General features: G+C 38.6%; 5 protein-coding genes across 5 annotated transcripts; 3 read left to right on the top strand and 2 right to left on the bottom strand.

Moving 5' to 3' along the window:
• The first annotated feature begins 4,943 nt into the window (after positions 1-4,943).
• On the top strand, positions 4,944-6,680 carry LOC113106376 (uncharacterized). Its single transcript, XM_026268238.1, has 4 exons — positions 4,944-5,382; positions 5,865-6,006; positions 6,180-6,399; positions 6,513-6,680. Exons 1-4 carry the CDS (start codon positions 5,032-5,034, stop codon positions 6,673-6,675), a joined length of 876 nt encoding a protein of 291 aa, XP_026124023.1. The 5' UTR covers positions 4,944-5,031; the 3' UTR covers positions 6,676-6,680.
• Positions 6,681-32,973: 26,293 nt separating this feature from the next.
• On the bottom strand, positions 32,974-36,770 carry LOC113105317 (trace amine-associated receptor 13c). Its single transcript, XM_026266364.1, has 2 exons — positions 36,437-36,770; positions 32,974-33,976 (listed from the first exon to the last, which is right to left on the bottom strand). The coding sequence occupies exons 1-2, from the start codon at positions 36,648-36,650 to the stop codon at positions 33,102-33,104; spliced, it is 1,089 nt and encodes a 362-aa protein (XP_026122149.1). The 5' UTR covers positions 36,651-36,770; the 3' UTR covers positions 32,974-33,101.
• A 10,020-nt stretch (positions 36,771-46,790) lies between these two features.
• Positions 46,791-53,024, top strand: LOC113106373 (uncharacterized). Its single transcript, XM_026268236.1, has 7 exons — positions 46,791-47,172; positions 47,348-47,418; positions 47,489-47,668; positions 47,843-47,901; positions 47,986-48,060; positions 52,515-52,577; positions 52,996-53,024. Exons 1-7 carry the CDS (start codon positions 46,955-46,957, stop codon positions 53,008-53,010), a joined length of 681 nt encoding a protein of 226 aa, XP_026124021.1. The 5' UTR covers positions 46,791-46,954; the 3' UTR covers positions 53,011-53,024.
• On the bottom strand, positions 53,006-53,917 carry LOC113106374 (putative nuclease HARBI1). The gene is made up of 3 exons (XM_026268237.1): positions 53,667-53,917; positions 53,490-53,601; positions 53,006-53,416 (listed from the first exon to the last, which is right to left on the bottom strand). Exons 1-3 carry the CDS (start codon positions 53,826-53,828, stop codon positions 53,040-53,042), a joined length of 651 nt encoding a protein of 216 aa, XP_026124022.1. The 5' UTR covers positions 53,829-53,917; the 3' UTR covers positions 53,006-53,039.
• A 14,619-nt stretch (positions 53,918-68,536) lies between these two features.
• On the top strand, positions 68,537-71,318 carry hp (haptoglobin). Its single transcript, XM_026268235.1, has 4 exons — positions 68,537-68,667; positions 68,874-68,962; positions 69,258-69,541; positions 70,378-71,318. The coding sequence occupies exons 1-4, from the start codon at positions 68,660-68,662 to the stop codon at positions 70,936-70,938; spliced, it is 942 nt and encodes a 313-aa protein (XP_026124020.1). The 5' UTR covers positions 68,537-68,659; the 3' UTR covers positions 70,939-71,318.
• The last annotated feature ends 771 nt before the right edge of the window (positions 71,319-72,089 follow it).

The raw sequence follows: 72,089 nt of genomic DNA, 5'->3' as shown, positions 1-72,089 counted from the left end.
CCATTAAAATCACTGAAACTGTTAACACTGTGATATCAATATCTTAATTATAGATTCGTACACACATCTGCACTTTGTTGTTTCTGACGAGAGAATTCGGCAGAAAGAGGTATTCAGTAAGTGAGCGAGTGAAGGAAGCACCGGCATTTCAGCGATGACTCATCGGAACGCCTCTGATTGGCCATTGCATTCAAAAGCTCAACAGAACCGTGTGTGATTGGTTAATGCGCAGCGCTGTAAAAACGCGTCTGTCTCTGGCTCAGCGCCAGCAAGCGATCACAGATCTAAATTTAGCAGCTGATGATATGACTTGCTGAACCTACTCGCACTGGTGTGATTGTATTAAAATTAATAAAATCTTAATCGGCTATTCTTTGTCTTTTGGAAGCTGCATTCAACCTGTTATAAGCCACACACGTACAACAAACTAATGTCACAGTGGTATCGTGTACTGTAATCGAATGTAGCCCAAGTTATTACCTGTTAAACAGTAGACAGCACACGCGTTCATCTAATAAGGATCTCCACTGCAAGCAAATAATAGCCTTTGCAGATAAGCTTTCAATTCAGTGCAGTTCCATAGCCACGTTTTCAACGCTGCTGGTATTCTTAAACGTTACGACTCTGAGTGAACCGCTTCAGAGCTCAGCGCGTGCAGCATGGAACTGAACGACTCAATCAAACTGATTCATGAACCAATTCACTCGTTTGCCGACTGGTTTGATCAAGCCTTTGAACAGAGTTGACTCAAAAGAATGAATCATTCGCGAATGGGCATCGCTCATTGTCCAGAGAAAAGTAGACGGCGCGTTTGGAATAAACTGAAGCATTTATTGCATTAAGATAAAGTAACGAGAGGGGCGTCGCCCACAGTAACGAAGTAAAAGTACAGATTTTTCCCAAAAAATGTACTCAAGTAAGAGTATAAAGTACCCATCTTTAAATATACTCCGAAAAGTATTCGTTACCCCGAAAAATTACTCAAGTAAATGTAACTACTACCCACCTCTGGTCATGCGTGAGTTCACCACTTCCTGTGGATTTTTTTTTTTTTCTGTAACCAAGCGACTAATAAAGTTTTGGTTGACCAGGCCTCTTCTTGTTGACTAACAGTTAGTCGACAGCCCTACTACTAGGTTAACTAATGTAAGTAAAAAAAAAAGGACAAATACAATAAAAAAGATACACATTAAATAAAAATGCTAACGTCTATCCAACACTATAGAAATCAGTTAATGACAAACTACAGAAACATAAAGTCTAAAGAATATCTACAGAATAAAGTGATCAAATGTAAAACTGAAACACAGCATAGTCTGTATTTATCTGTATTTATTTGAATATTTGCCAAGATAGGCATTTTGACATGCGCATCACTTTGAGTTGCTAGGAAACCACTGAATCAGCTGTCCTGTTGATATTAGTTGAAACTTTAAAAAAAGGACAAGCAGAGGCAGCTGACCTTGATTGAGTGTAAGAGGACTACAAACACACAGGAGAGTGGGAAATGGAAATACAAGCAATTGTAAACTTCCTTTACTACAGTGGAAGGCTTGCCTCTCCATTCATTCAATTTGTACAATGGAAAAAAATAGGAATAATGTCAGATGCTTTTCTGCTCAGAGTGCTCCTACAAAAATGTGAGCTGCCCATGTGTGCAAAACGCTCTCTGCCAATAGAAAACGGTTTTAAAAAGGTGCTTCTCACTTCAAAAAAATGTGTTCTGTTTGATTGTGGCCTTGTCTGAAAACATGAAGATGAGAATTCCTCCAAAGAATAAAGAATGAGGAAACATTTAGGGCTCAATAAGTACAGTTCTTCCCCTTCAAAATTGAGAATGTCAATTCACCAGATATCTGCATACCCATACAATGCATCTAAAGATGACCATACTGATGCAGCTCTCACAAAGCATTTTTGTATACTTCAAGTTGTTGCTCTGAAAATGCATTCTGTTCAGAAGGATAAAGCCAAAAATGCAGTGCACTGAGGAAAGTTTTCACTGAGTTTACAGGCCCATATTACAAGTGCAGCCAAATAAATATGAGCAATGATGTGGAAATAATTTAAATTGTTGATTTGAAGAGGTAGAATACCAATTTTAAGGTTCAAATGGCTCCTGAGATGCACAGAAACAGTACTGAGAAGTCCCCTCAGTGCAGAGACTGTCCCAAGCTCAAGCTACCTGAATCAGACAAAAACAGGGTTGGCCAGAGATACAGACTGCCTGGACTGGAGCTTTTGGGCTGGAAATTGTCCATCCAATCTGGCAACACTGCCAGAAATGGCTGTGGGACTTTTCTGTGAACAAAGCAGTGCAGCGGTCAAAAGTTTATCAGGCTTTTTACATTAAATGATAATGCCATTGAAATTTTCTGAAGACAGTCAGTTCTCTTCAGAGAAATAAAAATAAAAATTTCACCAAGTATCACCAATTGACTCTGAAATGTGCAGCAGATATTCAACAAAATCAGTTAAACCTTTTTACATTTATAAACTTTTTACATTTCGCCACATCGCTTTTTTCATGGGTGTGTCTGCAATTATGCAGAAAATATTAAACATGTATCTGGTATTAGAAGCAGAAAGTGATTTGAAAATACAATACATATTACAATACAAGCTACTTTCCTACATATGCACTAGTATTTAAATGGAAAGTTTACCAAAAATAAATAGATAAATAGAGAGATAGATAAATACATAAGAAATCGTAAACTAACATGTCACTAGCGTCAATATGAAGTTACATTGCTGATTTGGAGTCATACAGTGTTCTGCCTTTGTTTTACTATCCATTAAAGTCACATTTTAATTACAGATGTAGACAAATTAATTAGATAGACCACGATCTACCAAACAACCCATGTAACAAAGCACTGTAAAGACCTTGGCAGCAATACATAATCATGAATAGCCTTTTTAGATTTTTCTTTTCTTTGTTTTCTTTGTTTTCTTTTTGTAATGCAGATTATTCATCAGGCCGTCACATCTAGTTGGAAGCATGTGTACTCGAATGCCATAGCTAGCATGATCAGTCATAAAGTCTGTAACCTACTAATAGTTCACAATTAAATCATTGTCCTACCTTTTCTTGTAACCTGATAAAATCAATCCATGGTGACGTCATCGGACTGATCGAAGATGTTTAATCCACAAGCATTCTGAGTATTATTCCCATTTGCTGGTGTTCACATAAATCCACAAGTCGTTTTTTTAGGTTAGGCTATTTCATACAAACCAATATAAAAGCAATTATGCTATGTCTAGCATTCTTTTACGTTAATGAGCATAGCTAAAAAATTGGTATCCACGGTATCCACTCATGTTTCTCTTTAAGTCTGCTTGTTCCAATCAAAAAAAAAAAAAAAAAAACTTAAGTCACATAACTATATGCAATAGCCTATGAGACAGCCCATGATCACTAGATTTCATCAGTTTTTACTATAAAAATTGTAAATGATGTTCATCAACCAAATATTGATGATGTGGAAGTTACTGCCTTTTGCCTTGGTGTGACTTCTCACGTTTTGTAGACAATGCAAAGGCAGAGTACATTAATTTCAAAATAGGGGTAAAAATCAAGATTGAGCTCACAATGTTTTAATGTAGACAATTTTCATTACTAATACATCTAATTGGTAAATTTCCAGTGTCCTACCTATAATTAATTTGGCTGGACAAGTAAAAAAGTCGTTTTTCTCAGTTACACACTATAGCAAGGTCTTTTGCCTTTGTGGGGCAGTATAGACGAGTAACCCCAGAGTGCAGTCTGGACGATGGGGCGGGGCGACACTTCGAGGCGGGGCGACACGTTTCCCCGCCTTTGACATGTTCCTCCGAGCCAGCAGGGGGCAGTTTGCGTTGAAACAAACAGAACGGTGGCAACTACAGCAGCAGAGTAATAACGCTATTCCTTTGATTGCTTGAGGTGAGTAAAAGTGGTTGTGTAAATATCTTATAATATGAAATGCGATGTTCGATCATTTATTTATCCATGGTACGTTCAATTTGAATAATTATTGTTAATAATTGTTATAAATTGCAAATTTTATTTTTCTTTGTGTATTGTAACAGTACACTCTGTACATGGCTTTAGTTCATAGTTTTTTTTTACGATTTTACAGAGGTATGGCATCACATTTGTCAAGTTATTTGAACAGACATGCATGATTTTTGTGTGTATATTATTATTATTATTATTATTATTATTCAGGATGACATGATCAGGAGGTGGTGGTGTTCTGTTCTCCTGTACAGTTTCACTCCGCAAATGTATGTAGGTGTTTGAATGTTGCTACATGAAACATTACTCTGTACTATGTCTAGCAATATACCTACCTCTTGACATTTGTTCTTTTAGAGCTCAACCACTGAGGAGAACTTCACCATTCACCATGTCTTCAGGCAGAGTCCAGCAAAGCAGGTTATTTGTGCACATACATTCATTAAGAACTAATAATTACATGTGTGTACATGCAGAGGTATTTTAGTTATTACAGCTACATAGTTGTTCAGATGTGAAATTGGTATTATGTACAAGTACTATATTGGTCAGCACTGTGGATTATTTAATATATAGCTATCAGTTAAAGGCTATGTTGCAGGTTTTTTTTTTTTTTTCTTTTCTGGCAATTTTCTAGTTCGTAATAAACATTTAAACAGTTATCCATTGTATTTGATGTTGTAGGGTATTACAAAAAAGAAATATAATAAGGAAAAGTAGGTGATATCTTAGCGGTTAGCTACAGGTTAGCAATGAATCTTGTTTCTCCCACAATGCATTGCATGACGTCACATGAGGTACTCGCTTTTGGACGACAAACGAAAGCCCGCCTTAATACCATTGAGAGAGTGAGACGAGTAGTGAGAGTAACGTTAGTAGCTAGTGAAAGAGATCGATAGATTGATAGATAAATAGATAGATAGATACATAGATAGATAGATATCATAGCATAGCATAAATATATAGTCAGAGATAGCATAGCATAACAGATAGCTTAGAGAAAGAGTAGAGAATAAATAGACAACATGGTTTATTACTGTGTTTGTGGCGGGTGCAAGAACTCCAGCAAAACTGGACATAGGGTCCATTGTTTCCCCAAGGACAAAGGGATCTTCCGAAGCTGGGTGCAATTTGTCAAGATTAGGCGGGCAGATTTTTCAGCTAGCTCTGTCACCGCCTACTCGAGAATATGCAGCGCGCATTTCAAGGAGGAGGATTACCACTCAGGGGATGCCAAGATGGTCGCACTTTCTTTAAAAAGTATGAGGATGGCTAAGTTAATTCCTACCGCCGTGCCGTCTGTGAATGCAAACCTCTCTGCTTGTCCTGTCCCGAGGTCGAGAGACACCGTCTTCCGCAAGCGATATATTGCCACGGTAAGCATCATGCTAACGTTAATGTTTACAAGCTGCGTTTTAGCTAGCTCTGTTTGTATTTTGCATACCGTGTTCCCTTTGACACAGCCTCCACTACAAGCATGATCATTCTGACATTAGAAGAGCATATTTCGTGATTCACGAATATGAGCCAAAACAAAATTGCCCTGAAGTAAATGTCCATAATATGGACATCGGGAATCGTCATCGGCAATGGGCTTTCACAATAGTGTGTTTGCGTTTTGTGTTAGACTGCTACGGTTCTCTTTCACATATATTTGACCGTGACCGTGACCGTGTAGTGGAGGCTAAACGCAAGTAAACACAGTTTACCCACCTCTGAAATATCAGAAACAGTTTATCCACTTTTCACTTCAAAGTTTAGCTACCTCTCAGTAAATTCACTAACGTTACCTCATAGAGTTTATGCACCACATGTACTCTAGACATTTATAACCACTTATTATATTTGTTTTGGCAAGATGATGACAGATACCTCACAGCAGGAGACCGTGGACAGTGTAGACACTGTGGAGAGTGTCGATACTGGCGATCAGCCCTTGTCCTCCTCCACTTCTGACGCTGTGACACAGTGTTATTTGAAGCCCCCCCGATGGTCTCGCGGTAAGTCTTGGGTATTTTAAGTGGTAGATATTCTGTCTAAATCATTGCCAGTATCTATGCAAGCAGTACATTTCCATACACATTGATTAAAATAATACATAGCCTACACCAAAACATAGATTAGATTTGCTATGATTGTCACATGTTTGGGTATGTTTACTGCCTCTCCACAGCTGTGCAGGTTAACCTGAAGCCCAAGATGGTCAGCGTGGGTACACAGACGTCTTTCAGCCCACAAACCTCCACTCCCCTCGCTAGTCCTGAACAGACAGATGATGAAGATGATGATAATGCCTCTGTCGTGAGTGACTTATCGTGGGTGCCCGAAGAGCCGATGCATGAGGAGGACTTGTTTGATGAGGAGCCACCTTACGCGTGTGACCCCCACCACAAGTGAGATAATTTAAAACCAACATAGACCATTTTGAATGCTCATTTTATTGTGTACTGTAGCTTTGGTAGTTTGAATGACACCTCCCTCCCTCCCTAATTTTTTGTTGTTGTAGTGGCATTGACAAATTCATTGTTTGCCAAGAGGAGCTGATGGGCCTTTTTGCCATCTGTCCGGCCTGTTGTGAGAAGTCAGATAGTAGCATCGTGCAGCAGGAAGGAACTTTTGTTAAGATCAAGCAGGTACGGTTTTGTTTGCGCAGCAGGCCATCTGGTTAGAAAATCAGAATCTAATTACAATCTGATAGCTCTGACTGTCTTGCCAGATAATTTACAATGTATGTACCAGGCTGGCTTTAGTCTGTTGGTTTGTGATGTGTTTTTTCCATCTTTGTAAGTGGCAATAATTGTCGCTGTACCCCATTCAAGGGGTCCTGCATGCCGCATGTCTGCTCCTCTGCCTGTTATTTGCATGAAATTTGTTGTATGTAATTCAAAATAATTTACCAATCATTTTACCTGTGCCTTGTCAACCTCTGTGTGCGGTGTTGTCTGGGCTCACTGTGTGTCTGCTTGATGTGCTTTTGCGTGTGTGTGTGTGAGAGAAACAAAAGAAACTGTGCAAACGTTTCAGGTCAGTAATCTTCGTCCTTGTTCAGTAAATGTTCAGTAACCGTTAAAAGCAATGCCAATAAACTGTGCTTTCTTATCAAAATTCATGTGTTCTGTGTGCTTTATAACATTTTAAGGGCAATTGGGGGATCACAACAGAATAAGCAATTATTTTTATTAATTTTCATCCAAACGAGGCCATTGAAAGCCCTGATAGGTCTGGTCACCACTTTGAAATTTTTGTCTGATGGTTGAAACCACACAAGAGGGTAGAGGCTTCCTTATACTCCTGCCTAAAACTCCATAAGCCCAGCGTATAGCCTGCCTGTACGCAGTGTACCGGTATTGCCTAGGGATAAGTAGGAAAGATTCTTAAGTTTAAAACTGTAAGTAGGTTGGAAACGTCATTTTAAGCCTGTCTCTTATGCATGTTTATTGTGTATGCAACACATCTCCTGTCACCTATAGCTGTTGTTCAAAAGACTCAGTGTAAAAAGATTGGTAAAGTAAACAAACCATGAACATACTCGTGCGTGCTGGCTTGAAGGGGACCATGATCCTGCCTGAAGTGTGAGTATGCTATGTGTAGCACAAACGGATTCAGGCAGCATGCCTCAAATCCAGGATGCTGCGATAGGCACGTTACATCTGCTGGCCGCGGGGTGAGGTCCTCGACCAGAGACCAAAACGCTCTCACCTCCCTACAACACAAGCTCTCCACGACAGTTTCCATGGGACGACACCGCCCACACAGACACCTGCCAAACACAGCGACACAGAAGCATACTACTCACTCCCTCTACCGGTAAGCCTGACGGTGTCAATGACAATTAATCACGAGGAAAACTAGTTGGCACTATCAACAATAATCACACTGAAGACATGACCAGCCGTCGGCGTCGGCTACGTTTGCAAACAACATTTTCACCGGAGGAGGTGGTAAAAGCTTAGAAATTAACAGTAGGGGTTCACAGGTGGGACTGTCAAGCTAGCCCATAGCTAATCACTGTCACTAGATATAAAAAAAACGTTGACTTTTATTCGGTGCTATTCACTGACAGTAAAAAAAAAGTTGTTATTGTATGCACTGCTGTTCACAGACTACTAGCTCCAGCGGTCATTGCTGCGTTTCTAAATGGTAGCAACTCACCAGGACACTTCACCAACTCTCCACTCATTCTCCTCTGACCATGCATTTATTTGTCTTTGATTGCCATCGGCTCTCGGTATTTCCTCATTCGCCCTGTCACGTCTAAACGGTTCGAAATTATATGGCTGTGGGCCATCATAAATGTTAACTGTGGGTCTTTCCACCTCTTCCTCATCCCAGTTAGACGCCATAGTCACTGAGTGCTAGAACTAGTTCTAGTAGCTGCTGAGCTGCAAGGCTGGGGCTACCTTCCAGCACGTCTACCTCACGGGACGTCATCGCCGAATTGCGTAAAAAATAACCGTTACTAACCAAAAACTACAAAAACTGGACTTTAACACCATTTTGGAGACATTTCTAACTTTATATACATATCTTGACTGCTTTACGTACCCATTAATCGAAAGTAGTGTTTAACCTGCACCATAGCCTTTAACATCAGCATCAAAGACATTTAAAAACATTTCAGCTTAATTCATTTTCAGACAGCAGCGAGTGTTTTAAATAACTTCTGTTTGCGATCTAATGTGGATTTTGTTCACCATATAAGACAGAAATATTCTTATTCAATGTAAAAGATCTTCATGTGGATCATGCATACAAATATATCACTGGATTATTACAATTAATGGCAAAATGAATGTGTGGAAATGTAAACCAATATATCCTACTGACACACAACAGCAAAAGATATAAATAATTGGCTTAAAACTGTTTTTTTTTTTCAATGTGAAAATACTAACATGCCTAATACTTCTGCACAGTACTGTATATATTAACATTTTATTAGTGTTATTATAAAAGAATGAGTATGCAGTTGTGACAACAATCTATAGTTTTTAATGAGAGTTTTAAAGCACGGTTGTCTGTAGTCAGTGTTTATATAATGTTTAATAACTTTTATATACATGTATAAATAAACCTATGTATGTTTTTGATTCAACAGCTTCCCCTGGAAATCCTCAGGGAAGTTATTTTGTCGGCGAGTGACTCTGCATATTTGACACTTTCTCTGGTTTGCAGATGGTTTAGGGATGTGCTCCGAAGTTTTTCGGAAAGTGGCACAGTTTGCCTGGCTAGACAGTAAGATTTCCCCGTTTAATGCTCATTCTCCAATTGAATTTTGTAGTAGAAGGCTGTTAAACTTTTTTTGTATTATTATTATTATTATCTTTCATGTATTTTGTCTTAACACTATAAGTTGTGGCCAACTGGAAGAATTGTCCTCCTGTCTCCTGACAGGAACGAGTTCAGACGGATGTACAGCATCAGGGAATGCTTGCAGTGCAGAGCCCTTTTCAAGTTTAACCCACCAGGGTACAGGGAAGAGACCGGCGTGGTGATCTTCTGATACAGATGGATCTCTCAAATCAGAAGGTTACAATGACCACAATAGCCAAGCGGGAAGTTATAGGTTAGTTCTCAAGGAGATTGTCTGTTCCTTTTACTGAATATTTTCGGGTCGAAGCATGATTTAAACAGTTACAGCACATTCACACGCAATCGCTTTCCCAATAATGCATTCAAACAAATGTAATCTTACAGTGTTACTTCATCTGTATCTGACTTTGAATGAGCAGAAATCTGTAAGAAATGCATTGATCTGTAGATAAAATAAAAATGTACTGTTATTTTCATCACAAACAAAATTTGCACAGCAGAATACAGTAATTATACCTTTTCAATTTCAATTTCAATTATACCAATTGAATTTTGTAGTAGAAGGCTGTTAAACTTTTTTTGTATTATTATTATTATCTTTCATGTATTTTGTCTTTACACTATAAGTTGTGGCCAACTGGAAGAATTGTCCTCCTGTCTCCTGACAGGAACGAGTTCAGATGGATGTACAGCATCAGGGAATGCTTGCAGTGCAGAGCCCTTTTCAAGTTTAACCCCCCAGGGTACAGGGAAGAGACTGGCGTGGTGATCTTCTGGGCTTTTGTTTACACAGGATTTTGTTCCAAGGACTGTTTTTTTTTTTTTTTTTTTTTTTTTGCGGCATGAAACACATTTGTGTGTTAAGTTCATTGAAGGGAAATAGAGAATGGACTGAGATCAACTGGTTTTGATGTATTAATTGATTTCATTTAAAGTTAAACTTTGCAGTGTATAATGTTTTAATAAAAAAGCTATGGAAAACACGTGCATGACAACAGGTTTCAGTCATTTACATCAGTCTATCATTCTTTAAGGTTTCTCATATTTGATGATAACATCATTTGCTATGCATTGCTCATAATGGATTCTTAATTTAGTTGTGACAGGATTGTGAGGATTAATGAGGTTTTCAGTAGTGCAGTTCAGAAAACAAATAACAGAAAGTAACAAGTGTTTTTGGGCAAGTTCTTTAGAACCTGTATAGTTCCTTCCTTGCAAAAAGTAACCATGGATATATTGTAGTAAAAATATTTTTTGGCATATTAATTACTGTGAGCTGTAATTATAAAAACACGATAGTTTTACTATAGTTACTGTAGCAGAACCATGGTAAATTTTCGTAGGGGCCAAGGGAATGTTCAGAATATTATTGGTGACGTTCAGAGACTGGTGACAATTTGTTACACACACACACACACACACACACACACACACACATACATACATACATACATACATACATATATATATATATATATATGTATATATAATTTGAATATATAAATCAAGGTACTCCATGACTATCTACATAACCATACTTCGCATAATATTGCCGTGTCATTTTCAAACCAGCGAGTAATGCCGAGGTAGCGTCTACAGCTATTGAGGGAGTAGACCATTTATTTCTATTCTGTTCGTCGTAATCCAAAACTCTTTGTATTTATACGGGATGTTGTGGAAATGCAACAATAAATGCAAAAACACAACATTTATATTCACTTTTTAATTTATATTAAAAGTTCATTCATCTGAGTGTCTACTTCCGCATTCCAATCCTGCTAATAGCGTCATAATTCTCTATACCAATGTAACCCAGGTATATTCCCCTCAAAGTTAAATAAAAAGTATTTAGGACTCTTAATAATAATGTTTATTGGGTACTGAATTCATAGTTCTTTAAAATGTGTATATGGGCATCTACCCCTTTAAGAGCATCGTTTGTGTTATAGTTTGGTTGTAATATACATGTGCAAAACGTGGGTTTTACTAACAAGTTAGTTTTGTCCGTTATTCATTGGTTAATAATTGTTTAAGCCCGCCTGATATCTACGTAATGTGAAGTTTGATTGGTTCTTGAGAGTGGATGGGAAAAGGAGAGAAGAAGAAAGCGAACGGAACAGGTGTGTGTCAAAGCGCGCCGTTGTAGGTGTGAGAGAATCGCGATTAATCCGGATAGGATTGATTGATTTTATTTATTTTTTGAGCAACAAAAAGTATTGAAATAGTTTATTTAGCAGTATTTGTTTTGTTTTCACAAAGTTCGCTGGCTGTAGGCTGAATGCTGAGTTAACTTTCTGTTTGTCAGTACACTTGTGTGAGTTCCAGACGAGTTAGTGCTTACTACAAACGAAATAGTGACTACTTAAGTGAACTTTTAATATCAACGTGAATAACGGTGATAAGGAGAAGTTTAGCGAATGGACATCCAGGTAGCGCCCTGAATTACCGAGAGATTCAGGGTTCCCCTGGCAACGAGGGATCGCGAGGTTCGTTAGGACGTGCATATCAGTGAGAACCGAGGGATTAAAGTTTCCTAACAAGGGAGGACTCTTCACTACGGTTAAGGTATTTCAGTTTAATATTTATTTGGCTCTTCGGAGTGAAGCGGCCAATTATCTTTTTGTTTGGTGGCCACAACGCACGCGAGCAACGGTTACAGGCCTGCAACGAGGGGTGAGCGTGATTGGGTGTGTATGTGTGTGTGTGTGGGCCCACGTGAGTTAATGTGTTTATCTGTCAAATTATAACTGCTGCTTTATTTGCAACAAGGGGTTTGATTTATTAATATTCCTTTTCTGTTAAAGGGAAGTTTCTTATATTTTACATGTAAATAGATGGGCATTTAAAACCGTGTAAGAACTAACGTAGACTAACCATGTTCCGTACACTTTTCGCTATTCACCGCACGCCAGTGACCACTCCTCCGTTGTAAAAAGACATACAAGCATGCTTGTGTGCTCATTCTCCGGGGGAATACCTATTACACAGTCTACACTTTGATTGATGTCTTTAGGACCAATAGTTTTTGAGAAAACTGGGGAAAAGTACCACCTCCGCCAGTGTACAGAAGATGATAGGGGTTAACGGTGTTCCGTACAGGCTTATAATGATGTTCCGTACAGCTCTTATTACTTGATTTTATCGGCGAAAATGGACATTTAACTTATCAAAAGTGAGCTGTTTATTTATTTTAACTGCAAGAAAACATAATTCCAATAAATATCAAAGATTATTACCTTTTTATTTGATCAAAATACAAGTTAATGGCTGCTTTAATAAAGGGCGCATGCGAGTTAGGCATGATTGTGTCGTGATATTAATTATGACATGTGAGTTAAGCATGAACTATGTGAAAGGTTAGAGAACATAATTTCCTTATCTTTCTGAAGATGCAGAAAACGAGAAGGGCACTGATTAATTAAAAAAAAAAGGTTAACCAATGTGAAAACTTCATAAAGTAAGAGATCTCTGCCGCCAGTCTCAGGTGAGGGTGACGCTAAGTGGTTATCGCCCGCAATCGATGCTTAAATACTCCCATTTCAAAGCATTTATTCAACAAAAAGTAATATATTTAACAATTTGTGATAACATGATATTCATTTATTACAGGCTGTAGTACTGTGAGAAACATAAGTGGAATAGAAATGTACATTTTCGCTGCTCTAGTTGTCTTCCTCCCAAGCTGAAGTTTTGAAGTAAATCTTCCCCACTGTCCATTTACAAGCGCGGTGGGCGCAACGAGCAAACTTACTCATATATTACTGAAACAAACAGCGGATTGGTCTCTGTTTAGATCGGGAGTGAAAGAGAGAAACATAAGGATGACACAGATATATAGTTTATGTACGAACTGTAATTATTTATTCTGCAATCGGCGCTAAAACGTCACCTGTACGGAACATCGTTTTGTACGGAACATGGTTAGTCTACGTTATATTGAGGGACATTTGATTTATTATTTGGTAAAAAGAGTCATACTCAACAGCTAACTTTAATATTCCTCTGTAGATTGACATACAATTGTGAAAGTACATTTATCTGAGATTGTGTATCATTTAATATTCTAACTGCCCAATTGTGCTCATTTTAAAAGAGGCAGTTAATTGTAGTTTACTTTTTATTTATTCTGCCTTTTTGTTTCATATTTTCTATTTTTCATTTAAATTCATATTTGGTTTAATAAACATTGTAATCGTATTACTTGAAGTGATTTCATCGAGTGGTTGAGTTGAAGGTTAACCTGAATATTTCGTATTGTGTTAATTTATATTCACATAAAAAGTCAGGGTTATAGCTACACATAGGGAATAGTGTTTGTGCTGAAGGGTGTTAAGAGAGTTCCCTTATAATAAGTCGAGAGACTGCAAAGTTTGAACCCGAGTACCCGCCTTAAGAGCTCAAGTACATCATTACTGAGAGGGAAGAGGGTGCTACATAAAGTGGTGGCCAGTACGGGGATTTTCTTTCTTTTTTTTCTAACACCCTAGTTAATAGTTAAACCATAAACACCCTTAATTTAGTTCTGTTCTAATCTTGCATGCAGTGATGGATTCGAGTGGAAACCCTGAGCTCCGAGCAGAACTTATTTCATGGTGCAAAGAGGCTGTGGTGGATGAAACGCATGCCATGTTGCTGGTAGGGGTTTCTGCTGAAGCTGATGTGGCCTATATTGAGGATGTAGCTCAGACTGTGAAAGCTTGGGGAAGGGTACGTGTAAGAGCTACCAAAACAGGTGTTAGCTCTAATACTTTAAAAGTATTATGTGAGTGTAGGGAAGCTGTGAACCCATTGACTGCTCCACCAGTATTGCTGCCTGATGAGGGGGAAGATCCATGGAGTGTGATCCCTCTCCTGCAAAGTTTACTGAAAAGCTGACAATGTTTCTTGCTAAAGAAGGGAAGTGTATGCAGGATTTGCAATCCTTAGTTTCTCCTTTCAGTCACAGTGCTGGTTCTCCTGAGTCAATCATCAGGGCTGTGGGTGATCTGTTGGACAAAACGGGCAGACAAACCACTGACAGTAGTGCATATAGACGGTTACGTACATTTTCTGGTTCTGTTCCAACACCGACAGGAGAAGAAAATATGGAGAACTGGATGGACCAAGCTCGCATGATGATCACAGAGTGTGAGTGCTCTGAGAAAGAGAAAAGAAGAAGAATTGTGGAGAGCTTAAAGGGGCCTGCTCTTGATATTGTCAAAGCCGTGAGATTTTCTAGTCCTGATGCTGATGCTCTACAGTATCTAGAAGCTTTAGAAAGTACTTTCGGAACCTCTGAATCAGGCGAAGATTTGTATTTTGCTTTCCGTCTTCTCCGCCAGTGTCGTGGTGAAGCTATGTCTGTTTTCCTCCGCAGAGTAGAGAAATCCTTAACTAAAGTGGTACAAAGAGGTGGACTGTCCCCACAGATGGTAGATAGAGTGAGAGTAGAGCAATTGATTAGAGGAGCAGTAGAGTCAGATCTGATGCTTCTACAGTTAAGGCTGCGAGAGAGAAAAATGCAACCACCTACCTTCTTAGCTCTGTTAAATGAGATCCGAGAAGCAGAAGAGAGTGAAGCAGCCAGACAGAAAATCAGAACTACTGTAAAGACAGTACAGAGTCAGGAACAAAAACTCAGCTTTGCAGTTGTAAGTGAGTTAAGAGCAGAGATCCAGGCCTTGAAAACCCGATTAAGTGATGAATCTCCAAAAATGTCAAATGCTCACAGGATGCTGGAGTCAAAATCTAAGCCCACTAAGAAAAGTGTAGAGACACCACCAGATGAAGTCGAAGCACTGAAACAACAAATACAACAGCTGCAGCAGAAGTTAGGAATAATGGAGGTAGGCTATGGTTTGCCAGTAACCCATGCTCAGCAACAGCAATCAAAACCTGTTTCTGCTCAGTCAAGGACCAGATCTTCCACTGATAGAGAGGATTTTTTCTGTTACCGGTGTGGGGAAGATGGGCACATTGCCACAAAATGTAAAGCTCCTGAGAATCTTTCATTGGTTATTCAGAAACTGGTCCGTTCGCTAAGAAAGGCGAAGAGTGGAAGGAATGATGCCTCAGGAGACAGTTCTAAGGCTGGTAATCGTGATTGCTATTCTGCAAGAAGTCAGGTTGATATCTCAGAAGCAAACTGCCTTCCAAAAGGGCTGGTGGGTCCTTCATCCACTGTTTCAGTGAAGATAAATGGACATCCGTGCAAAGCGCTGCTAGACAGTGGGTCTCAGGTAACAATTGTTTTTGACTCCTGGTATTCCAAATACCTATCTGAGGTGCCTTTACAGCCTCTTCATGGACTTTCAATTTGGGGATTGAGCTCCTCAAGCTATCCGTACAAGGGGTACATAGTGATTGATGTCTCATTTCCTGTTCCTTTTACTGGAGTGGAAGAACCAATCTCCATTCTAGCATTGGTTTGTCCTGAGCCCCAAGGTTTTCAGCAAGTCCCTGTGATAATTGGGACGAATTCCAGTTTTTTTGGAAGACTAGCGGCATTGAGTGGAGACACTAATACTCCTAATGTGTTGCATGCACTACGAATCCAGTCCAACATCCTGACTTTTGCTTAACCGAAGAGCCAGAAGCGAAGGTCAAATGGGTGGGGCCACGCTCTCTTGTTGTTCCTCCGAGAGGTGAGGTATATGCAGACTGTACGATGGAGTATGAAAAACCATTGAAGAAGGACATTTTTGTAGTTGAAGCCACTGCCGATGATCAATTACCTGCAGGACTATTAATTCCCCCCGTGGTGCTGCCTTTCTCAGCTATTAACAGGGACACCTTTCAGCTGCCTGTGCATAACGAAACATCTAAAGAGGTTACTGTGCCTCCTGGCACTGTTCTTGCTCACATGTTTCCAACTGATACTGTCACAGAGACTTGCAGAGAGAGAAGCAAATCAAAGAAGATCGACCCAGGTTTGTTTAATTTTGGCACGTCTGTCATTCCTGTTGAATGGGAAAAAAGGTTACGGGAAAAGCTGTCTGGAAGGATCAATGTGTTCTCCCTTGAGGAGTGGGATGTTGGATTGGCAAAAGGTGTTAAACATCACATTCAATTAAATGACCCTAGACCATTCAGAGAGAGATCCCGTCGTATAACTCCTGCCGACATTGATGATGTGCGCCGTCACATAAAAGACCTACTTGCATCGGGCATAATAAAAGAGTCACGAAGTCCTTACGCATCACCCATTGTGATTGCTAGAAAGAAAAATGGAAGTGTGAGGATGTGCATTGACTATCGCACACTCAACCGTCGAACTATTCCTGACCAGTACACAACCCCGAGAATAGATGATGTGTTGGATTGCTTGTCTGGTAGCAGATGGTTTACAGTATTAGACTTGCGAAGTGGTTACTATCAGGTCGAGATGGCAGAGGAGAGCAAGGAAAGAACTGCATTCATATGCCCATTGGGATTTTATCAGTTTGAGCGCATGCCACAGGGAGTTACTGGAGCTCCTGCTACGTTCCAGCGGCTTATGGAAAAGGTAGTAGGAGACATGCATTTACTGCAAGTTATTGTCTATCTGGATGATTTGATTGTGTTTGGTCGTACTCTGGAAGAACATGAAGAGAGACTCTTCAAAGTGCTTGACCGTCTTGAGGAGTTTGGGCTAAAAGTGTCCATTGATTAAATGCCAATTCTGCCAAGAGAAAGTCAAGTATGTAGGACATATTGTTTCTGCTTCTGGAATTTCCCCAGACCCAGAGAAGGTGGAAGCAGTCACTCGCTGGAAAATGCCTACTGATCTCAAGTCCTTGCGGTCATTCCTAGGATTCTGTGGGTTTTACCGGCGCTTTATTAAGGATTATTCCGCAATTGTAAGACCACTGACAGACCTTACCAAAGGTTATCCACCAGTGAAAGGGAAAAGAGACAATGCTTCAACAGGGAAATATTTCAAGGAAACGGAACCCTTTGGTGAACGCTGGAATCAAGCATGTACAGAGGCCTTCAGGAAGATTGTTCACTGCCTTACTAATGCCCCAGTCTTGGCTTTTGCGGATTCCACTAAGCCATATGTGCTTCATGTTGACGCCAGTTCGAATGGTTTAGGTGCAGTCCTGAATCAAGAATACCCAGAGGGGTTGCGTCCAGTGGCTTATGCAAGCCGAAAGTTAAGTTCTACCGAGCAGCGTTATCCCACACACCAACTTGAGTTCCTGGCTCTTAAGTGGGCAGTAGTTGATAAGTTCCATGACTACTTGTATGGCGTCAAGTTTGTCGTGAGAACTGATAATAATCCACTAACTTACATCTTGACCAGTGCCAAGTTGAATGCCACGGGACATCGATGGCTTGCCGCATTAGCCACTTATGATTTCAGCTTACAGTACAAGCCAGGAAAGCAAAATGTGGATGCGGACGTATTGTCTCGATATCCTTTCAGCATGGAGTCTGAAGAGTGGGCAGAAATACCACAAACAGCAGTAAAGGCTGTATGTCAACTAACCAGCTCGTCTTTAGGAGGTGAGTCTCCTTCAAGGTTGATAGACCAACTCTGTGTCTCTCCACAAAGTATTCCATCAATGTATGCTTGTCCTACCGAGCTTGAAATTGGTCAAATGGAGTTGTGGACACACGAAGATCTAAGGTCAGCTCAGGACCAAGACCCCATCATTGCTCCAGTAAAAAATGAAGTGGTTTCAAACAAGGTGCTTACCATGCCCAAAAGCTCAAATCCAGCTGTGGCACTATTACAACGACAAAGCCAAAAATTAACCATCAGAGACAATCTTCTATATAGAGTAATTACTGATCAAGATGGAAAAGAAAGATGGCAAATGGTTTTACCTGAGAAGTTCCATCTTCAGGTAATGAAATCCTTGCATGATGATGCAGGTCACTTGGGGGTTGAGCGGACTTTTGAACTGCTAAGAGATAGGTTCTACTGGCCTAAAATGCACCAGGACATTGATCGGTATGTGAAGACTTGTGGAAAGTGTGTGGTCAGGAAAACTTTGCCACAGAGGTCATCGCCACTGAATCGCATCACTAGCAGTGGGCCTTTAGATCTTGTATGTATGGATTTCCTCTCCATAGAACCTGATTCAAAAGGGATTGCAAATGTACTGGTCATAACAGATCATTTTACACGTTATGCTCAAGCCTTCCCTACAAAGGATCAAAGAGCTGTGACCGTGGCCAAGGTTCTGTGTGAGAAATTTTTTGTCCACTATGGATTGCCCGCAAGAATACATTCTGATCAAGGCAGAGACTTTGAGAGCCGTCTCATTAAAGAGCTTCTGGGAATGTTGGGGATCCGAAAATCTCGTACCTCACCTTACCATCCGCAGGGTGACCCTCAACCTGAGCGATTCAATCGCACCCTTCTTTCAATGTTGGGTACCCTTGATCCTGCAAAGAAAGCAAAGTGGAGCCAACATATTAGCCAGCTGGTACATGCTTATAATTGTACCAAGAACGAAGCGACTGGTTACTCGCCGTACTATCTATTGTTTGGGCGGGAGGCTCGGCTACCTGTGGATCTTTGTTTTGCAACTTCACCTAATGGAGATAATGAAGTAACATATCAGCAGTATATGGAAAGAATGAGACATGAACTTCAAGAAGCTTACCAATTAGCAGAGGAGGCTTCTTTGAAAAATCATCAACGGAATAAACAACATTATGACAAGAGAGTGAAACCTCAAATGTTGGAAAAAGGAGATCGTGTTTTCATTCGAAACCTGGCTCAAACAGGAAAGCAAAAATTGGAGGACAGGTGGAATTCTGTGCCTTACATAGTAGTGGAGAGGTTAAGACACTTACCTGTATATAAGCTAAGACCTGAGACAGGAACTGGACGATTGAGGACTCTCCACAGAGATCATCTGTTGCCAATTGGAGACAGTGTCAGAATTCCTGCTCTGAGTGGTGGAGAGGAAATAAGACCTCCAGTAACTAGGGCACAAAGTGTGAAGAAAAAACAATTAAGAGGAAAAGTAGCTACTATGAATGAACCTAACAGAGTAGAAACGTCTTCTGAGAGTGAGGATGATATTTGCTACCATGTACCAGACCGAAGTGGACTACAGACCAAGACACTGCACACATTATTACCTGAATTTGTTGGTGAGAAGGTTGTGCACAATGCTGATGGAAGTAGAACTTTAAAAGACAATGTGTCTGAGGAAAGTCTGGAAGAGAATATGAGAGAGAATTCCTATTCAAACCCTGAAATGGAAGTGGAGGAGTTACCAAAAGAGAAAGTTCAAGTCAGCAACCTTCCAACAGTGGAGTTAGCATCTACGGATAGACGTTCAAGGAGAACTGTAAAACCGGTCATTAAGCTAAGCTATGATAATCTCGGCAAGCCTTCAGACAGACCTTTAGCTATTGTATACAAGGGTATGGTCATACATCTTGGGAACGGGAACTCTGGGGAGAAGAAAAACGTTTGTGGTACCTTCTGGTGTCATCCACTGGCCCAGTGTGCTAAGTGTAACAAAGTAAACTCTAATTCAGCTTTAATAGCCACAATACAGAGTTAAGTTTGACTTTCCCTGTAATCTCATGGGGACATGAGAATTTTAAGAGGGGGGAGAGTGTAACCCAGGTATATTCCCCTCAAAGTTAAATAAAAAGTATTTAGGACTCTTAATAATAATGTTTATTGGGTACTGAATTCATAGTTCTTTAAAATGTGTATATGGGCATCTACCCCTTTAAGAGCATCGTTTGTGTTATAGTTTGGTTGTAATATACATGTGCAAAACGTGGGTTTTACTAACAAGTTAGTTTTGTCCGTTATTCATTGGTGAATAATTGTTTAAGCCCGCCTGATATCTACGTAATGTGAAGTTTGATTGGTTCTTGAGAGTGGATGGGAAAAGGAGAGAAGAAGAAAGCGAACGGAACAGGTGTGTGTCAAAGCGCGCCGTTGTAGGTGTGAGAGAATCGCGATTAATCCGGATAGGATTGATTGATTTTATTTATTTTTTGAGCAACAAAAAGTATTGAAATAGTTTATTTAGCAGTATTTGCTTTGTTTTCACAAAGTTCGCTGGCTGTAGGCTGAATGCTGAGTTAACTTTCTGTTTGTCAGTACACTTGTGTGAGTTCCAGACGAGTTAGTGCTTAATTACAATAAACATTGTAATCGTATTACTTGAAGTGATTTTATCGAGTGGTTGAGTTGAAGGTTAACCTGAATATTTCGTATTGTGTTAATTTATATTCACATAAAAAGTCAGGGTTACAGCTACACATAGGGAATAGTGTTTGTGCTGAAGGGTGTTAAGAGAGTTCCCTTATAATAAGTCGAGAGACTGCAAAGTTTGAACCCGAGTACCCGCCTTAAGAGCTCAAGTACATCATTACTGAGAGGGAAGAGGGTGCTACACCAATAAACTGTAAAATCGTCACTCATCTGTACACCAATAAACTCATCTTAATCATAAACCAATAACCGCTGAGGTGGGCGGGGCGACACGTGTCGCTGCGCCCCAACGTGTCGCCCCGCCCCATCGTCCAGACTGCTACTTGGTATAGACCCCGTTATAAACTTGTGGTTAACTGACTTCATAGCTTCATTCTCTGGTTTTCCTGATGGTATTATCCATCATTTGCCCTTTGCCCTATATGAGTGATTGTATGCTTGATTTTACATGAAATTTACATGAGTTTCTGATTCTGCCATGTAACAGAAATGACTCGAACCAGACAAATTAAAGAGTCTATCAGGGCTGTGTTTGAAACACGGAGCCGAATTCCTCAGGAAGTCAAAAAACATTCTGTGCCACAAGTCCCAAGCAGGATGAGCAACCAACTTGTTAACACAACAGCTTTCAACATTAACACCACTAGAACAATTATTTACAATTTCAATTCGAAGAAGAGAAATTTGGTGTCAAATGTGTTGTTCGTAATGGAAATACAACGCTGGACATCACATGTAAACCCATGAGATCGAGTTAAACACTTCCATTGACTTCCCCCACCTAGCAGAACCAGACTGAAATTCCTAAGGGGGGGGAGGGGACTTGTAACCTCTGTCTCCACAGAACATCCCTATGTCAGAGAATGAGGGTGTACTCACACTAGCCAGTTTGAACCGTGCCCGAGTGCGTTTGACCACCAAAGCGCGGTTCGTTTGACTAGTGTGAGTGCTCCGAACCGTGCCCGGGCGCGGCTCGATTAACCGGCCCTGGCCCGCTTGGAAGAGGTGGGCCAGGGCACAGTTCAGTTGGACTCGGGCGCGGTTCGCATGCAGTGTGAGCACTGAAAATGCTCCAAAACCAAAATGGCAGGGAAAGGGTCGCTTTGGTCTACGGCAGAGGTGCAAAACGCATAAAAACTAAAAACTGCAAAGTCCTTGCTGCACTTCAGCTGGTACCTTGCAAACATCCTCAAACGAGAAGCACGATTACGTGAAAATTTTCGCGCCACTAAGGCGACACATCTGTTTAACAACAGGCTGTGAGAGGGCTGTTGACCAAACAACACAAAATTATCCACAAAGAAAACAGAGCGATTGTGTTCAGAGAGCGCCGCTCTTCCTGTTTATCCCGAAACCGTCGCACCATAATGACGTAAGTGTGCTCCGGCACGAATGCTGAAACCCTATATGTGAGTGCAGGCCAGAGGGGGAGTGGGGAGGGGGGACAATCGTACTCGGGCCCGGTTCATGGCAACCGTGCCTAGTGTGAGTACACCCTGACAAAGAAACTGTCTTTTGTACATATATATGGACCAAAATGAACTCCAAAATGACTTACAAATGAATCAGTCCATCGATTCACTCCATATTCATTTATGTGTAACCCACACATTTGACTATCATGTTATAATCACTTATTGTGTTTTTTTTTTTTAATAACTATGGTATAGCTTAAGGATTCATAATTATGTTTGGTATGTGTGTGATTGAATCTGCTTGCTTGAATTATACCAGACAATAATTTATTTGTCCCATGTATCATATTCGTGTTATAGGAATCATGTCCAAAATTAGACCCTGCCAGAGCAGGAAAATTCAGACCACATGCTTGGTAAGATAAACGTATGATTTATGATACCCCCGAGCCAAGAAAATATCTGATTGGTCAAGACAACATTTGAGGTGTGGCCAACAGGTCAGTTTAAATACTTAGGACACCATAAAATCCTGCTGTGGCGGTGGAGGCGTGGTTTAGCGAAGTCTGCAACGGGAGAGCGAATGAAGAGACGAGCGGTGGTAAGTGGTTCAGGTGAGAAACTGTTAACAGCTGGGTCTCATTGCAGTGATTGGCGTGGGGAACCGGTACTTAAGCCGCACGACAACCAGAGAAGAGCAAGAGAGCTGAGGACTCGTGGGGAATCTGAGCGGAGGCGAGCTGGGGAAGCCTCAAAGCAGACGGGCGTTACACAGAGAGGAAAAGACGTTTAAACTGGTGCGCATGTGGCGCGACTTTATTTTCTGTTTTCTTTTAAGTTGTATAATAAATACCCACGAGCCTCAGAACGCCGATTCCGGTCTCCTTCCTCTTTGATCGTTGAACAATATTACACCTGCTTTTAGTTGTTAGCTTTGCTTTGCTACTAGTCATGCCTGCTCTTAGCTTTTAGCTTGTAGCTTTGCTACCTAGCTTTAGCTTTCAGCCATGCTGTTTGTTATCACTATTCTTTAAGCGTGGTTCCAGCGTGCTTCTTAGCCACGATGAGAAGAAACACCACCTTGTCTCGTCAAACTTTATTTCTTTTCTTTTCCGTTTGAGAGTTTCGTGTTCTGAGTTAAGTTTTGTAACGTCGAGCCCCCGACGCCTGACCTCGGGTGCTCTTTTCAACTTCAACCAGCCACACAACACGCCCAACAACCACGGGCTTCCCAAGACGTCACTTCAACGACTACTGAACTTCCAGCCAATCAGCGACAACTTTTCACAGGAGACGCAAGTAACCTCCAGACTGTGACTTTTACTGGTGTATCTAATATAATTTTAACCTCATTGAGGAACTCAATGCGAGGGCCAATTACGTGATTAATGGTTGTTCATGTCCATGCAATTTAACGTATTGCTGTAAACTTGGGAATCCATATTTCCATTCTCTTAAACTCATCTTTCCCTAACTTTCGATCTTCCTGCAACTTGTGTGAATGTGTGAGTGAGTGCGTTTATGTTTTAGATTAGTTTATATGTCTTAGATTTATCTAATAAAGCCTTATTCATATTGAAAAGAGAAGTATCTTGTGTTTTGTGCTTACAAGTTAATGTCTTAAACTGCCGATCTTGTTACTGTGCTAATTGATAGTGTTTTCACTATAGTTTGGATAATAATATCCAGCGCAGATTTGATGTTAAACGGCTCGTTCAGTGAATCGCAGGGCGTCTCAGTGACCAGCCGTGAAACAGTGATTCTGTTCAAATTCCCTTTAAAATCTTAAATGATTTCCTTTGAGCTAAATTGACCTGTTTCCCTTACAGCCATGAAAAGTTTGAAGATTTTGATCCTCGTTACATGCTCTGATGCTCTGAAAATATCCTTACTTAGCTGAAATGAAATGACGCTAAATGTTCGCTGGATGAACAGACTAGTTGATGGCAATTCAATTCTGTTACAGTTTGTTAAAAAATAATTTATTTACAACACTAGCATGTTCATATCATGATTACCAATTGACTACCACTGTCACTAGCATGTTTTTAGCATGATTAGCAAGTGACTAGCATGTTTTTAGCATGATAAGCAAGTTAACAGCATATTGGTAGCATGCTTAGCAAGTACTTGACATGTTGTTAACATGATTAGCAAGTGATTAGCATGTTGCTATCATGTCATTAGCATGATAAGCAAGTAACTACCATGCCGCTAGCATGTTTACAGCATGATTAGCAAAGGACTAGCATGTTGTTATCATGATTAACAAGTTACTAGCATATTGCTAGCATTATTAGCAAGTCACTAGCATGTTGTTAGCATGTTCTATGCTAAACCAGCAAAAATTAATTCATTAAATAAAACAGCTAAAAACCAGATAAGACCAGCGTGACCTGCCAAAACAGTGGCCAAAGCTGCTTTAAAACAAGCTTGGGAGATCAGCTAAAGCAACCAATCAGCTTAGGCTGGTTTTAGCTGTATTTTCAGTAGGGAGTTTTTAGGTTTTGCTATGGCAATAGACAACTTAAATACACCATAAGTCTTATTATATAAAAGTTGAAAGTCAATGAAAGTCTATGGGATTTTAAGTGGTTTTGATAGTATGGTTTACGAAAATTGCAAGCTGGATCAGTTAGAAAAGAAATAGCAACCCGAGTCAGACCAGTCTGAAGGTCTGTGCTCAGTTTGGTGGTTGTAGATTTAAAAGTCTAGGAGGAGATATATTTCTGATTTTTAAATCTGATTTTTCAAGCCACCTTAATTACTTAACTGTGTAAGGTATTTTAAAGTAAACGCACATACCTTAGAATGCAGAAATTCTTATTCAGATTTCAGAATGAGCCGTTTGACATTGCTAATAGACTACCGAGATGTCTCCTCTGAGTTGATGTTTGCTAATGAATATGAACATAATAAGTAAAGGAATTTTACAACATTGAACAATTCAACATTTAAGACATATGCATTGTAAAAATGTGCAGGGAGAATTCAGATATTCAGAATTCGGGGTGGTGTTGGTGCAGTGGATAGGACGCATGCGTTTGGTATGAAAGACACCAATGTGTCCCTGATCAAGACACTTAACCCCTAGTTGCTCCAGAGGTGTGTGACCTCTGACATATATAGCAATTGTAAGTAGCTTTGGATAAAAGGGTCAGGTAAATGTAAATATATGCTCGTTAGTTGATGTTAAATCATACAAAAAGAGTTTATGGCATACTTGAAAATAACAATATGGTGGCACTTTTTATGACATCATGAGCAATCCACCTTATGAATTAATAGATTTTGAAATTGTCCAACACAGATTCAAGCAAGCTGTTATTACTTAGTGTAAATCCAATGTTTTTGAAAACTGAAGGGTATAAAAAGCACTTCTGCAGATCTGTACACTTCTGTAAAAAGAACGCATGGTAGAGAAATTAGGTAAGATAAAAGTAAACCAAATATTTAAGGATAATTAATTTCAAAATTAATAGTTTGTCTTTAAACAAGATTATAAAACTTTGAGAAACATGCACACAATGGCAAATATATATATATATATATGAGCACTGTTTATTCATATTAATAATTTAAGCTAAACGCTTTTCAAACTTACAACTTACAGCTTCTCAACTTACTACAGTCTCCGTGCTCACAGCGTCCTAAACACAAATAATTTTTATATATTTTTTTTATATTTATATTTTCATTGTCTGGCTATCTGGGACTTCGGTATGGAGTTAAAGGTTAAGATTATACTTTTCCGCTAGTATTCTATCACATTGTGAGTTATATTAGCACCTTTTTTGTTGTTTTCTCGTGGTAACTGATAGAGCATTTGGACACGGAAGCGCTGCTATGTGACGTCAGACTTAACAAGCGAATATCACTTATATATCATTGCTCTTTTTGTTGTTTTTGATTGCTTCCACTGTCCTCATCTGCAAGACGCTTTGGATAAAAGCGTCTGCTAAATGAATAAATGTAAATGTTAATGTAAAGTATGTATATAACATTTAATATCTGTTTTTCCATTTAATGTTTCTGCTGCAAGAGCCTTGATTGGCGCTTTCTATAACCAAGCATCTGAAATGTTTCCTTAATATTAATATATAGCCATTATGTAATCTACAGTCTATTTCAGTAAAAATATTTAGCAAATAATGACAATTTTTGCTATTTAAATTATGCAGGTATGTCATTATCTTAAGGCCAAAAAGGTAAGATAAAAAAAAAAAAAAAGTAAGAACATATGCAAGGATAATTCATTGCAAATATTTAATATCCATACTGAATTTACTTTAAGATCAGAGAATTGTGGACTGCTTCTAAAATTAGAGTAGGATTAACTGTTCACTTGAGATAAGCACTTCAGTCTGTTGTAAACTTTTGTTGGGTAAGACACAGGGCACAACCTAGGTTTCCAAAAATTCTTCAATTTCTCTGAGTTTTTTCTTCAATTCTCTATGACTTACTTATGAATAAGATTTTATTTAAATTAGAATAAATAAATACAGTAAATTAATTTTCAATATTTCTTTCAAAATTAGAAAAGATTAAAAAAAAAATCTGTTTAGGTTGGATAGTTTCCTAGCTCTGGTGTGTATAATCTGCTTAAGGAAACCTTTCAATGCATGTGAGCTTGTCTGTTCAACCCAGATAAGGACTTAGAGTTGGATGTGGTGTCACGAATCTTTCAGGATGATGAGCAATTATCCTACAGCTTGGTTTGTGCATAGAAACAATGGCCTTCTGAAAAATAACTAGTGTGTGCGCTGTAAGGTTGTGGTGGGGTGGGACACAGGGCACACCCTTGATTGGCAAAAAAAAAAAAAGTAAACAAATATCAAATTGAAGACAAATAAGATTTTAATAAACCAAATCAATCAAGTACTGAAAATGTAATTAATTAATTAATTTACAATTTCCCTAAAAAAAAACTAAAACGTTTTAAATGACGAAGTGAAACAATTTCCCCATTTGAAACCCTACAAGATAAGGAATTTATCAGCCAATTGAATCAAATAATCAGTCAATCAATAAATAACACAAAGTTAAGGGATGCATGATATACTGACCACCATATTGATATCATCCAATAAATGTTAATTTTTAGTGTTATCATTATCCTCCCAATAAGAAGATAAGTCAATTTCCTTCAGAACACTTCAGATGCGCACTGTTCACCATGATTGGTTTGAATTGCTTAAAAAATGAACAAGTGAAGGAATCACTTCGAAAAGGAAAATACAGTTAAGTGCAACAAGTGAAAGTCAAGTCTGTCATATAGTCTACATAAACTAATAATGAGAACATAAAATTATAAATAATGCTGTAAAAACTATTTTTATCTTATTATTTTATCAACAATATGGTTTAATTTAAATAATTTCATTACTGTCTGTGCAGAGGCTATTCTGATTTTATCAGTGGCACATGCAATTTACTTCAGTAAATTCAAGTAATGTTATAATGTAATGTTGTCCAGTGACTTGCATTATTTAAGCATAAAATGGTGAGACTTTTTAGATCAGGCTCTTAAAAATATATATATATAAAAAAATTAGATTTATGGGTCAACACATCGATTATTGGCTTTCAAATATAAAGAATTATCGGTTATTGTTAAGGGCCAAAAGTTTCATATAGCTAACAGAGTTTACTAACAGAGTTTATTTTCAAATAACAAAGTGAAACTATTCCCTGAAATGAAACCTTAACATATTAGAAATTAATCATCCAAAGGAAATCAAATAAACTAAAATGTTTTAATAAATAAACAGGTGCTGGTCATATAATTAGAATTTCATCAAAAAGTTGATTTATTTCACTAATTCCATTCAAAAAGTGAAACTTGTATATTATATTCATTCATTAAACACAGACTGATATATTTTAAATGTTTCTTTCTCTTATTTTTGATGTTTATAACTGACAACTAAGGAAAATCCCAAATTCAGTATCTCAGAAAATTAGAATATTGTGAAAAGGTTCAATATTGAAGACACATGGTGCCACACTCTAATCAGCTAATTAACCCAAAACACCTGCAAACCCTTTAAATGGTCTATCAGTCTAGTTCTGTAGGCTACACAATCATGGGGAAGACTGCTGACTTGACAGTTGTCCAAAAGACAACCAATGACACCTTGCACAAGGAGGGCAAGACACAAAAGGACATTGCAAAAGAGGCTGGCTGTTCACAGAGCTCTGTGTCCAAGCACATTAAAAGAAAGATGAAGGGAAGCAAAAGATGTGGTAGAAAAAACATTGTACAAGCAATAGGGATACCCGGACCCTGGAGAGGATTGTGAAACAAAACCCATTCAAAAATGTGGGGGAGATTCCCAAAGATGGAATGCAGCTGGAGTCAGTGCTTCAAGAACCATGGCGCACAGACGTATGCAAGACATGGGTTTCAGCTGTCGCATTCCTTGTCAAGCCACTCTCGAACAACAGACAGAGTCAGAAGCGTCTCGCTTCAAAAAGGACTGGACTGCTGCTGAGTGGTCCAAAGTTATGTTCTCTAATGAAAGTAAATTTTGCATTTCCTTTGGAAATCAGAGTCCCAGAGTCTAGAGGAAGAGATGAGAGGCACACAATCCATGTTGCTTGAGGTGCAGTGTAAAGTTTCCACAGTCAGTGATGGTTTGGGGTGCCATGTCATCTGCTGGTGTTGGTCCACTGTGATTTCTGAGGTCCAAGGTCAAGGCAGCCATATACCAGGAAGTTTTAGAGTACTTCATGCTTCCCTCTGCTGACCAACTTTATGGAGTTGCAGATTTCATTTTCCAACAGGAATTGGCCCCTGCACACAGTGCCAAAGCTATCAGTACCTGGTTTAAGGACCATGGTATCCCTGTTCTTAATTGGGCAGCAAACTCGCCTGACCTTAACCCCATAGAAAATCTATGGGATATTGGGAAGAGGAAGATGCGATATGCCAGACCTAACAATGCAAAAGAGCTGAAGGCCACTATCAGAGCAACCTGGGCTCTCATAACACCTGAGCAGTGCCACAGACTGATCGACTCCATGCCACATCGTATTGCTGCAGTAATTCAGGCAAAAGGAGCCCCAACTAAGTATTGAGTGCTGTACATGCTCATACTTTTCATTTTTATAAATTTTAGTGGGCCAAGATTTCTAAAAATCCTTTCTTTGTATTGGTCTTAAGTTATATTCTAATTTTCTGAGATACTGAACTTGGGATTTAAAAAATAAAAGTGACATTCAGCCAAGTATGGTGACCCATCTCAGAATTCATGCTCTGCATTTAACCTATCCAAAGTGCACACACACAAACCATGAACACACACCTGAAGCAGTGGGAAGCCATTTATGCTGCTGCGCCCTGGGAGCAGTTGGGGGTTCAGTGCCTTACTCAAGGGCACCTCAGTCATGGTATTGCCTGTCCGAGATTCGAACCCACAACCCTAGGGTTAGGAATCAAATTCTCTAACCACTAGGCCACAACTTCCTCATTTACTTTAGTTGTCAGTTATAATCATAAAAAAAAAAAAATAAATAAAAATAAACATTTAAAATATATCAGTCTGTGTGTAATGAAGGAATATAATATACAAGTTTCACTTTTTGAATGGAATTAGTGAAATAAATCACTTTTTTGATGATATTCTAATTATATGACCAGCACCTGTATATGTTTTAATTCTAGCAAATAAATTAGAAATGCATAAACCAAGTTAATCCAATTCTTAAAAAAAATATTGCAATAAATAAATAATTAAATAAAGTACATGTAACACTAGCTCCAGGAGATCCACTGACTGGCTGTTCATCCTGGGAAAGTGAAAATCTTGATGATATATATATATATATATATATATATATATATATATATATTTATATATATATATATTTTTTTTTTTTAACAAGTACATAAACAAAACACAAAGATGATATTATTAAAGCAATTTACTCACCCTCATACATTTATAAAAAATAAAGATTCATCAAATGTGTGTGAGTTTGTTTTTGCATTCAGCACATGAAAAGTAGATTTTGCTAAATCTTTTTATTTATTTATTTATACATTCATATTTTTATTTTCAATACTTTGCACTTAAATTTCTAAACTTTTTTCTCTATGTACAGTATTGTTCAAAATAATAGCAGTACAATGTGACTAACCAGAATAATCAAGGTTTTTAGTATATTTTTTATTGCTACGTGGCAAACAAGTTACCAGTAGGTTCAGTAGATTGTCAGAAAACAAACAAGACCCAGCATTCATGATATGCACGCTCTTAAGGCTGTGCAATTGGGCAATTAGTTGAAAGGGGCGTGTTCAAAAAAATAGCAGTGTCTACCTTTGACTGTACAAACTCAAAACTATTTTGTACAAACATTTTTTTTTTCTGGGATTTAGCAATCCTGTGAATCACTAAACTAATATTTAGTTGTATGACCACAGTTTTTTTAAACTGCTTGACATCTGTGTGGCATGGAGTCAACCAACTTGTGGCACCTCTCAGCTGTTATTCCACTCCATGATTCTTTAACAACATTCCACAATTCATTCACATTTCTTGGTTTTGCTTCAGAAACAGCATTTTTGATATCACCCCACAAGTTCTCAATTGGATTAAGGTCTGGAGATTGGGCTGGCCACTCCATAACATTAATTTTGTTGGTTTGGAACCAAGACTTTGCCCGTTTACTAGTGTGTTTTGGGTCATTGTCTTGTTGAAACAACCATTTCAAGGGCATGTCCTCTTCAGCATAGGGCAACATGACCTCTTCAAGTATTTTAACATATGCAAACTGATCCATGATCCCTGGTATGTGATAAATAGGCCCAACACCATAGTAGGAGAAACATGCCCATATCATGATGCTTGCACCTCCATGCTTCACTGTCTTCACTGTGTACTGTGGCTTGAATTCAGAGTTTGGGGGTCGTCTCACAAACTGCCTGTGGCCCTTGGACCCAAAAAGAACAATTTTACTCTCATCAGTCCACAAAATGTTCCTCCATTTCTCTTTAGGCCAGTTGATGTGTTCTTTGGCAAATTGTAACCTCTTCTGCACATGCCTTTTTTTTAACAGAGGGACTTTGCGGGGGATTCTTGAAAATAGATTAGCTTCACACAGACGTCTTCTAACTGTCACAGTACTTACAGGTAACTCCAGACTGTCTTTGATCATCCTGGAGGTGATCATTGGCTGAGCCTTTTCTATTCTGGTTATTCTTCTATCCATTTTGATGGTTGTCTTCCGTTTTCTTCCACGTCTCTCTGGTTTTGCTCTCCATTTTAAGGCATTGGAGATCATTTTAGCTGAACAGCCTATCATTTTTTGCACCTCTTTATAGGTTTTCCCCTCTCTAATCAACTTTTTAATCAAAGTACGCTGTTCTTCTTAACAATGTCTTGAACGACCCATTTTCCTCAGCTTTCAAATGCATGTTCAACAAGTGTTGGCTTCATCCTTAAATAGGGGCCACCTGATTCACACCTGTTTCTTCACAAAATTGATGACCTCAGTGATTGAATGCCACACTGCTATTTTTTTGAACACACCCCTTTCAACTAATTCAACTAATTGCCCAATTGCACAGCCTTAAGAGCGTGCATATCATGAATGCTGGGTCTCATTTGTTTTCTGAGAATCTACTGAACCTACTGGTAACTTGTTTGCCACGTAGCAATAAAAAAATATACAAAAAACCTTGATTATTCTGGTTAGTCACATTGTACTGCTATTATTTTGAACAATACTGTATAACTGATGACAGATTTAAATGTGGTATGTTTAAGTTATAAAAAAGTACTGTGTTCCAATAAAATTTGCAACACTGTACATTTTACTACCAAATTATATACTATATCTAAGTTAACTTGAGTTTTCCTCCGTATCACATGATTTTAGGGCACGTGGCCACTGCAGGCTGAGCCAGAGGGTGTTATACACAAGAAAAGAAAAGACAATGGGGTAGAACAAAGGTAAACATTAACCGTGATTTTATAGGATGGAGGAATTTGCAAATGTGTCAAATTCATCCATCCGTTCTCATCCACTGTTGAGTATATTTTGAGCCTGTCCAAATGTCCTTATTTGCAGTCTTGGCTACTTGTGAATGTGTACACTTGAGAACATGTGCAAGGAAGTAAGTGTCAGGTCCAAAAAATTCCGAAGCACACTAAATCCACACTCTCCACTGTAGAATCTATATATATACTGTGTATATATTTATCTTGCATTTGAACGTGAGGAACAAGTTACAGCCTGGGGCAGCCAGCATGTACTCTGAGTAGCTTTATGTGGTTCTGCTGCTGAAGCAGTGAATATTTAAACAGAAAACTGACAGACTTTTAGCCCTGTCATCTACTATTATCCACACTCAGTGAACACAGGGGATACATTTGCTTTAAATTGTTTATTACAAATTCTGAAGTCTCATTCTATCAATAATATAGCACTGATTATGTACTTCACAGTTTTAAGGGTGTCAGCTAGTTTTTACAAAGGTTATTTACTCACATTTTTTTTCCACTTTGTTACTATTATTATTTATTTATTTTTCTAATAACTTTCTACTATAGAAATAAAAATCTAACAATGGAAAGAAGAATCCTTAATACTGTATTTTTATTTTTTAAAACAAAGAGTACCTAAGCAGTATTGTTCAAGTCAATCCCCTTACAGAAAAAAGCCCACACATGTCCCCATGTGTTCATATCTGATCACATGGGTTTCACACATTCACAGAATGAAAACATTCCAAAGCCACATGTGATTTCACATGGAAATGTCATATGGTTTGTTCATGTGGACTTACCTAATTACACCTACCAATTTAATTTTTTTTTTTTTGCCAGATTAGGTACAAATAGAACTCTTTCAAAATGTTAATTGCTTTTACAAACCACATTAAAAATATCTTACTTAACAACATACATATTTTACAGATATATGCTGAATACACAATGCAATAATCAATAAGGCATGTCTCTGTATTTCATACGTATCTGAATAAAAATAAATAATTGCAGGGACATGCTAATAAAGACTTTAATTTTCTGTAAAACATCATGACAACTGCCACAATCCCTGGAATGATGTTTATTGTTGTCCCTGATCCATTTGTGAAAGAGAGCCTGAAAAGCAAATTCTTAATCTCTCAAGGCATAAGTGATGGGAGGTAAAGAAAGTGAAGTCAGTGCCAGCCTTTGCCCAGCTCTTGTCCAAAAAAATCTCAGCTTTTGTCTGGGTGAGGTTGTGCCCTGTCCCGCTGAAAAAGCAGAGTCAGCCCTTTCCTAAAACGGTGGTCCCGCACACTGTAAATAATCACATTGCAGCAGCTATTGCTTGTCAGAATCCAAAATGCAAAAAAGGAGAAGTTGCACCAGGTGTATCCCACTACGTTTCCCAGCACAAATACTGCGATTGGAGAGAACGATGCCGTGAAGGCAAAGGTGAGGATTCCAATGGTTTTAGCTGCTTTGATATCAGAAAAAGACGGCCTGTGGGGGCAACTGCCAACTCCTGCATCCGTGCCAAGACTTCCCTCAGAGAGCAGTTTTCGTTTGCGGGAGTATCGGCGGATACTTGTGAAGGACAGGATATTGACAGCTAATGTCCCACCCAGTAAACTGAAGTCAAAGGCTGGAAACAGCAGAAGAATGTTTGCATCTGGTGGCAACTGATGTCTGATTAGTAAGGGTGCATAGTTGCACATGCGGCTGCATTCATTGTACTCCAGTGTGAAGCTGCTGCTCAGCATGAGCGGAGCCATTGCCAGTAAGAAGCTGCCAGCCCAGGACAAGACAATTAGGAACAAGGTGCGATGCCGTGTCACAAGAGTGTCTTTATGCAGTGGACGCAGGATTGCCACACTGCGCTCCACTGTCATCAGAAAGATGGTGCTGATTGAGACAAAAGTGCATCCAGCAAAAACTGGACCTATCAGCATGCAGGGTTGCCAAGGTCCTGATCCACCTTCCAGTGAGGGTGTTGAAATGCCCTGGTACCACACCGGTGGAGTGCTGGTCACCATCAGAGAGATTTCAGTGTATACAGAAAATGGCACCACCAAGACTCCAACCATCATGTCGGCCAAGGCCAGGGACACTGCAAGTCAAATATAGCAAATTGTTCAGAATTCTCCTAACTTTGCACTAGAGATCTGCATTCCTGCTAGACCTGACACAGCTGAATGTGGCACAGGATAAAGTGGGATGTGGGAGGAGAAAAGTTCATGAGAAAGCATTTACATGCTGAATGTAAACAACGCTGCTTACGTTTATTAATGCATGCACATGGATTGTGGTGCTCTCCAAAATGGCAAAAAATGGTAACTTGGGGATAATTATTGTTGAATAAAGTGTTGTTTTTGTTTACTTTTTGCACAAAATGTATTCTTGTGGCTTTGCAAAATTTAAGTTGTCCCATTGATGTCACTTTTTTTATTTGGGGAACTATCCCTTTAAGATGTTTTTGATGAAATCTGAGAGCTTTCTGACCTTGCACAGACAGCAACACAACTATCAAATTCAAGGCCCAGAAAGGTGGTAAGGACATCATTAAATAAGTCCATGTGACATCAGTGGTTTAATCTTCATTTTACGAAGCTATTTTATTGATGTCCTTACTACCTTTTTGTACATCGGATGTGGTAGTTGCGTTGCTCTTGGATTTCCTCAAAATAATATATATATATATACAGTCTTGTTCAAAATAATAGCAGTACAATGTGACTAACCAGAATAATCAAGGTTTTTAGTATATTTTTTATTGCTACGTGGCAAACAAGTTACCAGTAGGTTCAGTAGATTGTCAGAAAACAAACAAGACCCAGCATTCATGATATGCACGCTCTTAAGGCTGTGCAATTGGGCAATTAGTTGAAAGGGGTGTGTTAAAAAAAATAGCAGTGTCTACCTTTGACTGTACAAACTCAAAACTATTTTGTACAAACATTTTTTTTTTCTGGGATTTAGCAATCCTGTGAATCACTAAACTAATATTTAGTTGCATGACCACAGTTTTTTAAAACTGCTTGACATCTGTGTGGCATGGAGTCAACCAACTTGTGTCACCTCTCAGCTGTTATTCCACTCCATGATTCTTTAACAACATTCCACAATTCATTCACATTTCTTGGTTTTGCTTCAGAAACAGCATTTTTGATATCACCCCACAAGTTCTCAATTGGATTAAGGTCTGGAGATTGGGCTGGCCACTCCATAACATTAATTTTGTTGGTTTGGAACCAAGACTTTGCCCGTTTACTAGTGTGTTTTGGGTCATTGTCTTGTTGAAACAACCATTTCAAGGGCATGTCCTCTTCAGCATAGGGCAACATGACCTCTTCAAGTATTTTAACATATGCAAACTGATCCATGATCCCTGGTATGCGATAAATAGGCCCAACACCATAGTAGGAGAAACATGCCCATATCATGATGCTTGCACCTCCATGCTTCACTGTCTTCACTGTGTACTGTGGCTTGAATTCAGAGTTTGGGGGTCGTCTCACAAACTGCCTGTGGCCCTTGGACCCAAAAAGAACAATTTTACTCTCATCAGTCCACAAAATGTTCCTCCATTTCTCTTTAGGCCAGTTGATGTGTTCTTTGGCAAATTGTAACCTCTTCTGCACAAATGCCTTTTTTTTAACAGAGGGACTTTGCGGGGGATTCTTGAAAATAGATTAGCTTCACACAGACGTCTTCTAACTGTCACAGTACTTACAGGTAACTCCAGACTGTCTTTGATCATCCTGGAGGTGATCATTGGCTGAGCCTTTGCCATTCTGGTTATTCTTCTATCCATTTTGATGGTTGTCTTCCGTTTTCTTCCACGTCTCTCTGGTTTTGCTCTCCATTTTAAGGCATTGGAGATCATTTTAGCTGAACAGCCTATCATTTTTTGCACCTCTTTATAGGTTTTCCCCTCTCTAATCAACTTTTTAATCAAAGTACGCTGTTCTTCTGAACAATGTCTTGAACGACCCATTTTCCTCAGCTTTCAAATGCATGTTCAACAAGTGTTGGCTTCATCCTTAAATAGGGGCCACCTGATTCACACCTGTTTCTTCACAAAATTGATGACCTCAGTGATTGAATGCCACACTGCTATTTTTTTTAACACACCCCTTTCAACTAATTCAACTAATTGCCCAATTGCACAGCCTTAAGAGCGTGCATATCATGAATGCTGGGTCTCATTTGTTTTCTGAGAATCTACTGAACCTACTGGTAACTTGTTTGCCACGTAGCAATAAAAAAATATACGAAAAACCTTGATTATTCTGGTTAGTCACATTGTACTGCTATTATTTTGAACAAGTCTGTATATATATATATATATATATATATATATATATATATATATATATATATATATATATATATATACGTGTGTGTGTGTGTGTGTGTGTGTGTGTGTGTGTGTGTGTGCTTGAATGAAAAGGTTAATATTTCTAATAAAATTTCTGAAAAAACAAAACAAAAAACTGAGCACACTGCAGTGTGGGATACATTTGCATGTCATTCTGAAGATATTCTATATGTAAATTATTGTTGTTACCTTTGAGGTAGCCCTGAGGTGTTCGAGAATGCCGGGTCTGCATGAAAACAGTAAGCGTCACCACATTTCCCACCACAATGGCAAAGGCCAGACTAACCATGAACATGACCGCCAGTGTTTGGTTTAGTAGTCCACAACAGTGCGCTGTGCAGAGAGGTGCCAAAGTTTGTCCTGCACCTTGAGATTCACTCGTTGTCTGATTAGCAGTCTCCATTATCCCAAGTTGTGGTCCAGTTTCCCTAGGTACACTTAAGATGGCCAGTACTGAAGCCTTGGTACAGTCTTCATGCCTCTCACATGCCTCTTACAGTGGTTCTTTTGCTAGCCGTGGATCACAACCCTGTAAAAGAGCAGAAAAACAATTCAACATAACCAAGGCAACATTTAAGCTTATTATTACATCTGTATTAGACTTGTTGTTGCATTGTAATGATAACAAGCCTGTGTAAATGTATGCTTATAAATCAGTCTCCAATATTATGTAGAATTGGTAACTGCAAATATACAGAGGGACAAATTCAAAACGTGGATTGCCAAACATATTTAACAATCAATTAAAGTTAATAATCTCTTAATAGTCTCATTAATATACTTCTTTTAAACTAAGAATGGAAGTATCTTAATTGAATTTATTGAATTAACTAAGTATACAGAAAAATGGAGATGCATTTTGCCAACGCTTGTATTTAGTCTAATATTATTAAATTTTCTACAAATACTTCGCTTGTTGACTTTTTTGATGTAGTACTGCAGCATGTTTTATATGCAATCTTTTTAGAACCATACTACAATATGGATATATGGTAAATATATATATATATATATATATTTAAATAATCCTCACTAAAAACCTTAGAAAATTGTTCTTTTATTTTATTTTAATAATGTTTATGTTTATTTATTTATTTTTTGTTCTGGAACAAGATGACAATGAATTTTGCAGTGTCTCCTGTGATGCTCTCTGTACCGGCATAAATGAATAGATAAAGTGGAAGAAACAAAAATTATGAATAAAGACTTAAAAGAAGGGTGGAAAATCCCCCTACTGTTGTTGTGAGACATTCACCCCGGTTTCACATACAAAGCTTAAGCTAGTCCTAGACTAAAATGCATGTTTGAGCTGTCTCAACTGAAAATATCTTGCTGACATATCTTAAAATGTGTCTGTCATTGTTCTGTGTAAAGATGCACACGTTTAAATTTTCTTTAAGGCATTTTGTAAAATTTGATTAAAAATCTTAATTTAACTAAGGCCTAGTCCTGGCTTAAAGCTGCAGTAGGTAACTTTTGTAAAAATATATTTTTTTACATATTTATTAAACCTGTCATTATGTCCTGACAGTAAAATATGAGACAGATAATCTGTGAAAAAATCAAGCTCCTCTGGCTCCTCCCAGTGGTCCTATTGCCATTTGCAGAAAATCCATCGCTCCCGGTAAGAAATAACCAATCAGAGCTGCGGTCCTTAACTTTGTTTGTGTTCAAAATGTAGAAAAAGTGTATATAATAAGCGAGTACACCATGAATCCATTTTCCAAACCATGTTTTTAGCCTGTCCTGAATCATTACAGGGTACATCTATAATAAGTGTTTATATTCTGACTATTTTAGATTGCTTCGGGGGTACCGCGGCGGAGTAACCCAGTACCTTCGTGATTCTTTATAGACATAAACAGAGAGAAGTAGAATTAGTTCTTCCGCAAGATGCAAGCAGTTCTGTTTATTAACCGCTAGAGCGTCAAATGTTACAGACTGCAGCTTTAAGCTAAGCCCCGTTTGTGAAACGAGGCCTCAATGTAATTGGCGAGGCTCAAGGAAATTTCTTAATAGCTATTAAAAATGTTTGCTTAGGCAAGCATCGGTGTTACTATTGGTCATATGGTATTGGTATTTTAAAATGCTATTTTAACAAACTCCACTAATTGTATTTAACTTAAGAATGTAATTTGAGAAATGCAATGTGAATTTGAATGAAAGGAAGTGGTATTACAATGAACAGAAATTCAGGACAAACTGAGAATACTGGCTTGTTTGAAAGTTTAATGGATAGATATATAAAGAACTATGCACAGGCAAGGGCCATTCATATTTTCTTCTTTTTTTTTAGGTAATGCAGCAGTACATTGAGTACATTGTTTCTGGGAGATTAATAGTGCTGCAGAAAAACATGAACCAAAATAAAAACCTATGAATATATTACATTTAGAAAGGTCTTTCTGGCCTTGATGGCAGTCTTATAATTATTGCAGCATCTCTTCAAATAGAACCCTGACATTAGCCACGACTGCTTTCAGTGCTTTTAAACAAGCAGAACCCTACTGAGAGCTAGACTCCAGCGCTCAGCACACTAAAGGAAATTTAGCATGATAAATATTATGTGAACATTAAAATAGAAAGCTCTGCTGGGGCTTCTTGGCAGTTATGACAGCATCTCAGCTGGACACCAACACACACAGTCAAACTCTTACACACTCTCTCTCTCATTCTCTCACTATCTGTCAAAAAGTTTTACATCTTTTACTACACATGCATTTAGTAGGAAGCAGGCCAGGATTTCTTCTAATGAATCCAGCCAGGACATTGCATTTGCAATGTCTAATTCATTATGAATTAGATCTCTGAGATCAGAATCAAATTAAAAACATCAATCGTGGTTCGTTTCGCATTGCATTTGTTGAAAACTGGAAATGATCTGATGAAACTCTACCAAACCAAAAGCTAAAATTTAACTTATGCTCAAAGTTTTTATATCTTTGTTTCCAAATCCAATAAGCTGACTTATTAAAAAATAAAAGAAAAAATATATCAAGTTTAACAATAACAGACTGTTAATAATGGTAAATTATCAAATGAAAATACATGAAAAACTGTAATAAGTATGTAATATTGTAATATAATGTAATATTATTGCAAAATATTGTTAAATGTTCAGTTTTTGAAAGAATAACAAATAAAGCGCCTACCTGATATTTAAAGAGGAGACTTTAGAAATGCTTATTAGCGAAACCATTGGCTATAAAGTGAACTGCAACTTATTTGCTTGTGTTCACATCTACCACTTTATGTACACAGAGCTAAAAATACTGTTTTTTTACTTAGTATACTTGTGCAAATAGCCTCTGTCATAAAAAATACATACTGTAACACAAAGGTAGTAACTAGTAACTAGTACTCTTTTTTTCTAAATAATTTTCTGTATCGATTGTAATATAAGAAAATTAAACTATTAACATTCTCATCATAGAGATTGCCTTCACCACAAAGAAATACATATAATTGTGTTTTCTAATGTATCATAAAATATCTTATGAACCAACATAGCTGTTCACCTTCTGTAGACACTTTCATGCTGGGACCATGCCTGTGGTGCATTAAATTGCTGCCTGACAGCTTACTAGGTTTGGAATAGACTGTGTTGAATGTGACTACGAATTGTAAAGGATAAATTGCCTTTAGCCTAGATTTTGTGGACATATTTGTTTAGTTGCATGATTTGCATCATTTATTTAGCGAAACAGCACAGATAGTGCTTACAAATAAACTGTGCTTTCAGCAGGTTCAATTCATTCATCCTTCTATTTCTATTCATTCAGTTTCTATTTCATGTCAGTATTTCCTCCTCCAAGTAAACACTTGACCTAATAAGAGATTTGTTTCGCTCTCCAACCACTCATTACTTTGCCATAACTTGGGAAAGGCTGAAAGCTGGAACATATTTAACATTTAGACCTTAGGCCTGCCAATCATATTGTGCCACTAAATATGCAATTATACATAAATACATAGCTGCCCAAGACACATTGCTTTGACCAAAATTTAATAAAGCATTACATGTATATTTCACAGAGAACATTCCCATAGTGCATTGCAACAAGCTCAGTGAAAATTGACAATAAATGTAAATTTCATTCAGTCCTGTAAAAGTATACTGATAGCACTGATTCTAATTAAAATGTATTATTTCACCTAATATTTGTGTGCAGCATTTAAAATATTCTTAGTAGAGTGTTTCGTTGCTAGCTTAGCAACATTCTAATGTCAAACTCTTCATTCTAACATATTAAAATCAATTGTGAGCTGGATCTTTAGTGTGCAGAAATAACCGGGTGTGTGGAAACCATTCCAAAGTAATATCCAGAGAATATACAGAGGGCCACTCTGTCAGTCAAAAGCAATACACATTAAAGGGGTCATATGTTGCTTTTTTAAAGATCATTATTTGGTGTAACAGAATATGTTGACATGTTTAATGTTCAAAAAACACATTATCTTTTAAAATACTGTACATTATTGTAGGTTCTCTATGCCCTGCCTCCCTCAAATGGATAATTTTCTACAAAGTCCCTCCTATCAAAAAGCGCAGTCTTGTCTGATTGGCAAACTGACCCAGTGCACTGTGATTGGCCGAGTACCGCAAGCACTCGTTGGAAAAGCTCACCATGATCGCAAGCTTCATCTTCCAAAATAAATGTAATTACAGTTAATAATGTTCTTAGTTTTACCCGAAAGGGGAACAGAGTCATGTGACAGACACAGTGATGAAGTTTGTATGTGTTTGCAGTACAAAAGCCATGGACGGTTAAGGCAGCTGACTCCACTGTGTGACCCTGTCTCTCACAAATACGCAAAGTGCAAAACTCTGCATTTTAACATTTAATAGCAAATACTAATAACAAAACATACTTCCAGTAGCTGATTCAAAAGCAAAATTGATTGTAGTAAATTGTCGTCGTAAAGTTGTAAATTGTCGTAGTAAAATTTTAAATTGTAAACTTGTAAATTGTTGAAGTAAAGTCAGAATGACCTCCTCTGCTAGGTTCACAAAATCATCGTCCATAAAATGTGTTGATGTTCTGTTGTAAGTAATCTTAAATGATTCCATCTATTGCATCTACTTTTGGAAGGCCAAATAAAGTGCTTTTGCTTTGGCCTATGCCGTGTTTCCATCGAAATTACCCGGAACAATTGTACCAGGAACTTTTTTCCCCTGGAACTATTTTCCCCCCAGAACTGTTGCTTTCTGCGTTTCCATTGTGGTTTAAAGTACCGGGAAGATTAGGCAAATAGTCTGGTGACGTAGGTCTGCGTGCATTTCACAACACAAATATGCTGATTTTGGACCAGCATCCTCGGTACAGTTCAGACTATGTGCATTCGACTCGTGAATGTGATGTCCGCAATGAAATTGCGGTAATTGTAACAGCAGCGTACTTGATAACATCAGTCAGCTCAGTCTTGGCTACTGCAAATTTTCCTCACTGTACACCTGTTTTAATAAAATGAAATAGGGTATCAAATACCACTGCCTCCTTTCATTTTCATTTAAACATAATAATAGCTGCAGAAATGTACTTAGTTCAGGGAAATGTATGTATACAGCCATTACAATGAAACTAAATATTATATCAGTTGCCTTTTTTATTTTCATTTTAACATATAGATAAATTGAATAATAAAAAATAAACCTTAAAAAAACTGGCTATGCGTTCTGTACTGGAATAACTGAGACTTGTCATGGCACTTGTATACTGTTGTTGTTCTCTTGTTGACCTGACTGCTTCTATTGTTCTCACTTGTAAGTCGCTTTGGATAAAAGCATCTGCTTAATGATTAAGCGTAAAATGTAAATGTAAATGAATACAGACCAAAGATTACCTGTTAAATTTACCCAAAACTAATTATATTTTATGTTTAACCAATAGACATCAGAGCCAGAGGCACATATCCGAAGGACTAGCCAAGTAGAGACTGCTCTCAGCAGATACATGATCAATGAGCTCTCGCTGATCGTGTGGAGACGACCATCACCGAAATCAGCGAAACACATTTTTAAATGGGCACTGTCTTTATAAATAAACCTCAGATTTTAGCTTTAAACAACTACATTCTCGACTGAAATACTTTTAAAATGACATTTCATGACACATTAATAGTAATATTTTGAAAATGATCCAAATAAATTGTGGTTGAAATCAAAATGCTGCGTGAACTCAACCAATCAGCCCCCGAAAGTTCAGGAACTTTGAAAAAGTACTACCTTGCCAGCAGGGACTTTCTGAGGGGCATGTTTTTCCCCGGAAATGTATTTAGTTCCTGGTTCCTGTGGTGGAAACACACCGAGTACCAGCCCAAGGTCCCTAGTTCCTGGGTAAAGTTCCTGCGGTGGAGATACACTCTAGATACACACAGTATCTCCCTGACATGGCTGCTTCAACACTAACTGCAGTTACTGAAACCACGCCTTGTAGGAGCGTGTGTGAATGAGCCATTTTAGGTGGGCGTGGCAAAGTCTTAACTTCGATAAAAATATCTCTTTGGATTTGAGACTTTAGTCTTTGCAACTTTACAGATCTTCTACATGTACCAAGAGCTTGTAACAGGAAAAAATTAAATTGCATCATATGAAGCTTTTAAACATTTTGCATAATTTAAGTGATTGTGGAAGTGAACTGTAAATAAATAAGATTCTTTAGTATGTTGTGGAGGCAAATTGATTTATATGGAAGTCCCTATAGTTCCAGACAGATGAGGTCCAGCCTCTGTACCCAGGGCTAGAGTAGACATTCAACTGGAATAATGGAGTGACCAGTGCTGGACCCTGAAGCCCCGGGGCCCTGTAATTCTCATGGACTGTGAGTGTGTATCTGTCTTAATCTTTATGTCCAGCCTTTAATCTTCCAGCCTCTGCTTTTTCACTCTTATTTCAACATCATGCTCATATTTTTTCCACACTTTCACTTCACCTTAATCAGTTTAGTTTACTGCTAAATGTGTATGCACTGCTTTCAAGAGTTTATTTTATAGATATATTATACCATGCACTAACTGTTTATTAAATCAAAGTTGACCCTAATTATCACTGCTCCATTGCAATTGGTGAATTTTATTCTTAATAGTAATAGAAAGAATTGAAAAAGTCACATTAAATATTGTAATAGCTTATAAATTGTTAATAAATGGCATATTTCCTCATTTGAGTAAATTGTTAGTTGAAATCAAATATTGTGGAAAGTAGAATTTTTTTTAATTATTACTATGCATGCAGCGTTAATGTCCTCATCTTGACTTACAAAGTACATTAAATATTTATAATAGAATCAAAAATGCAAATAATAATAATAATAATAATAATAATTTGTTACACAACAGAAACATTTAAAATGAAGGCGTGAGACATGGACATTGGCATGCGATTATTGCATCCAGCAGCCGCTGATCACAGCGTGAGCAGAAAAAGGCAACTGATGCAAATCATACCAGTTTTTCGCTGAGGAGACAAGCTGTTGTCCCGGCCACTCAGCGGTGGTACAGCAGCCATGGTGACGGGATGGAACGAGGGTTACATACGTAACTGAGACGTTCACTTTCAGTCAGTCACTCTCGACAAATTGGAATCCCTACCAAAGCGCCATAGATGCTGCCCCTTCTAGTGTCCTGTGCCCTTTTTTAGTGTAGGCCGGGGCTCACAAAATAAAACAAAAAAAAGTCAATGTTGTTATAGCACTACCCACTCAGTGAGACTGGACACACTGGGAAAACATACCCATTCCACTTGGAACAGGAACATTGCAGAGGCCACATTCTTCCCGGCGGAGGTTTTGGAAGCACTTACACATATGAATAACCATTTAGGTGCATATGGAATAATAGAGGTGATTGTAACCTTCTTGGAAAATGGCAGAGAGGTCTCAACATATGGAACCCAGCTCTCTACCAGTTCTCATGGATTCATTGAGTGAGGCACTGGCACCGGATGTTCCGCCACATCTGGCTGCCAAGGGGATAGAGAATCTCGACAAGGTCTATAGTACAGATTCTCTGGAGCAATTTTAGCAAGCAAACACTAAGTGCTTCTCAGCGCTTCTACCCATTTGATGTGAGAACACAGGAGGATACCAGCTCCAAACAAATGCTATAGAATCAAGCGAACTTCCTCTCCATGGGGTCATGGTTAGCAGCAATCGCAGTGACATACTGTAGATTTTAAGAGTGGAGGGAGATAGCCATTTGCTCCAACCCTTGCTGAAAAAAGGAAATCACGACCCAGATCGGGCCTCTCCGGGGGTCTTCTCAGCGAGAAGAAAACCACTCGATGAACAGATTCCACTACACTGCTCTCGCCAAAATTATTTGACGCAGAGAGTGCATGAGTAGAGCCTTTGTCCCAGAGACAGAGAAACCCATCCTGTTGTCGAGATTTTTCGAGACCAAATTCACCACTATGCCCACTATGCCCTCCTCTGGGGGAGGGAGAGGTTCATTCAACATCCACCAAAGAGCAGTTTCCTCCCTCTCTGGGTAGCCCTTCCCAATGTCTCTTGCTCTTCCGCTCACCACAAGGCTTGACGAGCCTATGCCCAGCTCCCTGCACCAATTGCTTGAGGCTACTATGAAGGCGTCACTCTTTCAGAACTTCTGGATTATGACCACCTTTGTGCAGGTCCATCAGTGCCTTGGCGTATAAGGCAGCTTCTCCACAAGCTGTATAATCAACGCCTGTCAGACCAGAAGAGTGCCCAGGCCCAGGAGTGAAGCAACGGGTTTGCCCACCAGGAGGAGTAGGTTTTAGCACATAACTGCTTCACTTATGACTGCTCCGGAAGGGGGATTGCCGTATACCCCCTAGCTGCACCATGTCAAGGGTGGTGAGGGAGAAGGAACCAGCAGGTTAGTTTAGGGCAGTAAAAGGTGCGGTCCATGACCTGGTGAGCTCCTCATGCACCTCCAGGAAGAAAGACACCAGGGTGGGGCACTGGGAAGATGATCCATTGTCTTTACAAAGACGCACCCATGTACTCGTTTATAGAAATTGGCTCTTTCAGGGAAATGCTCTTTTATGTGCTGAGATGCACAGTGGAAAAAACCACTTGCAGCATGACAGGGGGTAGTGCATCCAGAAATGCACAACCCGCTCAACACAGGAATGACCAGTGCTGAAGTGCTGTCCGCCAACACAAAAAGCTCCCTAGAGTGCGCTGAACTCGTCATCACACATGAAGATATTGGCAGGAGCAGAACAATGTTATCGCTTAGCTCCGAAGCGAAAAGCTGGAATGCATTGCACCGACTGCCTTTTTATGCTCACATTGTGATCAGTGGTAGCTGGATGCAATCATTGCATGCCAATGTCCATTGGCTTCTTAAATTTACACTCAAAGTAGATTGGTCTCTTGAAGTGAGATCCCAATTCGTTGGTTCGCTGATGTAACATCGAGAGTGATGGACTGAAAGGGAACTAATATGATAAAAAAATTGTGAAACTTACAATATGGTGGCTTGTCACAGGACCTAAAATTTGTCTTGTACAATAAATAAATAAGTACATATAAACATACACACATAAAATCAAATACTATCAAGATTTACAAGTAAATGGCATGTGCACTACTTTTATTTTTTAGGAAGGATTCCCTTTACATTTACAGACAAACATGGTTTACAAGATAAACACACACACACACACACACATATATATATATATATATATATATATATATATATATATATATATTATCTACAGCAGTTTTCATGTAATGCTCTTACCTACATATTCTATTCCTGAAAACTGTGTCTGACTAGCAAAAGAACAAGGCAATACCCACTGTCAGCCGCCAGTCTTTGTCCAGTCAAGATGTACAATAAAGTCCAGTTTTATTCCCGATTGAATACAGTCTCTCATCAGAAAACAGCAGGCAACTCTTTCACACAAACGTGGAAGATCAAGCTCACCTGCATTTGCTGCTTTTGAAATGATCTCTGTCAGACGTCCTCCCCTGTTTTCTTACCATCCCCTCCTTTGTCTCTCTGTCCACATTTTTCTTCCTCCCACTCTATATATTGCAGCCTCTCACTCCTTGCTGACCTAGTCTGTCTAAACTCTCTCTCTCTCTCTCTCTCTCTCTCTCTCTCTCTTGCTCTCTCTCTCTCTTTCTCTCTCAAACACAGCTGCAAGCTAAAGCATTACAGTTAAATATGCATTCCACTCTCTCTCAGTGTGTTATTCTCTCTTTCCTCACAGTGGTCCATTTGCTAGGAGATGGCCACTTTCATCAACCTCAGAAAAGCTGCTGTGAATCAATGGATCCTGACTAGCTCTAGACTTTTACCTATTATTGTTTGTCAGAGGCCACTGCCTCATTCACTCTCTATTCACCTCATCTTACAGTATGTTTTTCTTCCACAGCATTCATAAAAAATACACACAGAGCCATAAATACCCCTACAAATACAGCAGGACATTTTTTTTTATTTTTTTTTTTAATTTTTTACATTTAAAATTTAAAATTAAAAGAAACTTGAATGCAAATGTTTTGAATGGATGCGTGTATTACCAGTGGCTTAATCACCAGGGGGGTATTCCAGAAAGCTTGGTTAACTTACCATTTGATAAACTATAACCTCTGGGTTGATTTACCCCAAACAGGCATACCATGAGTATGTCGGTTCCAAAACACCTGAGAAGAGTTAGCTTAATCAACCTCTGACTGGTTACCCAGAGTTAATGCGCGTGCACGGTGCATGTATAAAGACATTTTCAATGGATCGCCGATTTCACGAGTCACCATGGAAACTCAAAGCGAAAAAAAGAGAGCCGCGTATTTCACAGAGGCGGAGTTGGAAGTTTTAATGCATGCTTATGAGGAGTTTAAGCCAATAATATTAAAAAGAAGCAATACAGCTGCATCGGCTAAAGCAAGAGAGTTGGCTTGGCAAAAAATAACGGACAGAGTAAATGCGTGAGTGTATTAAATTACAAATTTGGTATTGGCTCCCGTTTTATTGAAATGCAAAATAATGAAGTATGACTTATACATACTTTTGAATATGTTAAATCACTATGAAAGCATTTACTTTTCCTGCCATTTTATTTCTTTAGCTTGAAATAATAATGTATATTTCTTATTTAATAAGGTGTAATCCTTCTGGAGCCACAAGAACTTTAAGCCAAGTCAAAATGAAACACAAAAACATTCTGCAAAAAGGTAATATTTGATTACACAAGTACTGAACTATTATTATAACAGGATTTAGTATATTCATTCTGTCATGCAGCTAACAGAAAAAAGACTGAAGCCCGTCTAACTGGCGGGGGGCCACCACCACCTCCCCTCACCCCATCTGAGGAGCTGGCTCTGTCCCTTAATAAAGGGCGACCAGTGGTTGCTGGCATTCCAGGGGGCAGTTCATCACACATACTATGCACCACAAGTGATGGTGAAAAAAGGGTGAAATGTAAGTTTACCTCTATGATTTGTTTTCATTTTTTATCCTGATAAATTACTATCTCTGTCACTTAAAGGCTTTTTGAACAAGATTAATTTATGTAGGCTTATTTTATTTAACTGCATATGATGTATTATTTTCTTTGATAATATTGAGAATTTAACGGGTTGTGTGTTCTTATAGATACTGATGGACGGATTGTATTATTGGACTCTCCAGAAAGAACACAGTCTGTCACAGTTGTAAGTGATTTGTTGTCAGGTACTTTTAGGGTTTTTTTTTTTTTTTTTTGCCAAATAATGTATACTTGAATATTTGTCTTGTAGGATGAAGATGATGATGACGATGAAGAGACCACATCTGCTGTGACAGAAGTGGACAATGCTGGTAGATCCACTGAGGTATGATGCATACACTGTTAAATGTCGCTGTAGATTTAGCAGCACATTACTGTAAAAACCTACTGTACAATACTTCATTTTTATATTACAGTAAAATACTGTAATTTGCATTGCATTCTGAGTAATATTGTTTGAGCGGGGACATTTTACAGAATATTTTAGTGTTGCTGTAACCTAGCTGTAACTTGGCTGTAATATGCCAGGCAATAATACAGAATTGCTGTAAACAGCGCGTCACCTGACAGACGACGTCACAACACAACTGCCGCAGCTCACTTACAGATGTCTGAACGTCTCTCTCTGTGGAAATCTGGAAGTTTGGTAAGTTAATTTTAAATTTTATAATTAGGTTTAAGGAGTACATAGCTTTTAGTGTGAAATGACAGTGGAAGTTTAGCCAGCGAACGTTGCAAAAACACCGTTAGAGAGTTAACTTTAAATGTCTAACATTACTCGCTGTTTCCCTCTTGTCCCGTCATTTTCATCTAACGTTAACTCGGCGAATTATACCTGATTTATTTCGACCAAACCAGACCTAGTGATTGTTGAAGATTGTTACTGTGAGTTTTATTTTGTTTATGTCGAATTTGAATGTAGTGTGTTTTACAATGGTCTGTGAGGTAAAATTACTATATTTGCTAATGGAGTCTGGTAGGATTAATAACTAATATGTCTCTGTAGGGATCCTTTCCATAATGTTCGATCCGAGCCTGTCACCAAGAAATTATAGTATTATAATAGACACTGTGCTCCAACTGCTAAAAAGATTTGCAGTCTGTGACTGTTTCCCGGATGATGTGCTGCAGCGCGTCGCGGTCTATTTGAAGTCGTTTAGAAACAAAAAAAAAATAAATCTAAAAAAGGCTTAAAAAATATGTTATTTTCATCTGCAACGTAAATATGTGATTTGGGCTTCAGGGATTTCATTTAATTAAGGCGGGAGACCCAGTTCTGTAGCATTGCGATTGCAATGACAAATAATGATTAATTAAAAATATGAATAAAGGTATAAATTGCCTTTATCAAAGTTAATAATGATCTTTTAGTCAACAAAGACCCATGCATGCCAAAAAAAAGTGTAAAAATGTAAAAAAAAATCAGAAACAGAGGCTTATAATTTTTTACTATATGTTAGATGTACTGTTGGATTGAATGAAATACAGTGATGTGTTAACTTATACATCCACGGCAAGTAACGCGTAATTGAATAAAATGTATTTTGATTTCTTACAGCTCTACAGTGTGGGCCACTTATTTTTGCAGCCTGGGAATGAGTTTTCTGTAAGTATTAGCCATTTTAATACAATGTTTTAAAGGGTTACTTCACCCAAAAATGAAAATTCCGTCATTAATTACTCATCCTCACGTCTCTCCAAACCCCTAAGACCTTGGTTCATCTTCTACACAGATTGAGACTTCTTCCAGCATCAGAGGTTGAAGTGGAGAGGGGAGATTCAGTCTCTGCTGACTGAGATGGAGAATGACTCAAGAACCCTACAAGACCAAGATCTGATGGCGACTTCAGTTGTCCTGCTTTTGATGGCCTTCTTCAGGGAGGCGATGGAATCCCTGTTCATACTGGCAGATGTAAGTATCTCAAACACATCTATTGTTTATTTTGCCTACAAGGACATGAAAAAGTTTGTACTCCCCCTGAGTTTTTGTGCAAAGACAATATTTTAAATATTTTTATTAAGATAGGAAATTTAAATAATAAATAAGCAGTGGAAAAGTATTCTAAGAAAGAAAAATATCACTGACAATATTTCACAAGTTGTACTCATTATACTCATGTTTTATGTATAGTAGCTACTTCATATTCTGCACTTTGATTCATGTTGTTTTAATATGTTTAGGTCACGGCAACCCAGGCAGACATTGAGGCACAGCAGGTGATACCAGACACACCCAGGCTCATTATGCTTGGTAAGTATGTGGTTTTTCACTACAATTTATTATTTATGCACACACACACACACACACACACACACACATCAAACATATCATACACACTGGAACACACTAACACACACTTTGTAAACTCACTCACACAAACTCAGACACTCTCATAGACACACACTAACACACATACTTACTCATACACACTCTCACAGACACTCACACATACATGCTCATTCACCCACACACTTACATATATGCATACTCATAAACACTCTCACTCTCATAGACACTCACACATAAGCTCATATTCACCATCATACACTCACTTACTTACACATACTCACAAACATACTCAAACAGTATTCACACTTACATATGTTTGTACACCTACACTCATATACACACATACTCATACACCCATTTACACATTCACATAAACACAAACATACTCAAATAAACACACTCTCACAGACACTCAAACATTCATGCTCATATTCACTCATACGCCCACTCACTCACACATACAAACACGTACATACTTACAGATAGTTGTACAGCTAAATACTCATATACACTCACATATACAAATTCATATTCACATGCATACACCCACTCACTCAAACACACACATTCACCCACTCACTCACACACACACACATACAAACACGTAAATATGCTGTACATACTCTCAGATGTTTGTACAGCTACACACACACACATACTGTACATACCCATGCACAGATGTTTTACAGCTACACTCATATCCACTCACAGATAAACACTCACACCCACTCTCACACACACAGCTGTATCAACATAAGTATTTTTATTCACTTTTATTATATTCTATGAATGTGTACAAACAGTAATGTATAAATTGCAACATTTAAGAATTGAGTTAAGTCATTCATGGACTTTGTTGACAATGTTGTTTTTGGAATAAAACATTTTAGGTAATTAACATTGTGTTCTTTCATTTTCAGGACATTCAATTATGACAGCATCCAAGTGGATGCTATCAATTGAGGGAAACATTATCTTGACACTGGAAAGCAGTGACACATTTATAACTGCCTTTGCAGTGATTTTCGCAAGCTACTACATCTTCAACATCGAGTACCAGGAGTCTGCTGCTTGTACACTAGAGCTTGTTCAGAGGCAAGTGAATTTCTTTCTGCATTACACTTTTGTATTGTATTTAAATAATGTGTGGAACAGTTGAGTAACAAAATAAAAGTTGGAGGACGGGAGGAATTTGAGAAAAAGTTTGAGTGCATTAGTCTTTTTTTTTTTTTTAAACATTTATTAACTGGTATGATATTGCTAACAGGTTCCTGGTCAGAATCAACCCTGAAGATGGAAATGCCAGACAGTTAAAGTGTACTGCCAGACAGGGAGTTAGCAAGAGGACCAAGAGGTTGGTGCAGAGGAAGGTGACAGCCATCAACCCACATGTTAATAGTTTTATTCAGTCCTTGATGGAGTTTGAATGGAAAACTTCAAACTGAAGCCTGCGCTCACCACCCACTGTTAGTGGGACACTTGTTGTTGTTGTTGTTGTTTTAAGTTGTTATTGCTCATTTGTCATTCTTTTACTCAACACAATCCTCAAGTTCTCTTTTCTTGTATGTTTTTGTTTCATTTACATTTGTGCAAACTTAAAGGGATAGTTGACCCAAAAATGGAAATTCTGTCATTGTTTACACACCCTCAAGTTGTTCCAAACCTGTATGAATTGCATCCTTTTGTTGGAAACAGAAGATATTTTAAAGAATACTGGTAACCAGACAGCTGACGGCACCCACTGACTTCTATAGGTTTTTTTTTTTCCTATTATAGAAATCAAAGGCTACCATCAACTGTCTGGTTACCAACATTCTTGAAAATATCATCTTTTGTGTTCAACAGAAGGAATAAATTCATACAGGTTTGGAACAACATGAGGGTGAGTAAATGATGACAGAATGTTTATTTTTGTGTCAGCTATCCCTTTAAAAGCCATTAATACCTGTGAATTGATGATGCACTGAACATTCAATGGTTTTAAATGAAATGGTTGTAATAGTTTTAATTGATTGAATAAAACATTTTTGACAAGAACATTGTTTGGGTTGTCTTTTGATTTGGACAGGTATTCTGAAGTATAATTATAATATTACTTCCTATATATTTATATACTGAAATAACTACATATTATAATCACAATATTAACGTAATTAGTAATTATTTTGAAAATTATAGTAATATTTAGCAGTAATGAATCAATATAGATATTGCAGTACAATACCGTATTAATTACAGCAGAAGCAGACTAAAATGAGAAAATGTTGTAAAATACAGTAAAATACTGTTTTGTACAATTACAGTACTGGCCTTGTGTACTGTAAATTGAATTACAGTATAATTACTGTAAATCACAATACAGTAACTTGCTGGCAACCGTGCTGCCAGTACTGTACTGTAAAAATACAAGAAAATAGTTAACAGTGTACCATTATGATGTATGGCCCCTTTTTGCATTAGAGTAACAAACTGTCATTGTCCTTTCATAGTACATACCTAGGGATTTGCCCACAGATGAGGGTCCTTCAGCCTCAGCACACAATCTAAGCAGGGTAAGAATTTGTGTCCATGTGTCCATATTTTAATTTTATTCTCTGACCAAACAATCTCATTTATTACATTTTTCCACCTTAGTTGCCAGCAAAGGAGCTGTATAAGGTCCATCTTCAAAAACAAATAAGAAAAAGTGACATGGAGATGGACCTTATACAGCTTCAAATGGAAGAGAAAAGGCTCCTCATTAAAAAAGCAGCACTTGAAATAGAATTACTTGATAATCGCCTTAAGGTGAGAACTTGTCTGAATATTAATCTGTTGCATGTTAAAAGTGGTCTGTCTGTCTCTATCTATCTATCTATCTATCTATCTATCTAGCTATCTATCTATCTGTATGTATGTATGTATGTATGTATGTGTAAAGCAATATATAAAAAAAACATTTTAATGAATTTTACTTGTATTGTTTTTCAGGAAATGAAGAAATAAACTGCCTGGCAGACCAGTGCAAAAAAAAACTAATAAAAGTAATTTTGACAAATCCTGTCTCTCAAAAGTCTTCCGTCTCTGTTGGCCTCTAAAATCTGTCGGTGTTCCTCTGGGCCATCTTCCTCAATACAAGGAGGGTGGCTCTCTCCTCTTATAGTGGCAATATTGTGAAGCACAACACAAGCCACAATAATGTCGCATGCCCTCTCTGGACTAACCCGGAGCCCACGCAGACACTGAAACCGAGATTTGAGGATCCCTATAGTCATCTCCACCTTGGCCCGTGTTCGGCTGTGAGCCAGGTTAAACCGTGTCTGTGGTCCAGGCTCAGGTTCAGGGTAGGGTGTCATTAAATAGGGCAGACAAGGGTATCCTCTGTCCCCCAGCAAGTAACCATTGTACTGTCCTGTAATGATTGAAGTGTACAACACAAATATAGTAAAAACGAAAAAACAAAAATTGTATAAAGCAAATCATACCCTGCTGAAATGTCTGGCATAATGATGACTCGCGGAAAATTCTGGCATCATGCACAGATCCTGGCCATTTTGCCTCGACATTGGTGATGATTTGGGTTGCCTCACATATTACCTATAGTTAGTGGAAAAAGTAATGACTTTGATGATTTTAAGAAGGGGAAAAAATTAAGTTGTTACCTGCACATTGATACTATGAATAGATTTCCTATTAACATAGTCTCCCTCATTTATTGATGGAGCTTTAATAGGAATGTGAGTGCCATCAATGCACCCAATTACATTTGGAAACCCTGAAACAGAAAGTTTTGGAAGTATGAAGTGTGTGCATAAGGAATACATGTATAGATATTAATAATATGACTAAATATTAAATATGCGTCATATATTTTACTACAAAGGACAAACCTGCCACTCTGTGGAATTCGTCTTTAATAACAACAGAGGTTTATGGCCAGGGAACTGTACAAACGTGGGTAACAACTGTTTAAGTGCCAGACACACTGTACGAACGGCTCTACACACAGTTGCCTTTCCCACATGCTCTGAATCGCCCACACTGTACAAAAAATGGCCAGACGCAAAAAACCTAAGTGCTATGCACAGAATGTTTTCTGTGCTAAGCGCAGAGCCGCGGTTTGTCACATTTGCGATATGCGGTTTTAAAAGACGTGTTAAATAAACTAATGAATCTTTTGAAAAACGATAACGCTCTTTTAAATATTCATTAGGGTAAGCAAACACATCAATACGCGGTCTTATAACCCTCTCCCGATGAAAAAAACCTCGTATAATTTGTGCTTCAACGTCCACAGGATCCTCGTCAAAAGGGCACGCCATGCTCACCAACCTTCTGAAACGAAGTTACACTGAAACATAACCTGCTCTCGAGCAGGTTATCTTCAGAGAGTCAGTTGCTATGGTTACATACATACCCAGAAAGTGACCTCTGTTTTTGGAACCGAACGTTGAGGTTATCCACGAACTTACCCTTATACATACCCAGGTATGTCACATAACCTGCTTTTTGGAATACCCCCCAGATGAGGCTTGATTGTTTATTCCATTGTTTATAATCAGTGTTGTGGGTTAGAGTACTCTAATTACTTTTTTCCTGAAATTTGTAACGCGTTAGTTTCGTGCGTAAGTAATCAGTAACTTCGTTATTTATTTATTTTTAAGTAATCCGTTATTTTAAGGAAAGGAAAATCCCGACTGCAGCCTGCTTTTTGTCAGACAATAGTCCCAGGTCTACTGTGCCACCTGCGGATGTACAGTATCAGCGGAGCCAAAGCTCTGTGATCGTAAAGTCAATGGCTGTGATGCGTCTGTGCCCTGCGCCTGACCCTGTGTGTGTGTTTATTTTTTTTTTCGAACTCCCGGCAAGATAGCAGAGAGGACAGCGTTTGGTTTATGGAAGTACGCACATTATTTTCAATTCGTCAACGAAAAAGAAAAGAACATAACGGTAAAATGCACACTCTGCGTTGGTGAAAAGCTTCTGTCGACCGCCAAAAATTCTACCTCAAATTTAACGCTACGTTTTAATCACTACTTCGAAGAGTAAATGTAAGAGGACTGTGTTAAAGCGAATTTAGGCTTGTGACTGTGAGTGACACTTTAATAATAATTAGTTCGGCTATTAAGCGATTTGTCATTTGCCTGTGTGGCAGTGAAGGATTTAATTCGGTTTGTTATCATTTTTGTTTGACAGGCAGCTGTTAATTTCTGTTAGATCATTGGCTGGCTGGTTGTTCATCATTTCTAAATGGATTTAAATCTGCAAGCCTGTTTAAGGTTGTGTTTACAAGTAAGCATACTTGTACTTTGATAACTGCATTATTTAAAGTTAAAGAAAAATCAGGAGTTATCTTGTGGTGCTCATAATATACAGTAGCCTAGGCTACCCGGGCTGGGTAACGTTAGGTGCGAATTTTGATTAATAATATGTTCTGTGATAATAAATAAATAAAACGCCATGTGGAATAGCCGATTGCTGACTGTCTTTCCTGTTATTGTTATCCTGCAGTGTTAATTTAGTCGGATGACTGACGTTATTCTTTGTCGGGAGTCACGACTTCTAGGTGCATTTAAAGGGGCCGGGGGGCTGTGTCTGTCATGTGTGAGCCGCTGCAAACGGCTTTTAATTTTTGGTAACGCATGAGTACTCTAACGCGTTACTTTTATGAATAGGTAACGCTGTATCATAACTGATTACTTTTAATTGATGGTAACGTTGTAACCTAACTAACTACTTTCCAAAGTAACTATACCCAACACTGTTTATAATGGCATTCAGCTTCCTGAAAGACAGCAGAGACCAGGACAACTAGAGCCCCAGATACAGATCCCCTGTAAAGACCTTGTCTCAGAGGACCACCAGGACAAGACCACAGGAAACAGATGATTCTTCTGCACAATCTGACTTTGCTGCAGCCTGGAATTGAACTACTGGTTTCGTCTGGTCAGAGGAGAACTGGCCCCCAACTGAGCCTTGGGTTTCTCCCAAGGTTTTTTCTCCATTCTGTCACCGATGGAGTTTCGGTTCCTTGCCACTGTTGCCTCTGGCTTGCTTAGTTGGGGTCACTTCATCTACAGTGATTTCCTTGACTTGATTGCAAATAAATGCACAGACACTATTTAAACTGAACAGAGATGACATCACTGAATTCAATGATGAACTACCCTTAACTATCATTTTGCATTATTGACACACTGTTTTCCTAATGAATGTTGTTCAGTTGCTTTGACGCAATGTATTTTGTTTAAAGTGCTATATAAATAAAGGTAACTTGACTTGACTTCAAAAGTGTTCTGAGTGAAAATAAAGCATGTGTGTGTTTTTTTTTTTAGTTTAATATATTTTTTATAAATGGCTCATACTATGATATAGGACAATATGGAGTCCATACTCATAGAGGCAAAAACACCTTGATGCAGTTGCTGATATTTATTTGAACAAAAAGTAAGCAAATTCGGAGAGCTTATGTAAATCAGTGAGATGATAATGATAACAGTATTTAAATATAAATATTATTTCCCTTTCAGACATCACTCGTGACATCACGTCGGTATTAACCGATAAATTGCGATCACGCTTAGAGAGAGCAATCAACTTTTAGTGTAATTAAACAAGCCAATGCATATTAGCATGCGATGATTGCATCCAGCTGCCGCTGATCATAGCATAAGCATAAAAAGGCAGCAGAGACAATGCTCACCAGCTTTTCACTTTGAAAATGAATGATCACATCGTTTTGCTCCTGATTATCTGCCATTCTTTCCGGAGGGGCTACCTGGCTACAGAGGACCAGACTGAGGTGATCTGACACGTCTCCCCTGGCACTGGGGCTCATCACTGAGGGCGGCCCCCTGCATCCACTCCCATCTACACAAGAGAGATATTTTCTCTGTCTCTGGGTCCCATGGAGACTCGTGGATGGACCAACACTGGACCACACTCATCCCTCATCCTCTCTCACCAGCAGGAAGCAGTGGGAAGTTTGAGAGCATCAAATTCATTACTCCCACACCCTCTGCCAAACCATTGAACCAGGTAAGTGTTACAATGCACACTCAGACCGCTCTGTGGTCTGCCCACGTACCAGGTCCATGTGTTTCACTTTGCTGCCACTCTGTGGGTCAAGTCACCTAGATTTATATAGCGTGTGAGATGACAAACTTCTAAAATGTTAAATCTAGGTTTCAGTGTAATCGTATGTACATTTGTGTTTACATTTTGAGGTTAAGATTATGACATTCTGAAATGATCAAGTCAAGCAGCCCAGGTTTCTGAGACCTTAACCTTTTTTCTTCATCCACTTCCTGATTATAGGGGCAAGGTACCAAAATAAAGGTCTGCTAAACTCAAAGTACAGCTCTGCCTTTGTTTCTATGATAATGTGAAGGTATGGGTGACACTATCGGTACCTCTATTTAAATGATGCTGTTATGCTCATGAGATCAAGGCTGGGAAAATGCCAGTGTCTGGCAATTTCCTGATTCCATTTGCATGCTTTGTTTAAATGGTCTCCACCTCCATGTCTATATAAACTATGATGTATTAATGAATTCTCAAATAATTCTGCTGAAGATTACCCAAGAGTCTCCTGGTCTTTGCTTCTGAGTTTCCAACAGTTTTTGGTGTCGTGGACCCATATCAAGCTTCTCACCTGAATCCATATTGAAACCGCAATCTCAAAGATCTGACTTCATTCCAGAATGAATATTTCTGTACAACTAAGGGTTGGTGAGTGTAACTCTATCCAAAAGAACTTGAAAGACCTGTACCCTCTGTGCCGCCAGATAGTTAACCAACAGCTGTAGAGTCTGGTTAACCAAGTTAAAGTATTTTAGAGATGCAAGTAATCCTCTGTTTAGGCAGGGAAGATTAGCATGAAGTGTTAATAACCTGTGTTTTTATCCTCTGTGTTGCCAGGGAAGTGTTAGTGTCCTTTTGTGTCAGAAGGAATGCAAAGCTGATTCCAACAACTAAGAAAGTTGGACTAGCTACTCTTTCATGGACAGACCGTGAGTTCAAATCCTTGTTTGGACAGCACATGGATTCAATAGAGCCTGAGTCAGTCAGGTTGGATTTGATAAAGAAATGTTATTCATCCAGGAAAAAGTATGGTCAATTGAAAAATGTAAAAAGATACTAGGATGGTGTATTCGCAAAAACAATGTGAAAGGCATTATCTGCTACATATACATATTTGGCTTCGCACTAGCTATGCAATGTCTTGGCATAACCCTGAGCTAGAGTACAACGAACAAAGAGCTCAGAGCTAGAGTATCTTTTACTAAGAAATTAAACCGCAACAAAGCTGCAGAAAAACTGTGAAAGTCAGTCAGACTGATAACATTTTTATCCTGACTTGCAAACTTTCTTTGAAACTGATGTAGCAAGTCAGTAACTGATGTGCCTGTAGATTCAGTAAAGGTATGTGGCGTGAGAAGATCTCAGACAATTGAGAAAACCTGAAAGGGTTCCTCCCAACTCTTTTGTTGTCTGAGTTCAAACTGTTGCCAAAGCGCGAAGACCTAAAGATCTAGAGAGACTATCACAGAGCTTACTCTCTGCCTGCACAAATTTTATTGAATTCAGAAGAGTATTGATCAGCAAAATGTGTCTCTATGACATGTCGTTAGCAGAAGTCAAAAAGCTGATGTCACAAATTCTAACTGAATCTGAATTCAACCGTTTTGAGTCTGCTGTTACTTCTGAACTACAACATGCCAGTAAAGCTGAATTGAGAGCAGGAGTTCTGTGAGCGTAATATTGTTGGACCAAAAGTGGATTGGTCAAAGGTCACTAGTTGTGTACAAAAGGAGGCTGAAACTGTAAGTGAATACACAGAAAGATTTGATCAGTCAGCTGCAGCTTATAGCGGAATGGCTGATACTCCAGAGAAGGTGATGACCACTAGTTCGGACATGGTTTGATGGCCTTTTAGCCGGGTACAGAACTGCTTTAATATTCTTTGATCTTACATGGTCCACTGGAAGCTTGCAAATTAACTTGGACAGTTTAGCTACTTGGGGAAAGAGACTCTGAAATCAAAGCCAGAGTAAAGATTGCAGCAGCATCTTTTTGGGTCAAAACAGAGAACCGACAGAAGCGTAAAAGTCCTAAGGAGGGCAGTTGTCACTTTTGTGGTAAAACTGGACACTGGATGAAATGGTGGAGGAAAAGCAAGAAGACCTTAAGCGTAATAAACCGCTTTACTCCGCTCCTACTCTCCGCTTACCAGTCTGAAGCTGCCCCTCCCCACATCACCTAACTGTTGGAGCAGCTTGCTCCGGTGTTAACTGTAAAGGCTGTCAATGCTTAACTTCCCCAGTAATGTACAACAAAGATGAAAGCTCCTTTGTAAACAAGACTACAGGAAGCTCACGGTCACTTCCTTTCATTGAGAGAACGTTGAGTACAGTACACTCGCAGCCTTCAAAGCTATACTACAGCACACTCCAGACACTCCTATTCTATTTGGGTTATAATGTTTTGTTATGACTTTCATTAGAGGATTGAGATGTTGTACAGTAAGGTTCACACACCAACTACAGTGATTAGGACACACCCAGACCAGTGAGGAGCCCAGGGAAGAACCAACGTGCAACAGGCCTCGGGGGCCAACCCTGTGGCAAAGACTTACTCACAGGTTTCCCCTATCAGTAGTTTATCCCCACCTCACTGGTCCATAGGTGCCAAATTACTTAAAACTAGATTGAGAAAAACACCATACGATTACCAGACTTCAAATCACTATACAATTGACAGAAGTCTAAAAATGTCTATGCATGAATACTGCTGGTCTGCTGTTTCTTTGTTTTGTGTTGCAGGTATGTGTTCATGCCATATCATTTCCATTTCTCACACCCTGGTGTAAAGCATCACCTCAGACATCCATGAACAAGCTTCATGAGGACAAAGTCATCTGAGTGAATCTAAGTGGGAAATGGACTACAGAAAACCAACTTCACAGCTGTTCGGACACCATGGACTTCAAGACTTCCACTCTTATGCTACATGGTTTTTCTGTGTAATGTAGTTTGTACGACATGTTACCATCCATGTCATGTGTGTCAAGTTATGGTTCTAAAAATATTACACCCAAGTAAATCTATGACAAGACCCAGAGTAAGTTATATGTGCCTGTAACATTCAAGTTACATGACCGCAGGGTGGGGCTTATGTTAACAAACATAGGCCATAGAATGGATTTATGAAGGTTTCAGTTTGTATTATGTGAGTTCTTAGTCCTCCCAATGGGAGAATGTTAAATCTAGGTTCCAATGTAGTGGTACGTATATTTGTGTTTTGACAATTGTGTTTGATGACATTCTATGAGGATCAAGTCAAGCAGCCCAGGTTTCTTGGACCTTTTGTCTTCATTCACTTCCTGACTATAGGGCAAGGTCCCAAGATAAAGGTGCCTGCTAAACTCAAGGCACAGCTGTTTCTTTAATAATGCCTTTGTTTCTATGATAATGTGAAGGTATGGGTGCTACTATCAGGCACCACTGTATTTAAATGACACCATTATGCTGATGAGCTCAAGGCTGGGAAAATCCCGTGTCTTGCATTTTCCTGATTCCATTTGCAAGTTTCGTTTAAATTAGTCTCCACCTCCATGTATCCCTCCTCCTCGAAATGTGTATCTAAACTACAATGTCTTAATGACTAGATTTTTGATGACTACAGTGCCATGCAGAGCATTCTCAATAAATTCTGCTGAAGGTTGCCCAAGAGTCTTTGGTCTTCTTGGAGTTTCCAAGAAGCGCTTTAAACACGACCGATTGTGTCAAAGTAACCGAACCGCATAAAGTAGGAAAATAGTGTGCCAATAATGTTCTGTTCAGTTTAAATGGTATCTGTGCAATCAAGTCGACGATATCGCTAGAAATTTAGTCCCCCCAAATAAGCAAGCCAGAGGTGACCGTGGCAAGGAACCAAAACTCCATTGGTGACAGAATGGGGGAAAAAAAAACCTTGGTAGAAACCGGGCTCAGTCGACGAAACCAGCAGTTCAGTTCCAGGCTGTCAGATTCTGCAGAAGAAACATCCTTTCCTGTGGTCTGGTCTCGGCGGCTGTCTAGGAGACAAGGTCTTGACTGTGGATCTGTCTCTGGGGCTCATCTAGTTGTCCTGGTCTCTGCTGACATTCAGTGCCGTAGAAGTCCTCTCTAGGTGCCGATTCTCATTCTCTGTGCGATGCCGGTCAGTTCATTTTCTAGCTTTTGAAGCTCAGCTACTTCATTTAGACTCGCATGTATGGAACCTGGGGGTTATACTAGATGAGTCTTTAAACTTTGATAAACAAATCTCCTCTGTAATAAGCTCTAATTGTTATCAACTTAGTCTGCTGTCGAAAGTCAAACCTTTTCTTAACCATAAAACTCTTGAGATGGCTGTTAATGCCTTTATCTCCTCATGCTTCGACTACTGCAACTCAATTTACTGTGGTATTTTGAAAACTCAAATTGCTCATCTCCAACTAGTGCAAAAGTGACTATCACCCCAATTCTGAGGTCTCTTCATTGATACCCATTAATTTCAGAATTGATTTTAAAATCCTTTTATTTGTATAGAAATATGTAGTCATGCACCAAGATCTACCTATCTGAATTTCTACAACCATGTACTGTACTCCATTAAGTCTGAGATCAAGCGACAAGAACTTGCTATTAGTCCCACATTTCAGACTCAAACGCAGAGGGGATTGAGCATTTGCTGCTGCTGGGCCTCGGCTGTGGAACAATTTGCCCCTAGAAGTTAGGATAGCCCCTTCCGTGATTTCTTTTAAGTCACTTTTAAAAACGCACCTGTTTTCCTTGGCCTATAATTAAGGTTGGTTAGTTTTACTATTTCGCTATTGAGTCTGATGCTGTTTTTCCTTTTATCTAAGTCTCATACTGCTATTTCTGTTTATTTATTTTTTATTGATGAGCCTGATACTGTTTGTTTTCTTTTACTGTTTGTTTGTTTTCTTTTCTTTTTTTTAAGTCCGACAATGTTTCTGCTATTCCCGTTTAAGGCTGTTCTTAGATTTGCTGCATCTGTGCTGTGTAGTTATGCATGGCATTATTGTTTTAATCTTGTAGTTCTGTAAAGTACTTTGGCCAGTCAGTGGCTGCTATAAAATGTGCTATATAAATAAAATGAACTTGATTCACCATCTGGGCTGGATACGTACTGGATCCGGGTGACTGCAGTAACCATCTGATCTGGATACAGACTAGATCTGGTGGCTACGGTGACATCAGAATAAGAGAGAAACAGACTAATATTAGTGTTGATGCCATTCTTCTAACGATGAACTCCAAATGTCTCGCTGGCTTCTGCTGACCATCAGACTTGGCTATGTGATTCAGTTCAGTTTTCACATCAGTGATGCTCTTGTCTAGAGTGTGAAAATCGGCGAAGGATGCTATAGAGCCATTACCCTCTAGCTGATATGAAGACAGTGTTTTACAGCCCCTACTTCATTGTACCAAAGAAAGGCTGTGGGTTACGACCGAATTTGGACCTGCGTGTCTTGAAATGGGCCCTTCACTGGTTCTCGTTCAAGATCTCATCTTCGTGTGCACCCATCCCAGAGATTGGTATACAACAATCGACCTGAAGGGCACATACTTTCATGTGTCGACAAGCAGCCCTTGTTATCCTGATAGAACAGAGCATTCGCAACTACCTCGTCGACTGGCTCATATAAAAGGAAAAATTTAGTCTCAGGATCAGTTGTGTGCAGCAAGGGGCTTTGTGCTTTCCCAACTCAGCCTGTTGGGCTTTCGGGTCACCTGGGAAAAGAGCAAACTCTCCTCGATGCAGAGGATCTCTTTTCTCTGTATGTAATTGTATTCGGTCGAACATGCCTCTGGAAACGTCATGTCTGGTCCATGGACAGGACCTGGAGATTCTAGGTGACCTACCCCATGGGGTAGTTGACACCATAACTTCAGTGAGAGCACCATCTACAAGACATGCATATGCCTTGAAGTGGAACTGGTTCGTTGAGTGGTGTTCTTCTCATCAAGAAAACCCCCGGAGATGCTGTACTTCTTGCAGCAGGGGTTGGACTTCTATGTTGCTGTGATTGCTGCTAACCACGACCCTGTGGAAGGGAAGTAGGGAATCATGACCTGGTCATCAGATTCCATTGGGCGGGCAGAAGGCTAAATCCTCCACAGCCCCCCTCTATACCCTCTTGGGATCTGTCTCTAGTAGTCAGAGCACTACAGCTGGCCCCATTTGAGGCTTTGCAGTCAGTTGAGCTGAAATTTATATCAATGAAGATTCTGCTCCTGCTTGAACGGCTCAATCCAGAGGGTAGGGGTCCTGCACACTTTCTCGGATGCAGACCCAGCCCTGGATTTTCTTTGTCCTGCCCAAGCCTTAAGATGATAAGTAGACTAGAAGCAAATCTTCAAGACCTCAGATCACCTCTTTGTCTGTTACAGAGGCCGGCAGAGGGGGAATGCCATTTCCAAGCAGAAGATGGCCCACTAGATAGTGGATGCCATCACCCTAGCTTATCAGGCACAGGGTGTGCCCTTTCTGCTCAGGGTGCAAACACACATTTGCTACATTCTATAGCCTTCGTGTGGAGCCAGTGTCCTCCTGTGTTCTCATCTCAAATGGGTAGAAGCACTGAGAGGCCCGGTTTAGTGCCGGCTTTCTAAAACCCCTCTAGAGAGTCCGTTCTGTAAACCTTGTCAAGCTCCTCCATCTTGCTGCTGTACCACTACTGAGTGGCCGGGTTCCCGGCTCAGCTTCTCAGCAAAAACCTGGTGTGCATTGCACCTCCTGCCTTTTTATGCTCATGCTGTGATCAGCGGCAGCGGGATGCAATCATCGCATGCCAATGTGCATTTGCTCGTTTAGTTACACTTGAAGTTAATTGGTCTCTCGAAGCTAGATCCCAGTTCGTCTGTCATTACTGACATGACGTCTCCATTCCCTCCTTCAGGGAACAAGGGTAACATTCGTAATCGAAATGTTTTCACTATAAATTTGCAAATAATATGTAACCTTCTTCTGTTGGCAAATGTATAAACACATTGTGCCATCCCCAAAATAAATATTGGTCAAAAACATTCACGCTGGCAAGTACCATAAAAAGGGGGTTGCACAATAGGTGCATTTCCCAAGCTCTGTCAATGAGGACATATCTCCACGCTTTGATAAATCTTCAATTTTTTTTTAAGTAAAGCTGCATTTGAGGTATTTTTATTTATTGATCAAATTAAGATGAATTAAATTTTGGAATATTAATAATGTAATATGTACTTTTAAAAGTAATGTTGCCCATCACTGATGATAACATAACTTGAAGTAAAGAATTTTTAACCTTTTTTATAATTAAAGTTAATTTTCATAATTCAAGGCATTTATGACAGTGGTAAGGTCTCCAGCAAGAGCTGAAAGGTTATATTTTGAGTTTGGCTGCAGGCTAATGACAGTAGATATGACCCACTTCCATCTCTAATACACTTGTGAGACGACACAGACTACTGCATGTCATTAATAATTCATTACATTCAAAACATTTCAGTTATCTGCCCTAATCTCTCTGACCACTGCACTACTGCATTAGCACTGCAGGGTGTCATGCAAGTAATTAGCGAGTACTTATTAAAAACTGTGTTCATGTGGAATTGAACACATATGTGACATATATAAAATTGTCCGTTTTCCTATATTACATACAGTACAGACCAACAGTTTGGACACACCTTCTCATTCAAAGAGTTTTCTTTATTTTCATTACTATGAAAAGGGCTATTTGACCAAGAAGAAGAGTGATGGGGTGCTGCTTATTTATCACCGGACCTGAACCCAATCGAGATGGTTTAGGGGTGAGCTGGACCGCAGACAGAAGGCAAAAGGTTCAACAAGTGCTAAGCATCTCTCGGGGAACTTCTTCAAGACTGTTGGAAGACCATTTGTGGTGACTATCTCTTGAAGCTCATCAAGAGAATGCCAAGAGTGTGCAAAGCAGTAATCAAAGCAAAAGGTGGCTACTTTGAAGAACCTAGAATATGACATATTTTCAGTTTTCAATTTTCATATTTTCAATCTACAATTCTCAAAGTCATGAAAATAAAGAAAACTCTTTGAATGAGAAGGTGTGTCCAAACTTTTGGTCTGTACAGTATAATATAGGAAAACAGCCAATTTTATATATGTCACATATATTAAAAACCTAGATGAAAACATATACTGTAAATAGGACACACAAAGTTAAAGAATGATTCTGTAATTGTTTTGCTTATAAACCACATCATTAGTCTAAATTAAAGGGAACAAAGATTAACTGTATATTTAAAAATATTTATATATAAGTTCTTTCCATGTGGGTGGACTTTTCTTTACTGGAGTGCCGAACCTCAAGAGTTTGTGCAAACATCCACATCGCTGTAATCAAATGTGTTCTTAAGTGCTACTTTAACATCGCGGTCGGTTTTTGTTGTGTTTACTTAGTTATTGAGAGGAAGGCGCACTATATATTTACATATTCATCCAAAAGTTCTTAGGTCCCACATGGAAAAAACTTATATAAACATATATGTTTCAATATAGGTTTTGATATAGGTTTTTAATATATACAGAATCAGATCCAGAGGCTGAAATTTAACAAGAGCAGCATCAGCAACAACATCTCTATGTAGTATGTACTGAAACTGTATTAGCTTAGCGGTTTTGGAAAATGACTAAGGTCCACTTTGTCGTCTTTTCTTTTTTTTTTTAAGCTGTACATGTGGAAAGTGCAGTTTGATGACAACATCGCATGTTGTTTACTTGATGTGCTTACGCGCCGATAGCTAAGTTAACAACACAGAGATATTTGAAGCAGTTTTACTCGTGCAGTTTGATGACAACATCGCATGTTGTTTACTTGATGTGCTTTTTTCATTGGGACTGCATTATCCTTAAGAAATAAACGATGTGCAAATTCGCCATCAAACTGGACCTTGTTTGTAAAACAAGCATCTTCGAAATGCAGAGGAACAAATACAAACACTTGCACAACTCCGTTGATGCTCTGTGAAAATAAACTCCATCCACTGGTCCCTAAATGCTGTTTCTCTTTTGGTAATCTGTGCAGGGTTGTCTTGCCCTGGCAACCAAAAACACACTCCTTTTGTGACATTTTGCGACGCTCTCGCTCTGATCAGTGAAGTCTGTTGTGCTCTCAGTGCTCTACTATAAAGGAGCGCGCGCTCTTCCGGCAGACGTGCCCTCAGGACCCATATAAGGAAATTCCGCTCCATCTAACGTCACACAGAGCCATACTTGAAAAAAACTTTCCGAAACTTGTGACAAACCGGAAGGAGTATTTTTGGAACAGAAATACTCCTTCAAACGTACAACTTAATTTTTGAAACTTTTTCCATGTTTAGCATGGGAATCCAACTCTTTAACAGTGTAAAAAAAACTCAGTATGCATGAAATAGCATTTCACCCCCCCCTTTAACACGGATTAATACATGTATTGTTCCATGTTTGTTTGTGTACCACGCGCAAGGTTTATCAGCAAATCCATGTCTTCTCCGTTTTAAGTGTATCTCTGTGGCAGAATTACAGCGCCACATACTGGGCTGGCATGTATACTAAATCGGTTTCGTGTGGACGCAGATATATTTTTGAGACGAAGGAAAAAAAGATCGGGGGTAACTCAGGCTGCAAGGAAGTCGACCGGAAGTTGAAGTCGGCTGCGGTCCGCAATCTTGTAGCAGAACTTCAGTTGCATTAGCATCCCATTGACTCATATTCATTTTGGCGTCACTTTGACAGCGAATAACTTTACATCTGAGTCATTTAAAGACTCCATTTGTCCATTGTTTATTTCTAAAGATACATGACAATGTATAAAGGGCTCCATTACCTTCTATGTTACATTATGGCCCCGTAGAAACAGTTTTTGTAAAAATAGGCTAATGATTGCGTCATAACCACTCGACTCTCTGTCGCACAGTAGAGAAATTACCGTACAGACAGGAGGAGAAGTTCACACACAATTAACTTAATATGGCGTACTGGCGTTACATTTTAAAATACTATACAAAATAATTAATCACAATACTTACTCCTGCTCACTCACGCCAAAGAACTCCCCGCTCAAGCTCGCCGTCTCTGCAAGATTAACGATGGCAGTTTGCACGCACAGCTACTAGAAGATTTACATCTGTCAGACAGGTTGCTGACATCATCAAGCTTAGTTTGAGTCTGCCCATCAGAAACAGAAGTGCTAAAAATAGCTAAAAATGGGCTTCACTTGTCTCAATTGAGTTCCAATGGGGTCGCTGTGTCCATTTGTTTTACTGTCTATGGGGAGCTTCTGTCTCCGTGTGTGGACGGGGCCAAAGAAGTACAGGTACTTACAGTTATGGATAGAAATGTAGCAGAGTAAAGAGTACAAAATTTGTCTCTCGAATTTACTTGAGTAAAGTCATGAGTACTCCCCAAAAATGATACTCGAGTAAAGTACAGATCCCTCAAAATTGTACTTAAGTTTTAATTACTGTCCGGCTCTGTATATCATGTTAATATATTGCCATAGATAAATTCCATAACATGCCAATAACATTACATTACATTAGATTAGTTACATTTACAAATATATATATATATTTTTTGTTCTATCTATTTCCTCTATCTAGTGTTGCCAGGAAATGTCATCTGTGTTAAAGTTGTGTTCTCTCACAATAATTCAATACCACATTCTTGGGTAATTTTGACCTTGCCCTTTATTTCACATGGGCCACACAAATATGTTTGTGCTCACAATATTTCATACTTTCATACATTCATACTTTCACAGTGTTGCTTGAGTATTCAATAAAGTCAATATGGATTACATTTGAAAAGAGATTATAAAAGCACTAATCACATTAATGTTAGAGCACAAATTTAGTTTAGCTTACTCAAAATATATATCTTAAAGTGCAGTGTGTATTTATTTAACACATAGTGGAGAAAGAGTATAAATGTGTGGATATACTGTAAAATGCAACTTATACTAATACTGTCAGAAATCTATGTGAGTCTATGAAGAACAAAAAATATCAACTTAAAAAAAAATCTAAATCAATTTATCAAAATGTCCAAATTTAATTTTTTAAAGGAAGATTTCCATATTTTGCTTCTGGAATTTCATGTGTTTTATTATTTACAGTAGTCCAAAAAATAATATTTTTTTAACCCCAATCTCCTTAAAATCATTACAACTTATTGCAACATTGTACTGCACATTGCAAAAGACTGATTTTGGGGTTTCCAAATGTTGTACTTACTGGCACTATCATTTGATGAATCTGTATTACAACCAAGGTGTGCATCATTTTGCTAATATTTTTTCCCCTTTTTTTCTTGTTCTTCGTTTTTTTTTTTTTTTTTTTTCTGTGGGATTACAAAATCACACAAGTATTGTTTGTTGTTTAAATGCAAACTGAACAGGACTTACGTGCTGTCTTTGGAAAGTTTTGCTAGCTTAACCTCTTATCTACCTTTAACCTGGATAGTGTCAACATTCAAACACTGATAAATTTCCATGATTACCTAATCTGTGAGTTTAGATTAGTTTTTTTTTAGCTGTATCAACCTCATATAAATGTGAGAGCCTCAATGACCACAATACAATACAAGACAGCTTTTACAATACATTTTCATCATGAGGTGGTAAGTTTTATGAAATTAAAATTATATTTCAAATAATGATGTATTGTAAGAATAATGTATTGCACAATTTACCATTCAAATTGCAATTTCACTGCAGTGCATAATATATTATTAATTAACATCTGTTCAAACAAGTGTTCCTCTGAAATGAACAGATTATTTATCGGTGATTATCTCTTTTTTATTTTTTTATTTTTTGTCTCTAGGCTATCTGTGGCTGTGCTGCTCTTGGGCACCATTACATGCCTGCCAGATGTGTCTCTTGCTTTGGATAGCGTCAGAGAACATGTTTCGGGTAACAGAGACATTAAAACTGCTTTCTATACAACAAATGAAACTTACTATATACAGGCCAAAATCCTATCAATTTAAAACAGCACTGTAACAAAAACTCTGGAAATCTTAACAAGAGTATAATAAAATTTAACCAAGCACCACAGACATCTATTTTATTTTATTTTTTATTTTTTAATATATAGTCGTGAAGCATTTAATGTATTACAAATATGTATTTTCTAGTTATGTTCAGCTGCAGAACAAAAATGACTTTCAACAGCTGCTTAATAGAGATCTTATTCTCATTTATACAGCTCACAGGATTTCAGCCCTACGTCCTAAACGAATGGTGGGGGGATTACTGACCGCATCCGTCCCCTGGCAGGCAATGGTGTACCTCAGCGAGAACATACTGGATGGAGGTTTTGCTGGAGGAGCCTTGATAGCTGAACAGTGGGTACTGACTGCTGGCCGCAATTTATTTGTAGGAAAGAATCAAAGCCAGACCAGAGGAAAAGAACCACTTATTCCAAAAGTCTATCTTGGAATCAGCAAACGTGTTCATGCAAACGCCTCTACAGAAGTAGCCGTGGAAAAGGTAAATATCCACGCAACCCACCAAATTCCAAACCAAGCTAATTTGCTAAATCATAATCACCATATATTTATGTATCTACATATAAAGACACAAAAGCATTAGCAGTCACTGTTCAGACTGCTAATGTACCTTATGGTTAAAGTGCTACAGTACAAAGAATAGCTTAGAAATCTTTGGAAGGATAGGTGGCGCTGTTTTCAAAGTTCTCAGGTGGCTTTGTGACGTACTGTCAATGCCTGTGCTGATCCTGTATGTCAAAGCGATTACACACACACACATTAGAGGGAAAAAATGTAACAGAGTACATTTCAATTACTGGCAGCTACTGTAATGAAAATTGTCTTAATATATGATATTGAGTTTGTAGGAGTAATAAGAGTAATGAGGTGAATTTAGTTTTTAGGACAAAGGATTCAAAAGTTATAACCAAAAGAATATTGTATATTTGAACTGGTGGTGGTGTTATACATTTGGTCCACAGACTTCAAAGTTGGACAGATTACTAATAAAGGTGATACCAAATAATGTGCCAAATTTTGGGCTAGAAAGTAATAAGCCCTTTTGTGTATGCAGATAGCATAGAGTACACTGACCCTAAAACTTATTTGGAAGCTATGTTTGCATGAATGTCATGTGTCATTTAGACACTTAGATAACAAAATATCATATTTGGTGGCATATGATGCTATGAAATGAATGCCAGAGTGGCTTAATTTTCCAGACACTTTTGGGAGCAGTGTATCAGAAGATTTTGTTGGTACAGGTACATCAAGAAATGGATAAAAGGGAGGTAATTGTTGCATATGATTGATCATTAACATGGTTTTATCTTGCAGGTGTTTTTGCATCCAGACTTTCAGAACACATCCGAATGGGACAATGACCTTGCTCTGATCAAACTGAAGGAGCCAGTCAAATTTGATGAGTCTGTAATGCCCATCCCACTTCCTGAGATTGGAGATAACCAGGAAGAAAATGAAGAAGAGAAAGGCATCATCGCAGGGTGGGGCTGGGGGAGACATTTTACCCCTGCTCCGGTACTCAAGTTCCTGTCTCTGCCTGTACGGTCATGCAAGGGTAACTACCAAGCAAAGGTTATTGCAAGTACACCAAATGTGGGTGACAAACAGTTCTGCACAGGACCTAGTAAGTACCAGGAAAACGTTTGCTTTGGTGATGCAGGGGGTGCTCTTGCATTCTTGAACCCCAACAGCAAAACAGTGTATGCTGCGGGCATCCTCTCCTTTGACAAGGCTTGTTCTGTAGAAGAGCACGCTGTCTACACAAAGATTTCTGCCTACCTGCCCTGGATTCATAGTGTCATGAGAGGTGATTCACAAGAATTTCTGGCGATGCGTGCTTCACTCATAAGTCACATGTTTTCACAGCAGCAGTAGTGTGATCTTTATGCAGTAACAACTGCATGATAAATGTGGGTTTATTTCACTCGTTTGTACTTTGCACTATTTACTGTTGTCTGAATAAAACATTGTCGTCAAAACATTTAAATCAATATTGAAAGCAAAACTACAATGTCTATGATGGAATTCCTTTAAAGTGTCAATTCTGTAAGCAATGGAAATACATTGAAAATCAAGCTCGCTTCTTTCAGGAGGACTTAAATATGATTGACTGATTATTGTGTATAAAATTGAGCTTACACAGACATCAACAAGACAAATTTACTACTGAATGTATTGAATAATAATAATAATAAATACATATTGAATGTCATACTGAATTATGTAATAAAAGTAAATAATTTTTTTACAGCACATTCCATAAAAATGGTTTACTTAACTGTGTGCATTTTTTTTTCATCTGAGCACATCACATACCATTTTAGCTTATTAAGAATGTATAACTCTGCAGCAGAATGTTACTTTCCACCTTGTGCTGTCAAATATACTTTACTTTTGTAAAGAACACTTAAAGAGTGGAGCTGCTAAGGTTATATAAGCACATATCTTGTGCCCATCATTCTGAAACCAAAGAAGCACGTAGAAAAGATTCAATGACTGATACACTTCCTGAAAATCCTGTCTGCTCCTGAATAGCTGCACATACTGCACATAAGCCATATTTTAGGTTAATCTTGAATTAAGTTCTTCTGTTTTTCACCAAGCATTTCAAATAATCTGAGTGAACAGATTATGTTTGTGTGCATGTCCTAAATGTATTAGGCTCAATCTTGAAAATATTTAAATCAAATACAGTTAAGTTTCAAGTTCCTCTTCAGGAACTCAAGCTGCGTCGAGCGCTTTGGGGAAAAGCCTCTAGCAAGATCAACTCTGAATATTGTGTGCAATCTGTTAGGGTTAGGAAGGGCATGACGTCACGGGTGGGGTGACGTAGCGACCAGGAAGCTATAAAGGCACCTGCCTGCCACGCATCTGACTTCAGCTTCACGTCTTTCAGCAAGCGCTCTGTGTGTGCATGTCTAAAGTCTGTTTTGTGAGTCTTATTTATTGTTGTCTGTCCAAATAAACAACATAATGCCTAAGAGCAAAGCAAAGACACAACATTTGAAGGGTGATTCCAGATCGCG

Source organism: Carassius auratus, chromosome 7 (genome assembly GCF_003368295.1).
Source record: "Carassius auratus strain Wakin chromosome 7, ASM336829v1, whole genome shotgun sequence".
NCBI classification, from domain to species: domain Eukaryota; kingdom Metazoa; phylum Chordata; class Actinopteri; order Cypriniformes; family Cyprinidae; genus Carassius; species Carassius auratus.
The sequence above is the reverse complement of the archived record's forward strand: the minus strand, read 5'-3'. Positions and strand labels throughout refer to the sequence as shown.

Excerpts from the sequence above, each read along its gene's own strand:
- LOC113105317 (XM_026266364.1), bottom strand. The coding sequence starts at position 36,650 with ATGGAGACTGCTAATCAGACAACGAGTGAATCTCAAGGTGCAGGACAA. Across the intron at positions 33,977-36,436 it reads ACCTCAGGGCTACCTCAAAG|TGTCCCTGGCCTTGGCCGAC; the intron begins GTAACAACAATA and ends TTTGACTTGCAG.
- hp (XM_026268235.1), top strand. Across the intron at positions 68,963-69,257 it reads CGTCAGAGAACATGTTTCGG|CTCACAGGATTTCAGCCCTA; the intron begins GTAACAGAGACA and ends TCATTTATACAG. Across the intron at positions 69,542-70,377 it reads CAGAAGTAGCCGTGGAAAAG|GTGTTTTTGCATCCAGACTT; the intron begins GTAAATATCCAC and ends TTTATCTTGCAG.
- LOC113106373 (XM_026268236.1), top strand. The coding sequence starts at position 46,955 with ATGTATAAAGACATTTTCAATGGATCGCCGATTTCACGAGTCACCATG. Across the intron at positions 47,173-47,347 it reads ATAACGGACAGAGTAAATGC|GTGTAATCCTTCTGGAGCCA; the intron begins GTGAGTGTATTA and ends TTATTTAATAAG. Across the intron at positions 47,902-47,985 it reads GAACACAGTCTGTCACAGTT|GATGAAGATGATGATGACGA; the intron begins GTAAGTGATTTG and ends TTTGTCTTGTAG.
- LOC113106374 (XM_026268237.1), bottom strand. The coding sequence starts at position 53,828 with ATGTATTCCTTATGCACACACTTCATACTTCCAAAACTTTCTGTTTCA. Across the intron at positions 53,602-53,666 it reads TTCATAGTATCAATGTGCAG|GTAATATGTGAGGCAACCCA; the intron begins GTAACAACTTAA and ends CACTAACTATAG. Across the intron at positions 53,417-53,489 it reads ATGCCAGACATTTCAGCAGG|GACAGTACAATGGTTACTTG; the intron begins GTATGATTTGCT and ends CAATCATTACAG.
- LOC113106376 (XM_026268238.1), top strand. The coding sequence starts at position 5,032 with ATGGTTTATTACTGTGTTTGTGGCGGGTGCAAGAACTCCAGCAAAACT. Across the intron at positions 6,007-6,179 it reads GCCCCCCCGATGGTCTCGCG|CTGTGCAGGTTAACCTGAAG; the intron begins GTAAGTCTTGGG and ends GCCTCTCCACAG. Across the intron at positions 6,400-6,512 it reads GCGTGTGACCCCCACCACAA|TGGCATTGACAAATTCATTG; the intron begins GTGAGATAATTT and ends TTGTTGTTGTAG.